The sequence below is a fragment of the Chanodichthys erythropterus genome, chromosome 10 (genome assembly GCF_024489055.1).
Source record: "Chanodichthys erythropterus isolate Z2021 chromosome 10, ASM2448905v1, whole genome shotgun sequence".
Classification (NCBI taxonomy): domain Eukaryota; kingdom Metazoa; phylum Chordata; class Actinopteri; order Cypriniformes; family Xenocyprididae; genus Chanodichthys; species Chanodichthys erythropterus.
Genome location: NC_090230.1, coordinates 36,726,485 through 36,792,014, shown reverse-complemented (window position 1 = coordinate 36,792,014; position 65,530 = coordinate 36,726,485). Strand labels below are relative to the sequence as shown.

At 41.7% G+C, this 65,530-nt stretch overlaps 2 protein-coding genes and 3 pseudogenes across 2 annotated transcripts; 3 read left to right on the top strand and 2 right to left on the bottom strand.

Moving 5' to 3' along the window:
• Nucleotides 1-7,094: 7,094 nt before the first annotated feature.
• On the bottom strand, nt 7,095-8,159 carry LOC137029491 (trace amine-associated receptor 13c-like). The gene has a single exon (XM_067399103.1). It carries the CDS (start codon nt 8,109-8,111, stop codon nt 7,095-7,097), a length of 1,017 nt encoding a protein of 338 aa, XP_067255204.1. The 5' UTR covers nt 8,112-8,159.
• Nucleotides 8,160-13,138: 4,979 nt separating this feature from the next.
• Nucleotides 13,139-14,148, top strand: LOC137028309 (trace amine-associated receptor 13c-like; annotated as a pseudogene).
• Nucleotides 14,149-15,764: 1,616 nt separating this feature from the next.
• Nucleotides 15,765-17,955, top strand: LOC137028307 (trace amine-associated receptor 13c-like; annotated as a pseudogene).
• A 14,901-nt stretch (nt 17,956-32,856) lies between these two features.
• On the bottom strand, nt 32,857-33,924 carry LOC137029490 (trace amine-associated receptor 13c-like). Its single transcript, XM_067399102.1, has one exon. It carries the CDS (start codon nt 33,922-33,924, stop codon nt 32,857-32,859), a length of 1,068 nt encoding a protein of 355 aa, XP_067255203.1.
• Nucleotides 33,925-40,286: 6,362 nt separating this feature from the next.
• On the top strand, nt 40,287-43,051 carry LOC137028306 (trace amine-associated receptor 13c-like; annotated as a pseudogene).
• The last annotated feature ends 22,479 nt before the right edge of the window (nt 43,052-65,530 follow it).

The window sequence follows — 65,530 nt, the reverse complement described above, 5'->3', positions numbered from 1 at the left end:
CGAATTTAAAAGTGACTCTTAACAGATTTGAAGCTGTAACTGTCATGCCATATGAAAATAAATTAGCATTTGGTTAACTGTAAATGTATTCTTAATCCATGGTCTGGGTCTCATCTCGTGCACTTTCTTTTCCACGCACAGCCGCATAGTAAACACTTCTGAGTTAAAAAAAAAATAAAATAAAAATGACAGAGCCTCAGATGCTTTTCAACACTTTTACTTTGTCATGCCTATACAATAAAATATGCAAATGTAACACTCATAGCTATAATCATTAATACTTTCGTATAAGAATAACAAAATGTATGAATACTCAAAATGTAAATTTCTCCATTGGAGAGCCGTTAAAAAAAACTCTTTCAACGGCTCTGCTCCATTGTAGTTCTGTCTGGTGACGCTGTGTGCAGCAATGACAGTTGAGTGATTTTACCTCTCTACTTCCTGTGAAGTGATGTATCGATGTTCCCTTATTCCCTATGCTGTCCGCAGTGCCCTTCAAACTGAACACGTTCACTCCCTTCAGAATGGAATCTCACTTAAGATGGCGAAATACCCTGTGAAGTCCACTTTGCAGTCCACTTACGGTCGAATGGAACGTGCCTAGAGACTAGTGACTAACAAGGAACACCTGTGCACAATCAAATTAACCAATGAGAACAAGACACATGAACAGGGGAGCACATGGTAGGATCACATGACTAGAACATGACAAACAAGGGAAGCACATGGCAAACAGGAACATGAAACATGACAGTGACTATATACAAGATAAGAGACATGAAACTATAAACATGAAACAAAACCAACACCATCCATGACATATTCCCCCATATGGCTCCAGATGCCCAAACAAAACAAAACCCAACACCCAAAATTCAGGAGGGTGGTGGAACAGAGGTGGTCTTGGGTGAGGGATGTAGGGCACGGCCCATGCAGGGGAACAGGACATGGACCATGGCATGGCAATAGTGGCCCTGGGTCATGGAGCATGGGCAGACCTAGCAAGCTAGGACGCAATGGAAGCCATGGCGGTGCTGGCTTCTCAGGAAGCCCTGGCGGTGCAGGAAGTTCAAGGGACGATGGAAATGCAGGCAGTTCAAGGGACCACGGTGGTGCAGGTAGTTCAGGGTGCCAGAGAGGCGCAGCCTCCATGGCCCTATTAGGATCGTGGCCTGGAGCAATCTTAAATCTGTCTCATGGGCTGAAGTCCCCTCTGGATGCTGGTCAGGGGCTGGAGTCCCTCTGGACACTGATCAGGGGCTGGAGGGGATGCATGCATGGCCCAAACACACATAATAGTAGTGGCCTTAATGGCCAGTGCTGCACACTCTGGAGACTCTGCCGTGATGACCATCTTGGCTGAGGGCTTAGGCATGGTAGACATCTTGGCTGAGAGCTCAGGCATGGCAGCCATCATAACTGAGGGCTCAGGCATGGCAGCCATTTTGACTGAGGGCTCAGACGTGGCAGCAATCTTGTGAAGAGACTCAGGCATGGCAGGCATGACATGAAGAGACTCAGACTTGCCAGGAATGACGTGAAGAGACTCAGACTTGGCAGGCATGATATGGACCGCCTGTGGCTGGGTAGGCATGACATGAACAGTCTATGACTGGGCAGGCATGATGTGAACAGTCTTTGGCTGGGCAGACATGATGTGAACAGTCTCTGGCTGGGTAGGCATGACGTGAATAGTCCCTGGCTTGGTGGATACTGTGGAATTGCAGGGCCCCTCATCCGCAAAACCCACAGTAAATAATGAGCCACACAACAACAAAGCATTGTCTATATACTCTGCTAAGGAAAAATAATTTTTTCCCCCCAGGTAGCTGTGAACGTATGGGTTCATTCAGACCCATATGAAAATTGTCCTTTAGGGCAATATCATTGAATTCTACCTGGCAGCACATTCAACAAAATTCCTCCACATAGTCCTTGATGGCGTAGCAGGGCTACTGCTTGGTTCATTGTACAAAGTTAAGTATTCTGTAAGAGATCCACTGGACGCGTCTAAGTTACTATTGTAACCCCCGTTCCCAGAAGGAGGGAACGGAGACGTTACGTCGATACTGACGTAATGGGGTCTCGCCAGGGAGCCCAATCACCTCCAAGGGTACAAAACAAGCCAATGGGAATTGGCCTGTGAGATTTACATGCCGGGCCCCTCCCCTGGCATCCGGGTATAAATAGGGCCGGCATACTCACCTTCATTCATATTTTTGCTGAGGAGCGGAGATGTGCTATGGCAGGGGAACGTAACGTCTCCGTTCCCTCCTTCTGAGAACGGGGGTTACAATAGTAACCTAGACGTTCCCATTCAGTCAGTCACGTTCAACGTTACGTCGATACTGACGTAATGGGGTCCCGTGGAAAGCGCGATAGCAACTGAACCACGTTACGAGTGTTAGGGAGGCAGATGCTGGCAGGCCGTAGTGTGCCAAATGCAAGTGCGGCCCATACTCGCAACCCTCCAGTGCCCAGAGTAAGCCCAGGAATGTCTTCCATACCAGTGGGATGGGGAGGATAGGGCGTTACACTGGAACGGTCGAAGCTGTTGTTCCTTACCCACGGGGAAGAGTGCTTCGGAACTCAATTCCCTCGTTTTTCAGCAATGACCAAAACGCCAGGAAAGCATTCCCTGAGGAGGGGAAAGCTACGGAGACCACACCCTGCCCGAAGGGAGGTAATGTGTGGAAGACACATATGGACTGGTCTGAGAACAGTAACGCATATGGAAGATCTCTGATGTAGGTCCTACCTTCCGGGAGGAACAACTAGCAATCAGAGACAGGGCAAAACAAAGCCGCCCAGGGAAAGACACGGGTTTACCATCAGGGAAACCGTACCGTGGACAAACACATATGGGATTACCCGCGGGGAATCACAGCATATGGGCATCTAGTCCAGTACAAGGGCAGACCAATCGGGCATACACACGAGTACTGGACCTAGCGCCGGACGCCTCCGCCGCGTCCGGCTGCTGCAGGACGCAGGAGAAACTCTACAGGGTTCACCGCTATGGGGAACTGAACTGAGGAGTGGGGAAAGTGCTCGCATTCCCTCTCCCGAGGGAAATGGCACAGCAAGCGAACACCCATGGCTATCTACGAGTAGACAGCACATGGGTGGACACCGGTTCCACTTGGAGATTATAATATCTTGCAAATGTATTCGGTGTCGCCCAGCCTGCAGCTCTGCAAATATCTGCAACAGAGGCACCGTGTGCCAACGCCCAGGGAGAAGCGACACCCCGAGTGGGACTGGTACGCCAAGGCGATGGCATCCACCAGAGCTCCAGTGGGCCAACCTCTGTTTGGATACAGCCTTTCCCTTCTGCTGACCTCCAAAATAGACAAAGAGCTGCTCAGCGCTTCTGAAGCTCTGCGTGCGGTCCACGTAAACGCACAGAGCACGAACGGGACACAGCAGCACAAGAGCTGGGTCTACCTCCTCCGGGGGCAGTGCTTGCAGGTTCACCACCTGGTCCCGGAAGGGAGTGGTGGCAACCTTGGGCACATATCTAGGCTGGGGTCTCAAGATAACGTGAGAGTAGTCCGGCCCGAATTCCAGGCATGAATCGCTGACCGAAAATGCTTGCAGGTCCCCAACCCTCTTGAAGGAAGCGAGCGCGGTCAGGAGCACTGTCTTGAGAGACAGATGTTTTAGCTCGGCTGACTCAAGGGGCTCGAAGGGAGCTCCCTGAAGGCCCAAGAGGGCAACGGAGAGATCCCAGGAGGGAATGAGGCGAGGCCTAGGGGGCATTTAACCTCCTGGCGCCTCTGAGGAACCTGATGACCAGGTCATGCTTTCCTAGTGACTTGCCATCGATAACATCGTGATGCGCTGCGATGGCAGCCACATAGACCTTCAGGGTGGAAGGGGACAGCCTCCGTTCCAAACCCTCTTGAAGGAAGGAAAGCACAACACCGACCGGGCATTTCCGGAAGTTACTCAATGAACAGACTCCACTTCATGGCATAAGCGCGCCTTGTACAGGGGGCTCTGGCCGAAGTGATGGTGTCGACTACTGCGGACGGTAGGCCACTCAAGTCTGCCGCGTCCCGTCCAGGAACCACACGTGGAGGTTCCACAGATCGGGACGCGGGTGCCATATGGTGCCCGGTTGGGCCAGTATGGCGCAACTAGCAAGACCTGCTCCTCGTCCTCCCTGACCTTGCACAGTGTCTGTGCAAAGAGGCTCACTGGGGGAAACGCATATTTGCGTAGGTATACATGCTTGCTCTGCAGCAGCGGTCGAAACCGGCGCAGCGCAAGGAGTACTGCCAGCAACTCAAGGCAGATGATATGCCAGTGGCGATGTGGTCCTGTCCAGGAGCCCGACGCCGACTGGCCACTGCATATGGCACCCCAGCCGGTGGTGGAGGCATCTGTTGTGACAACAACATGCCTGGACACTTGTACTAGGGGCACACTGGCCCTTAGAAAAGCAAGGTCCGACCACGGGCTGAATGTGCAGCGACAACTCGGTGTGATGACCACACGGAGTGAGCCACGGTGCCATGCCCACCTCGGGACTCGGTTGTGAAGCCAGTGCTGAAGCGGTCTCATATAAAGCAATCCGAGCGGCGTGACCGCGGCTGTGGATGCCATATGCCCCAGGAGCCTCTGAAATTGTTTCAGTGGGACCGCTGTTTTCCGCGAGAACAAGTTCAGGCAGTTCAGCTCCGACTGCATGCTCGTTGGTGAGACGTGCTGTCATGTTGACCGAGTCCAGCTCCACACCGAGAAAAGAGATGCTCTGCATGGGGCAAAGCTTGCTCTTTTCCCAGTTGACCCGAAACCCCAACTGGCTGAGCACCAGGTCCCTGTGTTTGCACAACTGCTATCGGGACTGGGCCAGAATGAGCCAGTCATCGAGGTAGTTGAGGATGCGAACGCCCACTTCCCTGAGTGGGGCAAGGAGGCAGCATGGAGCACTGAGGCCCAACTCGGGAGGCAGTGCGTTCCGAATTCGAGGACCACTCACATGGCTCCGAGTGGGCAATGTGCCGTGGGAAGGCGGTGCGTTCCCGGGGCGCCAAGACCCTGCTCGTGGCGAGAGAAGGAGTGGCTGAGGAGTGGCTGAGAGAACACACAGCCACAAAATGATCAACAGCAAATAAAATAAAGTAAAATAGAATTAATTAATTAAATTAAACTCCAAAGTACCAACACATTTCAATTATTCTACTGGCCTTTGTGAACAACACAAAAAGTCCAGTAAGGTATTGGCCACCGAGAGAGAGAATAATCAGGTTTGTTGGAGTGTGAAGCTTCTTGAAGTGAGAGATGGAGATGATTACCAGCAGGTTCAGAAACACAGTCTATGCTGACAGCATTGAAAAAACTCTGGCCTTCGATGTCCACTTTCCTGCAGAGTTTAGATCCAACCTTGATCAAACTCAACTGGCTATAACTTTCTATAAACCCTGAAGACAAAAACCCTGAAGGGTCATAGCTAGATTAAATCATATCTGAGATGCATTTACACCTAAATAATGTGATTTACAGATACTTTATGTATAACAACTTACATAGGATGGCCGAATGGAAGTGAATCCCTCAAAAAAAATGAAGGGGAGTGACTGGTAACTGTATAATGATTGAAATAGCAAAATTGCTTGAAACAATTACTAAATAACCTGCAAAATGTTACTTTTTATAATACATTTATTTCCTGGATGGATTGCTTCTGATAGTGCTGCATGAGCCAGCACCGCCGTTTGTGGGACACTGTTAACATGTTCGCCAGGATTCAAAGTACAAATGCTGCTGAAACAGTGTTATTCACCAGTTGCCCAGTAACTTTTTTATGAATTTTGACAATGCATGGATGTGAGAATGTGATGTGGCTTAGTGCGTTCGTCAAATTACAATGGTTGTGACGTAATTATAGAAATGTATGCATCTTGATGCACTGCATGAAGTAAAATGCAGCTTTTAGCTTTGATTCACAGAAACTGATGATCTGCAAGTACTGTGTGTTTGAGTCGTTTATAATTTGCATTTGAGAACACAATGTGCACCAACCATACGTAATGTGTGTCGTTTATATATTTGTTGTCAAACAGAAACATCTTCCTGGATCTCCCTTTGGTTTTCCGTCAAAATAAAAGTCCAATGATTTGACATTTGAAATCAAGAAATAAAGACATCCATAAATGTTAGTATTGTAATTTTACTGTTGTTCTGTAAAATAAAAAATGATAATGATTTATATCTTATACCATATAATATTATAATAACTCTATTATTAATTTATTATCAGTAACTCGATTTAAAAAATATATATATTTCAAATAATTTCATTACAACTCTAATAATACCTTCTTTTTTGTCTTTAACTTATCACATGCATGACTCACTTAAGTGAGTCAGATATTGGAGGGGACAATAATAATGCCTTGGTGTTGCACTGTTTAGATGCAAAAGGGAATTCAAAAACCAGGACACAAACATTTAAATTCCCTTTTGCATCTAAACAGTATGGTTTAACACTAAGCCTGTCTGTAGTCATACAGCCGATTACAAGAACAGAACATTCTACAATAACTGTAAATGCTCTGTCCACATTAGAAAAACGGTTGCTTCAGGGGAAAATGAGTCATCATCTATTCAATTTTACACAACTGAAGATTTTAGCAAAATGTATTTTTTATTGCTCAAATTATCCTGATAACATGAAGTGTTTAATGTCATGTCCAATTCAGATCTGTTTCAGAATTACTGCAATGAAAAGGCATCTTTTTTTATTTTATTTTGTTTTGTCCTTGACATGAATAAGAATGAAACAATTAAATCCCAAAACAAATAAACACTAATCATAGACTAAACATGTTGACTTACTCAATTATACCCACAATTAATGGGTTATACAAGTAACTAAAATTAAAATAATGGCCGGACTTGCCTCTATAACTAATTTAACATAAGCACATCAGATTATTGCATGTAATTATTGTAAAAATGTAATTATTTACCTTCATTTAAAATGTCTTTAAAATATCTTATAGTACATAAAGACATCTGGTATCCAGTATGTTCACCTTCAGTTTACAAACTAAGATAAAAAATAAAATAAAAATCTATAAAAATCATGAATAATCTGTAAATATGTCTAAAAGAGAGGATGATGGCTTCAGTATATTAAGAGTTAAGATGTATTTAACTGATATTTTAAACCAGCGGTAAAATAAAGCATAGACAACAGGATTCAGGCTTGAGTTAGCATATATAGTCCATAGTAAAAATGTCATTGTAGCAGAAGAGATTATTGTACTACTTGTTAAAGACAAGATATAGTATGGAATATAGCATGTCAGATAAGCTGTCACAATGATTCCTAATGTCAGAGCAGCTTTGCTCTCAGATTTCCTCCTCATTGAACCTTCCATTACACATTTACCACCCTTCATCAGAGAGTTTATAACTTTCACTTGCTGATGTGCAACATAAAATATCCTCAAATACAAAGTTATGATCACAGTCAAAGGAAACAAGAATGAAAAGAACAGGTCAACAACTATCCATGAAAAACTTATCATCAAATAGCACTTTCCATAGCATGTGTCTGTTCTTTGTGAACTTTCAAAATATCTGCCACCAATTAGATAGACAGTAGTATTGTAGGCAAAGGAGAAAAACCAGCAGAGACAGATGCTTATTAAGGTTCTAGTTGTGGTTATTTTCTGTGGGTACAGTAAAGGGGTACACACAGCCACATAACGATCAATAGCAATTAAAACTAAATTACAAATAGATGTTGAGAGGGCTAGACCCATGATTATCATAAACAGGTCACACAAAGTGTCTCCAAAGTACCAGCATGTCTCAATTAGCTTTATGGCATCCACAGGCATCACAATAAGTCCAACAAACAGGTCAGCCACAGCCAGAGAGAGAATGATCAGGTTTGTTGGAGTGTGAAGCTTCTTGAAGTGAGAGATGGAGATGATCACCAGCAGGTTCAGAAACACAGTCCATGCTGACAGCAATAAAAAAAATACATACATGATATTGTATTCATATATGGAGCGTTTTCCCTTGATACATGATGAGTTGATGGCAGGAAAGCAGTATAGATTCTCATGATCCTCTGTCTCATAGGCCATGAGTGAGTCTCCTCCTGTTAGGAGTTTGTTCTTCTCTCTTTCCTTTCCTTTTATTTATACAGTGTCTGGATCAAACAGACCAACCCATCTACCGCTCACTCTAATGGTGCCTAATAACAATTATTTTCTTCCAATAGTTTCAACACAGTAAAATGAGTTTACATACTGTACAAAATACAAAAATGAGTAATGAAAATTGTGATGCAGATTTTTACTGTGGGCCCCTATAGTGATGACCCTGTCCACACCAATATATGTCAGTACAAAAGTACAATATTGATGTTGTATAAGCCAGCACGAAGACAATAAAAGCATACTTAGCGTAACTTTTCTAATACTGACTTTCTGTATTCTAAACTGCAGCCACTAACCAGGGTGGTCTTCAGTGGTGTCAATTGAACATGGCCACACATACAGTACAAAGCACCCTACCACATGTCAATTTAAAAACGGAGTAATTATTCTGCGTGTACCACAGTTACTACACCTTTTAGAGATGTATTTCAAGATATTTATCAGTTTTTAATCCTTACTGTAACGCTATTGTGTGTGCGCACGTATGCGAGAGAAAAAAATATGTACCTTCACCCTAGGGGTCAAACAACTAAAAATCAAGTCAGGAATCTTGGTGTGATTTTGGAGTCAGACCTGAGTTTCAGTAGCCATGTAAAGACAATAACTAAATCAGCGTATTATCATCTCAAAAATATTGCAAGAATTAGATGCTTTGTCTCCAGTCAAGACTTAGAGAAACTTGTTCATGCTTTCATCACCAGCTGGGTGGATTATTGTAATGGGCTCCTCACTGGTCTTCCCAAAAAGACCATAAGACAGCTGCAGCTCGTACAGAACGCTGCTGCCAGGATTCTGAGCAGAACCCGAAAACATGAACACATCACACCATTCCTCAGGTCCTTGCACTGGCTTCCAGTTGCATTTAGAATTGATTTTAAAGTACTGTTACTTGTTTATAAACCACACAATGGCCTAGGACCTCAATACATTGCAGATATGCTCATAGAATATAAACCTAACAGATCACTCAGATCATCAGGATCAAGTCATTTAGAAATACCCAGGGTTCACTTAAAGCAAGGAGAGTCTGCTTTTAGCTGTTATGCCAGCCGCAGCTGGGACCAGCTTCCAGAAGAGATCAGGTGTGCTCCAACAGTAGCCACATTCAAATCCAAACTCAAAACACATCTTTTTATCTATGCATTTGCTGATTGAGCACTGTGCTATGTCCGAACTGTTTGCACTTTATTTTATACGTATTATCTTTTTATTCTTTTAATTCCTTTTCCTGTTTTTATTTCATTTTTAATGTATTTTATATCTTTTATGTATCATCTTGTTATTCTGACTTTTAATGCATTATTGCTGTCTGGTTGAAAGAGCTGGGAGAAAGAAATTGATTAGGTTAAAATTTGGTAAATTTGACAAACCATGGGGAAATTTAAGCTGTAGTGCATGGTTAAGATATCTCTGGATTACAGTCAGGACACTTTCCAAAGGGGGAAATTTCCAAAGGGGAAATTTGAACTGCGTTCCATAGGTAAGATATCTCCGGAAGGGGGATTAGGGCTGTGTGGTGCAGTTTGAGGTGTCTTGGCAAAAGGGGAGATTGAAACTATGTTTATCAGTTTGAAGTGCCTTAACAGGTAGCAGTCCTGTTGGATGAGGAAGATCCATTCTGATCTGCTCTGATGAATGGATCTGTTTAGATCCAACTCTGATGGACGACAACAACAACAACAACAACAACAACAAACTCCCTGAGACTTCCATCCAGATAGCAAAATTCTCTGTTTTTACTGTTATTTCTATTCCTTATGTTCTATTTTTATTATTCTTTTTATGTAAAGCACTTTGAATTACCATTGTGTATGAAATGTGCTATACAAATAAAATTGCAAAAAAAAAAAGAATGTGATTTTCATAGATAACAAAAGGTAATTTTGTTTAAAAATGAAAATAGTTCATATTTATTTATATTTTATTCCTATTTTATAACACATTGTTTTCTAAATTACAATATTTCTTTGCATATAGACTGAAGCAAGAATGTGCTCAGGGGTGATTCACTGGAAAATCCATGTGGCTGACTGGTTGATGGCAAACAGTTTCCAGGAGTTCATCCCTACATTTCATCTTACAAAAATGCCCACTCTCTTTAACTTCCCTTTTGTAGCAAACATCCATTTTCCCAATTAAGCAGATATGACGTGCACAGTTGAGCATGCAAGCCTTTCAAAGATACTCCTTTTCCCGTGAGCACAGAAAGACGCGTTCTGCACATGCGCACCGTCGTCCATGGCATATGGCGGACAGGCATGCAGGCCTATTAAATTATTCTTATTATTATTATGCTACGTTTATTATTAACTTAATATTGCAGTTCATTTGCCCCGCAATATCTTAGTGCATCACCGCATAACCGGCACGCTGCGAGGATGATAACAGATTAGTTAGATAGCTTATCATTTAAAACTTGTTTAACACAAAATACTTCTCAATTCAACAAAAATAAAATAAAAAATTCTCACTATGGGCCACAAGAAAATATTAAGAAAATAAATCAGATTTTTCTCTAAGAGAATATGCACTGTTAATGCAGCACCAGATGGCAGACCATAAACTGTGTGACCGATGCTCAGTCAGTTTTTAGTTTCTGTAGTGAATAACTGACTGGCTTAATGTAGCACCATCTTGTATATGTTACATATTACCACGCTTGTTTGTACAGCTTATTTTTAACCAATTCCCTTTTTTCTGTGCTTCTAATATGTAAAGCTGCTTTGAAACAATTAGCAATTGTAAAAAGCGCTATATAAATAAATTTGACTTGACTTGACTTGACTTGACTGGCGTGTGAGAATTCTTCACCCACATAACTCTAGACAAATCCCCCCCAGTAATTAGAAATGGCATCAAATTGAACAGTAGGCGGGGTTTACGTTCTCTTTTTGCTTGTGTGCACACTCTTCACAGCACAGACGAGTGCATCAAATGACTGCTTAACGCACAAAACAAATGCACACAAACGTGTCGCTGCTCTTGATATACAACCATTGATGGACATATTTGATTTTAATGAGGAAAATAAAAAAAAAACATGCGAGGGCAGATTAGAACATGCAACCTTTGATGCTGTTAACAAAAATTCTACCACTAGGGAATTCAAATGCTTATTGCGGATATATATATATATATATATATATATATATATATATATATATATATATATATATATCCGCAATAAGCATTTGTCCCTTATAATACCCAATGCATTGCTGTGTCCGTTATCACATAATTCCCACTTTTGCTTTAACGGAAATTAGACAACACTGCAAAATCAGGCTGTTATATTCATATATTTATTGTCCAACATTTCCAATTTTTCTGATGCATGTCCTCAATTTGATTTCATATGTTGGTTTCAATTCAGTGTTTATAAGCCTAATGCTTAAACTTGATCTTTTAAAGAATTTTAACCCAAACTGACTGGGTTTCTAGAGAGCAAAAAGGTTTTGTAAAAAAAAGTGGAAGACTTAAAACAGTCTGTAAAATAAACTATTAAAAGGATCTGATGATCACTATGGTAGTATTTTATTCTGTGTTGTCATTATTCAAGTTGGATTTCAGCTTTAATGTACTTTTCTTTTCTTTTTTTAAAGCAGCTGATATTGCCATAGAAACTAGTGGACTGCCTAGTCGCTTACACTCCAAAATGGTGGAAACGCAGGGCGGCTGCTGGGCACCAGTGTTGCAATGAAACGTTATATTGAGTTTCACTTCTTGTTAGTGTATATTCTTTGGTATAAATCAATATATTGTTATGATCAATTATTATGGATTATGAACACACCAAAAGAACATTAAACTTATAAACACTATCACTTATAAACTTAATATCAACATATCTGATTTAAAAAATAAAATAAATAATATAAAGTATAGTGACTAAACAGAGAACATCTAATCACATCTACACACACTTATAAAATATGTTCACCAAACAAATCAAGGTAAAATGTTTTACTGCTTTTTTGCCTTCAAATTGGTGTGACTCCATAATAACCTTATGGATTAAGAATGGAATGTCATAAAAGCACATAAAAGCAGACGTCCCAAAACGTTTGGCAATATAGTTTATTTTCAATATTTTTTTTATTACACTGCATGTTCTAAGAAAAAAATATTTCCAATTACAATATTTAAAATTCAACCTCATTTCAAACCTCGAAAACATAACTGTTAAAATCAAGCATTTTTTTTTCTAAATTTGAAAACTATGAACCCTTCATATCTGGGTCATCATGAGGTTGAGTGAAATAATGAAAGAAATTGTAATTTTTGGATGGAGTACATTTTTAATTCAAAAAACAAGTACAGTCTTGGGCACTGTTACATATGCCCTGGGTCAGTGCACTTCATTATATGGACTCCATTTCCCACAATTCCCCACCTAGGAACCAATCATGCACTCACACGTGTTTCCCATCAATGACCCTTTAAAAGCTGCATTGGTTTGTGTCCTGTTCTGTCCTGTCCTGTCCTGTCCTGTCCTGTCCTTGCCTTGCCTTGCCTTGCCTTGCCAGTGTTTTGACCATGGACTGTTTCCTTGTTTGTTGATCGTTTGCTGCCTGCCTTGACCATTGTCTATGTTTGGATTACTCTTTTGCCTTGCCTTCTTGTTACTGTTTGCTGGTGTTTGATCTACTGCCTGTACACTCTATTTACGTTCTTCTGTAAATAAAGCCTGCACATGGATCTCTAACTCTGTTGTCCTGCTCCCTACATTACAGGCACACACTTACTGTACCAGTGCACAAGGAAGGACTACAAACCCTTACACCTTAGTTTCAATCCACTGATATGTTTATGCATCAAGAAAATAATTATGCCATTATGCATCATCATCACAGTGGGAGGGAGATGGGTTTTTCAGTCTGATCCAGACACTGTATAAATGAAAGGACAGTAAGGAGAGCAGAACAAACTCCTAACAGGAGGAGATTCACTCATGGCCTATGAGACAGAGGATCATGAGACTCAATACTGCTTTCCTGCCATCAACTCATCATGTATCAAGGGAAAACGCTCCAGACATGAATACAATATCATTTACCTGTTCATATCATTGCTCTCAGCATGGACTGTGTTTCTGAACCTGCTGGTGATCATCTCCATCTCTCACTTCAAGAAGCTTCACACTCCAACCAACCTGATTATTCTCTCTCTGGCTGTGGCCGACATGCTTACTGGACTTATTGTGATACCAATAGAGGGCATCAAGCAAATTGAGATGTGTTGGTACTTTGGAGACACTTACTGTGGACTGTTTGTAATTATCGTTAGGTTGCTTCTTTCTACATCTCTCAGTAATTTAGTTTTAATTTCTGTTGATCGTTATGTGGCTGTGTGTCACCCTTTACTGTACCCACAGAAAATAACCATGACTAAAACTTCAATAAGCATCTGTCTCTGCTGGTTTTGCTGTTCAGGTTACAATATTGCGTATGTAATTAGTATCGGATATTTTAAAATCTCACACAAAACGTGTTATGGTCAGTGTATTGTCATGAATAGTCTTGCTTGGACATTCATTGATTTGACCATTTTCTTCCTATTTCCTTGTGTAGTGATCATCTCTGTATATTTGAGGATATTTTATGTTGTACAATGGCAAGTGAAAGCTATAAACTCTCTGATGAAGGGTGGTAAATGTGTAATTGATGGTTCAGTGAGGAGGAAATCTGAGAGTAAAGCTGCTCTGACATTAGGAATCATTGTAACAGTTTATCTGCTTTGCTGGATTCCATTTTATATCTGTTCTCTAACAGAAACCACTGCAGTCTCTTCCACTACAATGACATTTCTGATATGGACTTTGTATGTTAGCTGTGGTCTGAATCCTCTTATCTATGCTTTATTTTACCACTGGTTTAAAATATCAGTTAAACACATCCTAACTCTTAAAATATTTCAGCCAGCATCATCTCTGATAGAAATGTTTACAGATTGTCATTCATGATTGTGGTGGTGGGGGTTGATTTATTTCATTTTTTGCACTTAAAGCACAACATTTGTTTCCCATCCATGAAAATGCACAAATACCGCTATTGCTACACATGTGATATGTTTTCATGTGTTCAGGTTCAAGAATGAGACATAAATGGTGACTGAGGCTGCCAATATATCTTCTGTGTTCTAAGAAAATAGTTCAGTGTAGTAAAAATGGACTGCTTTAGTGTTTTATGTATTGTAATGCTGATTAACATATTTAACATCATTGCATTATCAACATGCTAGCATCAAACTCTTTAAAAAACAACTGTTTCGCATGCAGATCTGCTGCTTATGTAAGCTGGTATACATAAATTATCTGTAAATCACAATATTTATGTAAAAATGCATCACATATATGTTCATTTAAATAATTAGGAGAGGTTGTTGTCCTTGCACCAGACTCACCTTTAGCCATTTATCTCTGATATTACTGATAAGCATCACCGTATCTCTGTAAATGTGTAAAAGGTCCCACTGTACTCTTTGTATTGTGATCATGTCCACTGATGCACCTTCAAGTGGTTGTGACTTTATCTGAATGTATATTGAATGACTGTGGCACAAACTGGGCACTTTCAAACAGTACACAAGGAGTCAGTAGATACTAGCTGCAGTAATTCTGTAATAAAGAATCTCAATATTGCAGTGCAGGGCTTAAATGTGCACTAAGTAAACTTTCATGTTTCACTGGACATCAATGTTCTTGTACTTTATACTGACAGCTGTAATTGTTAATAATATGTAAAAGCTTCATTTTCTGATTTCATGTGTCTCAATTTTGTCTTATGCATAGCAATATAGTTTGGAAAAATTATGGACCAGTATGAGCACTACACTGCACTAATGTTCAGCTGTAAATAACCTGATTCAACTTGGAACTCATTTGACCCCTTTGAAATATCCCCAAATTATAAGGCCGTGACATACCAAGGTGACGGTCAGCTATTGTTGAGCATCTCTCAGCTCAGTTTTTGTGGTGCATTCTGCAACGTTGGCACTAGTCAGACCACCATCAGTGGCTTTTTGGTGTTGAATGAGCATTGGAGCAGAGATTCTAGTCAGCTGTTCAGTATAGGGATTCAGTGCACAAGATGAAAAATGAAAGTGACGAAAGCAAACAAATTACAAAGTCAAGAGGGCTAACACAGAAGACTCTTCAAATTTTACATCATCTTATTTGAGCATTTCAATACACAAATATTTAAAGTACACATGAAATCAAAATTTACCTTATTTACTTTGTTAGTGCATATTACTAGTCTTGTGGTAAACAATTAATCCGTGCAAGTTAAAAACAGAAAAAAATAGTTTGTCACGGTAATCTTTAATCAAAATCTGAAAAGTTACTTCCGGTCTGGAATGGCGTTCCTTCTATGATGACGTCAGTTTGATGGCTTGGGTTGAAAACACGTAAACCACTCCCCTCCAACCATTAGTCTGCTATGAGCAAGAGATGGAGAAGAGGAGTGGCTAAAGTAAAACTCTGCCCTCTATTCAATATTCTGTTTCACTTGGAAAAACGTCACAACACTGGAGAAAAGTCGTTTGCAACTTCCAGTTCACGCGGACATTAATAACAACATGGTCGTCTGGAAAAGAGCATGTGAGCGAAACCTCGGCTCTATGCCAGTGCGCTCTGCTCATTAGCTCATGGCCCAAGCGAATGCTCCACTCTTGCTCACCGGTAACAACGTTTGCTCAAATCCTACTCCGACATGAAATTTCTCTGTACTATACGTCTTTCTGATTGTAATGAATTTCCTGAATAAATGTCTTAATTACAGTAGGCCTATAGACTTCGATCAGTGAAGTCTAAAAATCTTTTTGTTGTTGTTGTTTAGGTGGAGGCTTTAAATAAGCCCTTTTGGGTTTTCTGCCTCTCCCTGCACAGTATATGGATTGTACTTTTTGTGCTTTATTGTATATATTTTATGTGTGTGCAAATAAATCTAAACCAAAACTAAACCAAGATAACAATATATTGCTATTTATATATTAAAGCAACATATTGTATGAAGTGGTAAAAAATAAACGTGACGTGACTTGACTGGAGTGTCGAATTGCAGAGCTCATGCAAACATAATTCACATCTACATCCACATGATCAGATGCTTTCTTTGCTGCTTTTTCTCACTGCTGTCATTTTTGTTGTGTGTCTATTTTGTTATTGAGAGGAAAGCATGCAGCACATATTTATATTCATCTAAATGTCACTCTCAAGAGCGTTAGCAATGTTTAGATGTTCACTGTAACGTTTGGTTTTGATTCACGTTTATGTTTTCTTCATCAAGGTTCCTGGTTTTGTCATGTGATCCCCTTTTCCTTATGTGATTATGTCATGTGCTTCCCTAGTCTCATGTTTAATGTTCTGATTTGTACCCTTGTTTCATGTGTCACATTCTCATTGGTTCATTGTGTAAATTGCTTTCAGGTGTGTCTTATGTCATTAGGCTTTCAATTGTTTTACTTCAATGAAAAAGGTTACATTTTGTGATATTCTTTTTAACTATAAGGTCAAAATGCTACATTAACAAAACAAGTAATTAGACACAATTAGAGGCGCACAAGGAAGGACTACAAACCCTCTTACATCTTAGCTTCAATCCACTGTTCTGTTCATGCATCATGAAAAAAAATAATTGTGCCATTATGCATCATCAGAGTGGGCGGTAGATGGGTTGGCCAGTCTAATCCAGATGCTGTATAAATGAAAGGACAGTAAGGAGGGCAGAACAAACTCCTAACAGGAGAAGACTCACTCATGGCCTACGAGACAGAGGATCATGAGACTCAATACTGCTTTCCTGCCATCAACTCATCATGTATCAAGGGAAAACGCTCCAGATATGAATATTACATAATTTACCTGTTCATCTCATTGCTCTCAGCATGGACTGTGTTTGTGAACCTGCTGGTGATCATCTCCATCTCTCACTTCAAGAAGCTTCACACTCCAACAAACCTGATTATTCTCTCTCTGGCTGTGGCAGATCTGTTTACTGGCCTTATTTTGATACCCATAGAGGGCATCAAACAAATTGAGATGTGTTGGTACTTTGGAGACACTTACTGTGGAATGTTTGCAATTACTGTTAGGTTGCTTCTTTCTACATCTCTTAGTAATTTAGTTTTAATTGCTGTTGATCGTTATGTGGCTGTGTGTCACCCTTTAATATACCCACGGAAAATAACAATGACTAAAACTTCAATAAGCATCTGTCTCTGCTGGTTTTGCTCTTCAGTTTACAATGTTGTGTATGTAATTAGTAATGGATATTTTAATATCTCACACAAAACGTGCTATGGTCAGTGTATTGTCATGAATAGTCTTGCTTGGATATTTACAGATTTATTCTTTTTATTCCTATTTCCTTGTGTAGTGATCATCTCTGTATATTTGAGGATATTTTATGTTGTACAATGGCAAGTGAAAGCCATAAACTCTCTGATGAAGGGTGGAAAATGTATAAAGGAAGGTTCAATGAGGAGGAAATCTGAGAGTAAAGCTGCTCTGACATTAGGAATCATTGTGACAGCTTATCTGCTATGCTATATTCCATTCTATATCTGTTCTCTAACAGAAACCACTGCAGTCTCTTCCACTACAATGACATTTCTAGCATGGACTTTGTATGTTAGCTGTGGTCTGAATCCTCTTGTCTATGCTTTATTTTACCGCTGGTTTAAAATATCAGTTAAACACATCCTAACTCTTAAAATATTTCAGCCAGCATCATCTCTGATGGAAATATTTACAGATTGCCATTCATGATTGTGGAGATGGGGGTTGATTTGTTTTCTTTTTTTTTTTTCTTCCATGCCTGAAAATGCACAAATACTGCTATTGCAATATATATGATATGTTTTCACGTGTTCAGGTACAACAATGAGACATACAATTCAACAAACAACATTAACTTGTTATTAAAGGCATCGTTCACTCAACGAAAAAAAAAAGGTCTGTCATCATTTAATCACCCTCATGTCTGATGTGAGGCAGAATGACCATTCACTTACACTGTCCAGAAAAAAAGATGCAATGAACATAAATGGCTGCCAATATCTCTTCTGTGCTCTAAGAAAGCATCACATGTATTCTTCATGGAGAAGCGATCCCAAAACCTACTGTTAGGATAAAGTAAATCCAACATGTATAATAAAAATGGACTGCTTTAACCCCTATGTGTGTTTAATGTATTTTAATACTTAAATACCTTTTTTCAAGTAACTAGTAAAGTAATGCATTATTTATACATTTACAACAAAATATACATGAGTAAGAAAGAGTTGCTTTCTCAATTAAGTTACAAAAGTATTTTTTTTTTCCTATTCATTGATTGATAATATGAGTGTTGAACTTTCTTCTCCTGCATCCTATTCCTATGAAATTTGGAATGGCATCACAGCTAAGGTTTGTTTGAACTGCACCCTCTACTGCACAGGCAAGAATTTGCATTTCTTTTCTTTGGCCAGAGGCATATTCATTTCACTTGTGTGGTGTGAAAGGGCCTTTACATTTGCCAAAAATTAAACATTTTGTTTGTTATTAAAAAGCAAAAAATAATACATAATTAAAGCTGCAGTCCGCAATTTTTTCTCTTTGTCGCCATCTCTTGTTTGAAACCTGTAATTGCAGTCATATGCGGAACAGTTATCTGTACGGGTGTTGTGCATCGGCACAGCTAGTCAGCGTGGATGAATCTAATGCTTGCTGTCAGTCACTGCACCGGTGTGGATACTGAACTTCAGAATCACAGATTCTGCGTCTTGAAAGTATGACCAATATAAGAATTTCCACTGGAAAATATCATCTGAACAAGTAACATGTCTGCCACTTTTGTTCTGACCAACTGAGGAAAAAAGCATTAGGCCTACAATAAATCGTGCTGCCAATGATTATTAAATCTAACGATCGCTTAGCTGGTATCATGCCAAACCATGCAAATTATTATTACTGTTATATTGTTCTCAAATTGTTAATGTTAACAACATCAGCATTGCTATGACTGTGCATATTAGCGTTACCTGTGGATTTCAATTTCTGTATCCACTCCACAGTTCAAAGTCTTTTGCTTTTGACTACGGGTGAATCTCTAGTTGATCACTGATGATTGTCATTTGGATCTTTCTGGATTACAATCCACCATCAAAATGATAAGTTTAATTATTTCAGCTGCTGTGAGAACAGGCTATAAATGTGCCGCTACAAGCAGCATCCTCCTGTGATAAAACCGACTTGCCTGGACTCCTTCCTTTCTGTTTATGGACGTGACGTAATGACGCACAGAGGAACTGCTGCATGCTCGAATTTCCCGTGGAAATCCACCATGTCGCTCTTATTATAAAACAGTATTACAAGCTTACCGTTGTGAATTGAGCTAAGATAATGACATAGTTTTGAACATTGGCTGGTTATGTACTTGCTCAAAAATTTATTTTGGATAATTTTTAAAAACAAAAACAAGTTCAAGTAATACAATATTGTAACATATTACTTTTAAAAGTAACTTTCCCCAATACTGAATAAAATATTACATTAGCTAGCATCAACTCTTTAAAAAAATGAATTGTGAGTTGAGTCTCTTGTGCTCTTCATATGCAGTGCTTACAGTGGGTACGGAAAGTATTCTGACCCCCTTAAATTTTTCACTCTTTGTTATATTGCAGCCATTTGCTAAAATCATTTAAATTCATTTTTTTCCTCATTATTGTACACACAGCACCCCATATTGACAGAAAAACACAGAATTGTTGACATTTTTGCAGATTTATTAAAAAAGAAAAACTGAAATATCACATGGTCCTAAGTATTCAGACCCTTTGCTCAGTATTTAGTGAAGCACCCTTTTGATCTAATACAGCCATGAGTCTTTTTGGGAACAAGTTTTTCACACCTGGATTTGGGGATCCTCTGCCATTCCTCCTTGCAGATCCTCTCCAGTTCTGTCAGGTTGGCTGGTAAACGTTGGTAGACAGCCATTTTAAGTCTCTCCAGAGATGTTCAATTGGGTTTAAGTCTGGGTTTAAGTCAGGGCTCTGGCTGGGCCATTCAAGAACAGTCAGAGTTGTTGTGAAGCCACTCCTTCGTTATTTTAGCTGTGTGCTTAGGGTCATTGTCTTGTTGGAAGGTAAACCTTCGGCCCAGTCTGAGGTCCTGAGCACTCTGGAGAAGGTTTTCGTCCAGGATATCCCTGTACTTGGCCGCATTCATCTTTCCCTCGATTGCAACCAGTCGTCCTGTCCCTGCATGATGCTGCCACCACCATGCTTCACTGTTGAGACTGTATTGGACAGGTGATGAGCAGTGCCTGGTTTTCTCCACACATACCGCTTAGAATTAAGGCCAAAATGTTCTATCTTGGTCTCATCAGACCAGAGAATCTTATTTCTCACCATCTTGGAGTCCTTCAGGTGTTTTTTAGCAAACTCCATGCAGGCTTTCATGTGTCTTGCTCTGAGGAGAGGCTTCCGTCGGGCCACTCTGCCATAAAGCCCCGACTGGTGGAGGGCTGCAGTGATGGTTGACTTTCTACAACTTTCTCCCATCTCCTGAATGCATCTCTGGAGCTCAGCCACAGTGATCTTTGGGTTCTTCTTTACCTCTCTCCCCCAATAGCTCAGTTTGGCTGGACGGCCAGCTCTAGGAAGGGTTCTGGTCATCCCAAACGTCTTCCATTTAAGGATTATGGAGGCCACTGTGCTCTTAGGAACCTTAAGTGCAGCAGAATTTTTTTTTTTGTAACCTTGGCCAGATCTGTGCCTTGCCACAATTCTGTCTCTGATCTCTTCAGGCAGTTCCTTTGACCTCATGATTCTCATTTGCTCTGACATGCACTGTGAGCTGTAAGGTCTTATATAGACAGGTGTGTAACTTTCCAAATCAAGTCCAAACAGTATAATCGAACACAGCTGGACTCAAATGAAGGTGTAGAAACAACTCAAGGATGAACAGAAGAAATGGACAGTACCTGAGTTAAACCTCTGGAGTCTGAGGCTGATTTGGGGCCTGGAGAAGTTTTGGCATGCCCTGACATTTGTGCTTTTTTCATTTATTCATAAACACAAGTGTCATTACACTGTATTCAACACAAACTAGGCTACCATAATGAATGATCATGAATAATGGGCCATTTAGACCTGAGAAGACAAAAGAATCAAATAGTAATGACCTGAAATGACTTGCATATTAATGAGGCCTTTCAGTCAGGTAGGGTGTGAAAAATCCTCTGTAATCATGTCTCAGCTGAATTTAAAATAATGGTATTCTATTATATTCTTTAAAATATAATGTATTTCTGTGATGCAAAGAGTCTGAACAATTATGTTACCTCTGTGGCATTTCATATAGGCTTTTAGCCACATTTGGAGAAATATTGATGGATTCTTATATGTTTATGTCAAATTTCTATACAGAGGAGTAATATTTATTCTATATTTATTCTATATATCATCACTATGAGTGCTGGATACAATTCATACTTGCAGCCGGAGGGCGCTCTGTACACCTTTAGGCCACAAATCCATATAAAGAAGAAGAAGAACCAGGAACTAACTGCATGTCTTTTAGAGTTTGCTTACCATGGCTTTACCATCCAAAAACACTTTTCAAGACAATAAATACACGACTGAGACGATGTATGCATGTATTGCCTCTGAATTTGCGTCTGAATAGTGCTGACTTCTTGGGCGTGGCCGCATTAGCAGATAATGAGCTGAGTCACGGGCTTCTGACATGGCTCTCTTTTCATACAGATTACATAAACACAAAATGTTTGTTTTCGATTTGACTTGCACAATTTAAAACCTGACATTTCAACGTTTCTTTAGACATAAGTTTAATTTTTTTTGTCATTCGTATTCACTAAGTTACAGTTAATTTTCTGAGAACTATCAGATTGGACTTTGTTCAGAGGGAGACGAGAGATCACGCATCATGTTAGTTTTCTTTATTTTACAAAAAGCACAGCATTTTGTTTTTACTCTGAGTGTACACAAATGAAAGAAGATATTCAACAGATTAAAATGGTGTATAACTCTTAATTGTATGTGCAACATTGACGGAGTATTTTGAGTCTCTTTCACACTGGTAAGTGTAAGATCAATAGATCCTCAGTTACTTTGATCTCCTGAGATATGGACAGCACAAACGCATACAGCCATTTGTCTCCACACCCCACAGCGTGAAGTTGCGGGAAGGCTTCTCTCCATCCTGTCCTTCCTTCGCATTTGCTCCTTCTCCCCCACTTCCTTCCCTTTACACCTTCTTCCCATCACTCAGTTCACTTAAAAATATTATATACAAATTATAATGTTCTGTCAATGCAAACGAATTAACAGTCATGTTTGGTATCATTTGAAATGTCTCAGTGCAACTGGTACAACGGTCTCATCTACATAAAGGTAAACCAAAGGTATTAAAGGTTTTAAGAGTTTTAGAGATACTTTGGTTGCAATCATGGGTGTGTCCCTTTCCCAAGGTTTTGATCTCCAAATTACCTCCTGTTCCACAGCAAGGTGCGAACCCCTGAGGTCTGTGACCCTAGTCAATGCAAATTCTGATTGTAAGTTCATGCCCCACATTGGGGGATGTTTTGTCTTGGTCTGAGTATTTAAAGAAATGTTGCAAAAGGCTCGGGGCGCGCTTCTGTATTCAGACGAGCCCTCATTGCTGGGTGTCCAGGACACCCAGCAGTGTGTATTTTCCTAATGTCAGGTATGCATCTTACTCTTTCTCTGAGCATTTAATGTTTGATATTGATCACCTTTGAAGTGATTATGTAATTGGCATGATACATTTACCTGACTAATAAATTGTCACATTTGATTTATTCTGACTTACTCTGAAATTATTGACTTCAGTAGATTACGATGTATCCATTGTTACCGCAAATCTGCGTCAGGTTAATAACGGACTAAAGCCCAGTTGAGTGGAGCATAGGGCACACTAACTGTGATTTTAGAGCTCCGACTAACGCTTGGCATTAGTTCAAGTGTACTTAAGACTGTAAAGGCTAAAAAGGGAATTTCCGTTTAGGCAACAAATGTTGATTGACCAACCTAAATAGGGTGAGCCTTACCTCTGTTTATTGTAACGTTACTCTAGCTAAGTGTACATGGGAAACCATGGCATAACCAAACCAAAGCTATTATAAGAGAAGTAATATTGGTCGACTTCCCTGTAAATAGTGGTTATGACCTCTGACTAGAGTTAGTGTTACTTTAATTCAAGTGTATACAGATCTAAGGGGACTACACAAATATTTTTAGACAGAGCAAGCATGAAAGCGGCCTTCTAAATAGTATAGTCAATTACCTCTGTCTAATGACCAAGACTGGCGAGTTTGTGATCGTGGGCCCGCATATTAATGAATGGCCAGTGCGAGGACCCTGTGCGACACTGAGAACCGAATGAACGAGAACAATAAGAGTAAAGAGTTAAATAGAGTATTCAAATGTAAAGCTAAATTATTATACAAATGACCAATAATCAATTGACATTCTAAACTAAATTCGAGGTCATAATAACATGGAGTCAGATAAGAGATTATTTGGAATTAAACTACTTTGCCACGCTGAAAAGACGGAACGCGTAAGAAACCTTCCCCGTCCTGTGGGAAACCGCCATTGGGCCGATTGGGCGGGCCTTACATAAGAAAAAAAGGAAAGTATTGCGGTGGTATTGCTGGCAATATCCTCAGACCTCAGAGTGTTAAATATATGAGTGTCACAGCAAAGGGTCTGAATACTCAGGACCATGTGATATTTCAGTTTTTCTTTTTTAATAAAAAATGTCAACAATTCTGTGTTTTTCTGTCAATATGGGGTGCTGTGTGTACATTAATGAGGAAAAAATGAACTGATTTTAGCAAATGGCTGCAATTTAACTGCCTATTTTGAGGCATAATTAATTAAATTACGTACTCTCCACCCCCTCCCGAGCTCTCGACTCTATCACTGCATAAACAAAGTTCACACAGCAAATATAACCCTCAAAATGGATCTTTACAAAGTGTTCGTCATGCAGCATGTCTAATCGCATAAGTACAGTGTTTATTTGGATGTTTACATTGATTCTGAATGAGTTTGAGGCTATGCTCCGTGGATAACAGCTAATGATACACTGTTGGAGAGATTTATAAAGAACGAAGTTGTGTTTATGCATCATACAGACTGCAAGTGTTTAAAAAATGAAAATAACGACAGTCTTGTCTCTGTGAATACAGTAAGAAACGATGACAACTTTAACCACATTTAACAGTACATTAGCAACATGCTAACGAAACATTTAGAAAGACAGTTTACAAATATCACTAAAAATATCATGTAATCATAGATCATGTCAGTTATTATTGCTCCATCTGCCATTTTTTGCTATTGTCCTTGCTTGCTTACCTAGTCTTATGATTCAGCTGTGCACATCCAGACGTTAATACTGGCTGCCCTCGTGTAATGCCTCGATCATGAGCTGGCATATGCAAATATTGGGGGTGTACACCCCGACTGTTACATAACAGTCGATGTTATGTTGAGATACGCCTGTTGTTTCGAAGTCTTTTAAACAAATGAGATTTATATAAGAAGGAGGAAACAATGGAGTTTGAGACTCACTGTATGTCATTTCCATGTACTCAACTCTTGTTATTCAACTATGCCGAGGTAAATTCAATTTTCAATTCAATGGCACCTTTAACTAACTCACAAAAACATAACTAAACTAACAAACACATAACATACAAGCAGGTCACACACATACGTAGGTAAGAATGAGCAATGATAGAGTTGAACCGGAAGTGGAACTGTTAATGAGCTTAAGGAAAAAGTCAAAGACAATCTGAAAAAGAATCATCAGTTTCCTCAGCAATAAAACACCTTTGCTGACAAAGGTAAGTTTTACAAATCAATACTAAATCGCTGTGAATCGCCTGAAGAGGCCTGCAGCAAGGAGGGGTCTGTTCAGTCGTCCAAGAAGCAAGGAAAGAGAGGGAGTGGCATTGTTCTCTAGCAAAGTCCAACTAAGATGTTGTATTTCCGGGCGACAACACACCCCGTCAGGGCTTTTACGACCGAGCAAGATTAACTGGCTGAGTTTTTGAAGAAGAACTATTAAAGATTCTTGTAATACTGATGTATTGCACAGGTATGGACATACCGCATACATAAGCATTTAAATCTTCTTGATATGAACCCACAAACACTAAACATGGCATAATTGAAGTTACCCTGAATGTATCATAAAACATGTGAATACACTGAGTGCAATACAACAACAGTAATAATGGATACAGTCTGTCTATAAATTAATGCAGGAACGTCTGTGTTCTTTCACTGTCACAGATCCCTTGTTTCCCTGGACTCCATATCCCATGATCCTCCTGTTTTCCACACCTGCACTCACTTCCCTCGTCATCTCCCCATCATCACTCATCACCTGCACCTGGACTTGATTATCCTCACTGCCTTTATATTGCATTCACTCCATTCACTCCTCGTCGGTTCTCTGTTGTGTTTTATTTTTTTTTATTTATATTATTTATTTTTAAAAGAGGACAATGCACATTAATTAACACAAGAAACAAGTCTCTTATGTAAATGTGCCAGATTTAGCCATTCTGGCTAATTTTCATCATTAATGTGTTAATGTGTATGTTGGTGTTCCATGCCTTTGTTCTTTAAATATATCTTGTATTATTGTGGAAATCCGTATCTGCCTCATCCTTCTACCAGCTACCATAACAGAAGAACCGACCGGATTTCCACAGAAAAAAAAAAGGAAGCTTCCTTCATCTCCCGGGCTCCAACTTCTCCCATGCCTCTCTCTTCTTGGACAGCTGGCGAGCGGCTCATTGGACTCCTACAGGTGGGTCGTTCGCTGGAGAGATATGTGGAGGAGTTCGTTGAGCATGCTTTTTTATCTGACTGGCCTGAAGCATGTTTGATCTCCCTGTTTCTGGATGGATTGGATGACGACACTATCCGTTTAGATGAACCAGATTAACGTTTGTCCTTAAGCGAAACTATCAATTTAATTTTGTGTTTAAATGGCTCCAAATTCTTCGTGGATAAGGTTCAGGATGAGTGTTTGTCTCCAGTCCATCCAGAAACACGGTTGGCCGGGCCAGTCAGCCAGCCACCGTCTTCCTCCGCATACCCCTCCAGCGAACTCCCTGCCTGCCCCATGCTGGACCCACACTGCTCTACTGGCTCCAGAAAGCGGAGGAGGCGGAAGCAAGCCGCTCCAGTCTCTCCAGAGCCCGCTCCAGTCTCTCCAGAGCCCGCTCCAGTCTCTCCAGAGCCCGCTCCAGTCTCTCCAGAGCCCGCTCCAGTCTCTCCAGAGCCCGCTCTAGCCCTCTCCGAGCCTGCCACTCCAACCCTGTGCGAGCCGCCAGATGCGGTCTGGCTTATAGACTTTTTCTCAGAGCTCTCCGCTCCAGTCTCAGCAGCCGAGCCCTCTACCCCAGTCTCAGCCGCCGAGCCCTCTTCTCCAGTCTCAGCCGCCGAGCCCTCTTCTCCAGTCTCAGCCGCCGAGCCCTCTTCTCCAGTCTCAGCCGCCGAGCCCTCTTCTCCAGTCTCAGCCGCCGAGCCCTCTTCTCCAGCCGCCGCAGCCGAGCCCGTTGTCCATCAGTCCACCAGTTTCACCAGTCCCCATCCTGCCTCCACTCACACCTTGGTCACTCGTCAGCCTGCCCTCCCCTCTGGACTGCACTCCTCCGTCTCCGCTCCGTCACTCCGTCCCTCGGTTTCAGTTGGCCTCCTCACTCCCCCCGGTGTTCGTTTTGTTGGCTGTCATCCTGCTTCAACTGCAGCCTTCTGGAGCCCCGGCTGTGCTTCGGTCAGCGGAGCCTATAGTTCCGCCATCACCCGCCAGTCCTTCAGCGCCGCCTGGGCTCAGCGGCAATTCGGCTACAGCCCCTGACCCGCCATGGCCGCCTTCGGCTCCTGACCCGCCATGGCTTTTGAGCCCGCCCTGGAGACCTCCACTCCAGTCTGCTCTTCCCCCTGCTCCGGCTTGAGGTCTCCAGGGCGCCCACCCCCGGGAGGGGGAGGTACTGTCACAGATCCCTTGTTTCCCTGGACTCCATATCCCATGATCCTCCTGTTCTCCACACCTGCACTCACTTCCCTCGTCATCTCCCCATCATCACTCATCACCTGCACCTGGACTTGATTATCCTCACTGCCTTTATATTGCACTCACTCCATTCACTCCTCGTCGGTTCTCTGTTGTGTTAATGTGTATGTTGGTGTTCCATGCCTTTGTTCTTTAAATATATCTTGTTTATAAGCCCCCCCCCGCTGGCAGAGGGGTTAATGTCTGGTAAGGGCAAACTGTCGAGGATCCTTGGGTGAGTTTGACTGTGATTATATACAGGCCTGAACTCATGCCGATTGGGTAGATACGTTGATTACAGATTGTTGACAGCTGGTTGAGATGATGTAATGATTAAGATGATGTAATGATTGGGTATCTTATTTGACTTGTTCCTCCTGAACTACGTTTATAAAACATCATGTGTGGAAAATGCAGGGAAGATGCAGGTTTCCTGTGTCTTTTTGTCTCTGTTTTTCCACGTGCAACACACACAGACACACACACACACACACACACACATACTTCAGGGCAATAAAACAAAGGCTGGTCTTCTCGGGGGATGGGGACAGACCCCAGAGTGAGCTTTAAACATTTATTGGTTAACTATAACAAGTAATTGTGTTTGACAATTACAAGAGACTAACTAAACCACAAGTTCATCCATCAAAACTTCATTAACCAACAGCAGCATGTAAACACGTGCTTGCCGGAGTCTTTAACCACTGTACACGCGTGTCACGTCCTTTGCGACATCTCGCACATACACGGCATTTGAAAAAAAAGACAAAACTGACATGAGCCGCTCCGATGGAGAACAATGACTGGATGATCTAACACCTTAAGATAACGTACAGCTCACATCTCTGTCCCTGTAAGTTACTGAAAGCGAAACCACACACAAAACACCTTAGAAGTGCGGCTCTCTCGCACCATATGATTTGACAGACAACTAGTTGTCCAATGCAGTTCTGTTCACACAGCGCGAATATTCCGAGAATGCGGTTGTGAGTCCTGAAAATTTACAGGGTTGAGTTCGGTTATAGAATGTGGTTGTCACTCCCAAAAAACCGTACTGTGTGTGAACGTAACCATATTAAGGACTCAAATACAGGACTGACAACCATATTCTGCTGCTGTGTGAATGTGGCCAAAAGATTTTGGGGTTCATCAATGGCAATGATAATGCAGTACACCCAAATATATTGTTACATGTGCACTCTGTTCTGGACTCATTGTTGGACTTGTTGTTGTTCCATTTCCCGCTACCAGTTAGTCACCATGGCAACTGATCACCACCATCATCACACCCAGCTGTTCCTAATCACCCTCCTTGTTATCCTGTGTATATAAACCCTGTGTTTCTAGTCTTGTGTTGTCCGGTATTGTTTATGCTACGTTTGGTGTATGTTCCTTTGGATTCCTGTTTCTCTACAAGTAAAGACTTATATTCACTCTATCTCCTCGTTGTGTGCTTTGTATACCAGCAACCGTAACATATATATTCGTGCACACTATCATGTGTTCCTATGCTCACGTGCAGGAATGACACAATTTATCTATCAACATTAACTAAATATTAATGATTTAGGCTCTTATATTAATGATTCAGAAAAAAGTCCAGTGATGTTTAGATCAGGTTAAGCTTTCTCACAAAGCTCAATACTATAAGCATTCTCTGTTAACTCCCTCGGGTCGGCGGTCACGCCGGTGTGATCACCGCGTTTTTTTTCTAACCAGTGTGAAAGAGACTCAAAATACTCTGTCAATGTTGCACATACAATTGAGAGCTATACACCATTTTAATCTGTGGAATATCTTCTTTTATTTGTGTACACTCAGCGTAAAAACAAAATGTTGTGCTTTTTGTAAAATAAAGAAAACTAATATGATGTGTGATCTCTCGTCTCCCTCTGAACGTCCAAGTCCAATCTGATAGTTCTCAGAAAATTAACTGTAACTTAGTGAATACTAATCACAAAAAAATTAGACTTGTGTCTAAAGAAATGTTGAAATGTCAGGTTTCAAATTGTGTAAGTCAAATTGAAAACAAACCTTCTATGTTTATGTAATCTGTATGAAAAGAGAGCCATGTCAGAAGTCCTTGATTCAGCTCATTATCCGCTAATGCAGCCACTCCCATGGAGCCAGAGCTATTCAGAGACAAATTCAGTCAATACATGCATTCATCGTCTCAATCGCGTATTTATTGTCTTGAAAAGTGTTTTGAATAGCCATAGTTAGCGATCTCTGGCCTCTGTTAGTTCAGTTATTTCCTGGATTGCCTATTCTTTAGCATTGGCATCTGTGGTTTAAAAGTGCACAGAGTGCCTTCCGGCTGCGAGTATGAATTGTAAACACAGTATCCAGCGTTCATAGTGACGACAATAAATAATGAATAAATACTCCTCTGTATAGAAAATTGACATAAACATGAGAATCCATGAATATTTCTCCAAATGTGCATGCTTTTAAGCTAAATGCCTATATGAAATGCCATAGAGGTAACATAACTGTTCAGACACTTTGTATCATAGAAATGCATTATATTTTAATAATAGAATACCATTATTTTAAATTGTAATAATATTGTAATATTTTTTTCTGTATGTTTGATTTATGTTATGATGAGCTTGAGTTATGATCAACAGAGGGTTTTTTCACAGCCTACCTGACTGAAAGGCCTCATTATTTATGCAGGTCATTAGAGCTCTTTTATTCAATTTTTTTGTCTTCTCAGGTGAGAATCACCCATTATTCATGATTATTCACGCCTCCACGCATACTGTGTTTCTTGACCAAAGATGTTTTAGAACATTTAAATCTCTGTATTGTTTTATATTAAGGAGTAGGAATGATAAATTTGACATAATTTTGAAGCAAAAACTCTAGTCTACAACCTCAAATAGCCAGAAGTCTTGTGAACAAAGATTTAATATATATATATTTTTGGCGTAAATTTATAAAAAGGAAGTCAAACTTGTAGAGAGGATGTGAAGTGTTCGAGAGAGGAAATAGAAAGGACTTACCTATTGAAGCAGCTCCAGCTCTTTGGTTTCTGTCTACTTTTTTGTTGACAAGAATTGCGTTTATTTAAACGCAGAACCATATCTTTAAGACCACAAAAAAACGGGAGACTTTTCAGACGTGCAAGTCAAACGCACAAGGAAATGATACATGTGCCGAACGAGCTTTAGCAGAACAACAGTGAACGGCGAACATTATACATAGCTTATGTTAATGTTTCTCAACTGGTGGGTTGCAAGGCCGCGCACTTTGAAATCACGCACAAATACGTGTATTTACAGTGTTTAACAATAAATAAACTGATTTGGAATAAACTGTCTCGTTTTTTAACTTTAACTGAATAGTTAGGCCTACTACGCTACTGTATTTAAATGTTAGTCATTATGGTGGTACTTGGAGAGAGAGATATTTTCTGAGGTGGTACTTGGTGTAAAAAGTTTGAGAACCACTGATCTAATGGCAAATTTGGTATTCAGACCAGACCACAGCTAAGTCCATGCTAGAAATGTCATTGTGGTAGAAGATATTTTTGAAATCCCTGTTAAAAACAATATATAGTATGAAATAAAGCAGAGCAGATAAACTGTCACAATGATTCCTAATGTCAGAGCAGCTTTGCTCTCAGATTTCCTCAGAAGAATGAGTGATTCTCCACATAAAACTCATTATAAAGAAGCGCTCTCCAAAACACACTATTCTGTCTGAAAATTGTATATAGCTGTTGCTAATTACAACACTAATTACAGTTAATTATTTAACTATTTTAAGCTAAAGAACAAAACCAACAGAGGCAGATGCTCATCAGAGTTTTAGTGGTGGTGATTTTCTGTGTGTACAGTAAAGAGTGACACACAACCACATAACGATCAACAGAAAATAAAACTAAATTACTAAGAGATGACGCACTAATCACTCTTTTCTCATGATTATCATAAACAGTCCACAGAAAGTGTCACCAAATTACCAACACATTTCAATCAGCCTAGTGGCCTTTATGGATATCACAATAAGTCATAAGCAGGTCAGCCACAGCCACAGAGAGAATGATCAGGTTGGTTGGAGTGTGTTTAGGTGTGTTTGTTTAGAGTTGGAGCAAAACTCTACAGGAAAGTGGACCTGGAGGGCCAGAGTTGAGAAGTCCTGGTTTAAATCATATCTGAGATGCATTTACACATAAATCTTGTGATTTACAGATACTTTATATATAACAACCTACATAGGCAATTGTCTTCCAACTGTCATGGAAAAGAAACTGATTTGGAACATTCTCTATAGGCTGCCACTCCACACAAACATACAAAGAGCAGAGAAAAGTGAATTCACAATTGATTTCAATAAATGGAGGCCTCCATTATAGGGAGCAATGACACTTCCTCTCTCAAGATCCATAAAGGTACTAAAAACATATTTAAATCGGTTCATGTGAGTACTGTGGTTCAATATTAATATTATAAAGCGACGAGAATATTTTTGGTGTGCCAAAAAAAACCAAAGCCGATTTCAAAACACTGCTTCATGAAGATTCAGAGCACAAATTAATAAGTGTATCGAATCATGATTCAGATCGCGTGTCAAACTGCCAACTGCTGAAATCACATGACTTTGGCACTCCGAACAGCTGATTTGATACACTGATTCATTTGTGCAGTGTTCTGAAATCGGCCATCACTAAATAAGTCATTATTTTGGGGTTTTTTGGTGCTCCAAAAATATTCTCGTCGCTTTATAATATTGAACCACTGTACTCACATGAACCGATTTAAATATGTTTTTAGTACCTTTATGGATCTTGATAGAGGAAGTGTCATCGCTCCCTATGAAGGCCTCACGGAGCCACCAGATTTCAACTAAAATATCTTAATTTGTGTTCTGAAGATTAACGAAGGTCTTACGGGTCTGGAACGGCATGAGGGTAAGTAATAAATGAATTTATTTTTTAAACTAATCCTTTAACACTAGGCCTGTCGATGGTCATTCAGGTGATTACAAGAACATAATAACTGATTTACAGTAACTGTAACTGTAAATGCACATTAGTAAAACTGTTGCTTCATGGGAAAATCTATTCAATTTTACACAACTGAAGATTTTAGCAAAATGTATTTTTATTGCTAACATTACTCTGACACCATGAAGTGTTTAATGTCATGTCCACTTCAAAGTATTTGTTTTATTCATTTGGAGAATTACTGCAATGAAAAGGCATTGTCTCTTGTTTTTTCCATCTATTTATGTTTTGAGGCCTAGGAAATAATGAATGAATTAATGAATAATAATGATTAATAATTTAAACAAATTAAATCTAAAATCAAATAAACACTAAAAATGTTGGCTTAAATGTTGTCTTTAACATATGCACATCAGATTCTAATTGCAAGGTAAATATAATTATTTACCTTCATTTAAAATATCTTTTAAATTAAATTTTTCCTGTTAATGAGCTTATGGCACATCTGGTATCCAGTACGTTCACATTCAGTTTATAAATGCATAAAAGTACTATACATTAGTCTATGATTTTTCAAATACACACACACACAAATTCCTCCTCTACAAAAATCATGAATAATATGTAAATATGTCTGAGAGAGAGGATGCTGGCTTCACTATTTTAAGAGTTAAGATGTGTTTAACTGATATTTTAAACCAAGGGTAAAATAAAGCATAGACAACAGGATTCAGGCTTGAGTTAACATATATAGTCCATAGTAGAAAGTTCATTGTAGCAGAAGAGATTATTGTACTACTTGTTAAAGACAAGATATAGTATGGAATATAGCATAGCAGATAAGCTGTCACAATGATTCCTAATGTCAGAGCAGCTTTACTCTCAGATTTCCTCCTCACTGAGCTCTCCATTACACATTTACCACCCTTCATCAGAGAGTTTATAACTTTCACTTGCTGATGTACAACAAAAAATATCCTTAAATATAAAGTTATGATCACAGTCAAAGGAAACAAGAAAGAAAAGAACAGGTCAACAACTATCCATGAAAAACCTGTTATTAAATAGCACTTTCCATAGCATGTGTCTGTTCTTTGTGAACTTTCAAAATTTCTGCCATTAATCAGATAGGCAGTATTGTAGGCAAAGGAGAAAAACCAGCAGAGACAGATGCTTATTAAGGTTCTAGTTGTGGTTATTTTCTGTGGGTACAGTAAAGGGTGACACACAGCCACATAACGATCAACAGCAATTAAAACTAAATTACAAATAGCTGTTGAGAGGAGCAGAGCCATGATAATCAAAAACAGGTCACACAAAGTGTCTCCAAAGAACCAACATGTGTCAATCAACTTAATGGCATCCGCAGGCATCACAATAAGTCCAACAAGCAGGTCAGCCACAGCCAGAGAGAGAATAATCAGGTTGGTTGGAGTGTGAAGCTTCTTGAAGTGAGAGATGGAGATGATCACCAGCAGGTTCACAAACACAGTCCATGCTGACAGCAATGAAAAGAACACATACATGATATTGTATTCATATCTGGAGCGTTTTCCCTTGATACATGATGAGTTGATGGCAGGAAAGCAGTATTGAGTCTCATGATCCTCTGTCTCATAGGCCATGAGTGAGTCTCCTCCTGTTAGGAGTTTGTTCTGCCTTCCTTTCTGTCCTTTCATTTATACAGTGTCTGGATCAGATTGAACAACCCAACTACCGCCCACTCTAATGCTGTCTAATAATTATTTTCTTCCAATAGTAAAATGACTTTGCATATGGTACAAAATAATAAAAAAAAAAGAATAACAAAAACTGTGATGCAGATTGTTAATGTGAGCCCCTATAGAGATGGTCCTGTCCACATCAATAGATATACCAATAGACTGCAGCTGATAGCCGCTGACTCTGTGCCCAGTTTGTGCCAGTCACTAACATACAGTACATTCATATGAAGTCACAGCTGCTGAAGGTGCATCAGTTGACATGATCACAAAACAAAGACTACAGTGGGGCTTTGTGATGCTTGTCACTAATATTAATGACATATGAAAACATAATAACCTCTCCCAATGGTTTAAATCATCTGTACATACTGTTTATATGTACAGTATATCTATACTGTTTATATGTACAGTATATCTTCCATTCATAGGCATAGATAAGAGAAATCAGAGCAGAGTTAACATATACATTCCATATTAGAAATGTTATTATGGCAGAAGTAATAACTGTTGTCCCTGTTACAGACAACATAGTGTGGAATAGAGCAAAACCTTCATCCTTCGCCAAACCGTTTTTAACTTTCACTTGCTGATGCGCAACATAAAATATCTTTGAATATATATTATGATCCAGGTATAAGGATTTTTAAATAGAGGACATTTTAAATGATTATCAGCTCATCGAATACATCTCTTCTAAAACAATGATGCTTCTAACATGGACTTTGTATGTTAACTTTGTTCTAACGTAACCACAAATGCCCATCTTGCACTAAAACTGCGATGCGCGTCCAGGAGTTCATGCATTACATAGTTACGTTGGAAAGATCACACGTGATGTAGGCAGAAGTACTTACCCAAAGCGAATGTGCAGACTAATGCAAGATGAACATTTGTGGTTAAAAAGTATATACATTTTCATTTTTTTTTTTTAGAAAATGACTGATGGTTTAGTTAGATAAGACCCTTATTCCTCAGCTGGGATCGTGTAGAGCCCTTTGAAGCTGCATTGAAACAATTTGGACCTTGAACCCATTGGTCCCTGTAGAAGTCCACTATAGGGTTTCTCCCTGCACTTAACCCTGGGTCGTTCTAAACACTGCTTTTAGCCCCGGGTAAAGGAGGGTATCACACTTGTAATTTAGATGCGGGGTTAGCACCGCTTTTTACCCAGGGTCATGAAACCCTGCTCTGGAGATAGGTTAGCACTGCTTTTGTGGTGTTAACTCCACATTGCGGTGCCAAACTTGTACAGTGTGAAATTATGCTGTGTTAAAATGTTACAGCTAGACGATTAGAAACCGACAACCAATCGCATGCATTTTATTTACGTGCTTGGGTAGTTACGGAAACACCGCATAATGTATAATACAAATGATAGACTGAGAGAGCGGGCATTCCATGCCGTGTTTAAAGCCATGTTCGAGACCAGACAGCAGATAATTAGTAAAGTCGGCATCCGGGTGGTGAGCTAATTCGATAGAAAGACAAGAAATGTTCATAGGAGTCGATAAATAATTTTTCTGTTTTTTATTGAGTGATTTAGACACTGGGTATATGTGACGGGCATGAGCGCCGCCGCAAAAGTTGCAGATGTGTAAGTATCTGCAGCGTTGTCTGAAGCAGCCCCCATTGTTGAAACTGTTACAGGGCTGCCTGCTGTCTGTGAGAGGTGGGGCTCTTCACACATCTTTGTTAGCGAAGGTTGCTGGTCTTGGCACATAGCTGGTGGATTTGACTTGGATTGTGTCCGGGCAGGGGGGAATGGAAGGGTTAATCTGTGGGCACGTCATAGTAGAATGGGCCACTGACCTGCATATGGCACACAAAATGTTTCTGCAACCTAAAAACACCCTGCTGTGGAGATCGGCATTGAGTGCACCCCAGTAAGGGCACTGGTTCCACTGGGCAACTCGCACAGCACATTTTTCAGAAAACAGTTTGGGGTAGGTGTAGAAGTGCCCACCCCCATAGGACAGCGCTAGATAATCATTCAGTTCATGCCACCTATGGGGGAAAGCTGAACAGATTATTTCGGTAAAAAGAGAAAAAGCAATAGAAAACTCAGAAAAAGAAAGCAGGTGAGATGAATGTGGGTTTGGGTTTTTTAGGGTGACTGTGAAATCACTGCTGCGGTGGGACGGGCATCGCTGCAGCTGTGAAGAGAGAGTATGGTGATTTGATTTGCAGGAGTGGATTGCAAGAAGCAGGGGCTGGGGCTGGGGCTGTGTTTGTCAGCAGCGGTGGCCTCATGCTAGAATCAGCCTCTGGGGCTTGAATAGGAAGATTTAATGGAGCATGAAGGTGAGGTGAAAAATCTTGAGCTGAAGTCATAGGTGTCCTCACGTTTACTTGCACTGCTTGCCACTGAGAAGGGGCGGGGTTAGAGACGTTCGGAGGGAACTGATGAAAGGTTTGAGTCTGTGTTGCCAGCATCCTCACGCTAGTGTCTGGGAAGGGAGCTGGAGGCCACTGAAAAGAGGGAGGGTTATGGACGGCGAGAAAAGGCTGAGAGGCTGAGGGGAGGCCTGTTGGCCCGGCCGCATACAGTGTTGCAGCGAGAGAAGCAGAGTAGAAATGCTGGGTTTCAGTGAGAGGTGGACTAGGTCTTACGGCGGAGGCATCTGGGGCACGGCCCAGGCTTGCCGAAGGCCTGTTGCTGCGGCTCAATGACTGAGTCAAGCCAGATCTTGCGCGGGAGGAAGGAGTTGAGCGAGGTGAACGTTGGGTTTTGCGGGCTTTGCTCTGCCTGTTGGCCATCTTGGGAGCTGGAGTGGACTTCGGAGAGAGGTAGGCTGACTGTAAATTGACGTATAGATCGTACAGTTCTGCTTTGTTCAGCTTCCGAGAACTGTACATGTGAATTTGCCAGCACGTGCCTCAATCCTACTACTGTACGCTTCCCAATAGGTGGAATCGTTTGGACGGCTGAACGATAGGAGGATGCCAGGGAGGTATAGTGAGGTCTCGCTAGGGGAAGGGAAGGGCTGAGCTTGGCGTCTAGGCGAGCATGTAGCTCCACGGGCAGGTGGTCGTTCAAGTATGCAAGCAAGTCGTCAACCCATTGTCCACTCTGGTACTCCCTAACACATCCAGCACCTCTGGGTCTGGATGCCATGGTGCAGACGTGGCTGAGGCTACGTCTGTACGCATTTCCCCCATTCGCTCTGCTCCCGGGAGTTCTGGAGAAAGTACGCCAGGAAGGGGCCAGCCTAATACTGGTAGCTCCATACTGGCCAACCAGGATATGGTTCTCGGACTTAGTGTGCCTCTTAGACGGCTCCCCAATGGAGCTTCCCCTCAGACAGTACCTCCTGTCACAAGCGGGCGGCACGATAATACATCCTCGCCTGGAACTGTGGAAGCTATGGGCCTGGCCTCTGAGGGGGCAAGGTTCATAGATGCTGGTCTCCCGACTGAGGTTGTGGAGACCATCCTTAACTCCAGAGCTCCCTCCACTAGGAAGCTGTATTCTTATAAATGGAATATATTTTCTACTTGGTGTTATAACCGTTACCTTGATCACACAAAAGTATTAATTATATATCTGTTGTAAAGGGAGGGAACTACCAACTAGACTTTGTTTAAGGCACAACAGAACATCAAGAACTTATGTTGTTAACTTGGCAAGCATTGACAAAACCCTGTGATCAGTAAACCCAAACAATAAATGTTTCTCATTCATTTACATTCTTTTATCTTTCAAACACGTTTATACCCAATACCCAAAACATACATTTTTCACCAATCAATAACCAGCAGCATAGAGATGAAAATCTTAATGAATGTTCCTTCACCACAGCTTATGAATCAATGTCCATGAAAAAACAATGTCCAAGAACGCCATCCAAAAATGCAACCTGTACTCCTTAGTGTCAATATCAGTCCACGCCGAATAAAAAGTCTCTCAATTGGCAGAATCCGGTTTAAGGATCCACTGTAGACGAATCAACTCCTTTAAGCCTCTGTAATCAATACACAATCTGAAACTTCCATCCTTCTTGGGTACAACAACAACAGGAGATGCCCATGGGGAAACAAATGGTTGTATGATTTTTTTTGTCCAACAGTTCCTGAATTTCATTGTCAACAACTTGTCAATGGAGAGTTTGTAGGCCCTTTTCCTGACAGGGAGTTCATCAGTGGTTATAATTCGATGTTTGACTATGTTAGAATGTCCAACCTCTTTAGAGCAGATGGTAGGCTAGTCAACAAACAGATTTTCCAATTTTTCTTTGAACAGTGGCGTGGTCTCTGCCTTATTTGTTAGCCTTTGTATGGATTCAAGCACAGTGTCATCAATATTAGGTGTGGGTATGGCCAAGTAGAAGTAGACTGAAGAAGCAGAATCTGACATCATAAATGGGAAAAACTGGTTAGTGTCCGGGCTATTTGCAGATGGCAATCCATATTGGGCTTTACTAAAATCCAGCACAATTCCAGAATGCAACAGGAAATCCATTCCTAAAATGACTGGAACCTTTAAATCTCTGTCTTTCAAGATGAACAGAGTCAAGGTAAATTGCTGCCCCTGTACTTTACAGTGCCATGTCACCTTTCCAGTAGCTGCTTGCTTTTGCCCATTGGCTAACATAAATGTTTGGCCCTTGCTTGGTTGACTTGGTTCTCCCTTGTTCAGTTGTTTCCAGACTGATTCTTGGATTAAAGACAAGGAACTACCAGTGTCCACCATGGCTGGAAAAAACCTATCACGTAAGATAATAGGTATATTCACTGTCTTGGTTACAGTTTGTTGCTGTATTTCTATGGACTGTACCACTCTAGTACTTGCTGGCATATGTTTTTTTTTTTTTGCTCTTCAGAATTGACCTGACTCCAATATTTTTTGGCCTCATCAAAATCACGTTCAATTTGTGTCCCAATTCTGACCAGCTCGCCAACATTTGTTATGGTACCTCTTAGCAAACTAGCCAGGCGGGGATTGCAGTTACGTAATATGGCCAGTACAATGTCTTTCTCCGACATGTTCTTTCTCCATCTTAAACATAGAGCCCGATAATGAACTGCAAAGTCTCTTATGCTCTCTTTGGCCCCTTGCTTTCTCTCCACCAAACGTCTTGATGCCACATCCTCATAATTTTCACTCAGAAACGATCGTAAAAAAACATCTTTAAACTGCCTCCAACTATGTACCTTCCTTCTCTCGGCTTGCCACCAGTCTTTAGCAGTTTCCTTAAGCACTGTGTTAAGAGATGCCAGAATTTCCTGATCACTCAATGGTCTAACAGCAAAGTACTCCTCACAACGTTCAATAAACAGAATAGGATCCTCATCTTGATTATTACTGAAACAAGGAAAGTCTAACTTGATCGGTGGGCTATAGGGCATTAACATAATTTTCTCTTGACTGTTAAAAGAGCTTTGCTGAACTTAAAAGGTATGATTTTGACCCTGTCCAGAATCATGAGCACCACAACAAATTTTGGAAGTGACAGGTGTGGATATTGGATTAAGTGATTTGAACTTGGCTTCAAGCTGCACATCCCTTCTTTTAAGGCAATCTACCATTGATAGGCCGAGTTCCTGTATAGACATTTCCACAGCTTTCTTGACTCTCTCACATTCACGTTCCATTCGATACACCAGACGATCTTCCATGCCTTTACATTTGTTCTGGAATTCCTCTTGGGAAACATAACCACTCATTGTCTTTACACATTCATCAACCCGACCTTCCAGTGCATTAATTCTATCAGTGAGTTGTTCTATGAGATTGATAATGGAGTCAGAATGAGTCTCTCTCTCTGCTGCAGGTGGTGGAGGTGGTGGAAAATTTAATTCAGAGTCATCATCTATGCTAGCTTCACTTTCAGAATCTATATATAGATCACTAAAGGTAGTGATTAAATCTTTGAGGGGTTCTCTAGGATTGGTGAATGAACCAGTTGAGAAATCCACCTCTGGTACACACTCATCCTTATCTAGAGCTGTATAACTTGCCATAGTAGCCTGTTTTGCTTTACAAACATAAAGTCAGTGTCCCTGTTCGGGCGCCATTATATAACCGTTACCTTGATCACACAAAAGTATTAATTATATATCTGTTGTAAAGGGAGGGAACTACCAACTAGACTTTGTTTAAGGCACAACAGAACATCAAGAACTTATGTTGTTAACTTGGCAAGCATTGACAAAACCCTGTGATCAGTAAACCCAAACAATAAATAAATGTTTCTCATTCGTTTACATTCTTATATCTTTCAAACACGTTTATACCCAATACCGAATCCGGTTTAAGGATCCACTGTAGACGAATCAACTCCTCGCCTCTAATCCCATTTTAGTGTCATCTTTCCGACATGGGTTAAAAACAACAGGCATACGAATAAAGAGATAAATCCCACAGAATGTGGAGTCCTTCTATAAATTAGATGAAATAAATCACATTAGGAAAATAACTACACATACATGAACCAGTAAACATTCAATAAATACAAGGAAAGAAACAATGCTTACTTCCGATTGAGCATAAAACTCACGGTTTCTCAATCAGGACCAATGATTGTTTGGAGCCATAAGCCATGCTTAGTCCCTCCATTACGAATCTGACTTCTCCTACTCTTTACCTCCATTTTATACCTGAGAGTATAGCTCACTGTTGCCCCCTCATGGAGAGTAGTACAATTACACACACAAAAAATCATGTTAACAGGTTTATAACTGTTACAGTGTAGACAACATAATACGGACCCTGTCCACTCTTCTATTGCTTCGTGCTACGATTCCTCCAAGAAAAATTCTCGGAAGGTTTATCTCCTTCAACCTTGAAGGTTTATGTTGCGGCTATCTCAGCCTATTATGCTCCTCTAGAGGAGTATTCCCTGGTGGGTCGAGACCCCCTTGTAACACGCTTCCTCCGTGGTACACTGAAGTTGAGGCCTCCAGTGTGTACAAGAACTCCGGCCTGGGCCTTGGCCGTGGTATTGCAAGGGTTAGCAGAGGCTCCCTTCGAACCACTAGAGGAGGTTCCAGAAAAGTTTCTCACTCTAAAGAATGTATTCATACTTGCTATCACTTCTCTGAAGAGGATAGGAGATCTACAAGCACTTTCAGTTGCTCCAACTTATCTCAAATTTGCTCCAGGAATGGTGAAAGCATTCCTTCATGCTAGACCTGGCTATGTGCCAAAGCTCCCCACAAATGTCCCAGCTCCGATTGTACTTCAGGCCTTTTATCCTCCTCCTTTTGAACCTTGATGTTGGCTCCACTCCGGGGTCGTATATCTTGTCAAGCTAACATTAGCAAGTACTTGAAGCTACAGCACAGTTGGAATTGCGTTCCCAATGCGTTATACGCAAAGTCGACAGCTCCCACAAAAGGGAACGTCTCAGGTTACAGATGTAACCCTGGTTCCCTGAGTAGGGAATGAGACACTGCGTCTCCTGCTGTACCCCCAGCATACTTGCGAGTGCTTGCTTCAGACTTATCCCAGAAGCTAGCGATCTCTGCATTTGGGTATGCTTTATAGTTCCTGGTCCATGACGTCACCCGCCTCTGATGTCTCGCTACATGATTGGTTAGATACATGAGTGCCTCAATGATGTTATCACGCAGAAGGTTCCCTATGCGTTATACGCAGCATCTCTTTCCCTACTCAGGGAACCAGGGTTACATCTGTAACCTGAGACGTTTTCTGCCTCTCCCTAGCCTCATGTGTTATGGTCTGATTGGTACCCTTGTGTCATGTGTCACATTCTCATTGGTTGATTTTGTAAATTGCTTTCAGGTGTGTCTTGTTGTCATTAGTGTCATTATTTTACTTCAGTGAAAAAGGTTACATTTTGTGATTTTTAAAAAAAAAAATAAAAGGTCAAAAAGCTACATTAACAAAACAAGGAATTGGACACAATTAGAGGCGCACAAGGAAGGACTACAAGCCCTCTTACATCTTCGCTTCAATCCACTGTTCTGTTCATGCATCATGAAAATAATTATGCCAATATGCATCATCAGAGTGGGTGGTAGATGGGTTGGTCAGTCTGATCCAGACACTGTATAAATGAAAGGACAGTAAATAGAGCAGAACAAACTCCTAACAGGAGGAGACTCACTCATGGCCTATGAGACAGAAGACCATGAGACTCAATACTGCTTTCCTGCCATCAACTCATCATGTTTCAAGGGAAAACGCTCCAGATATGAATATTATATAATTTACCTGTTCATATCATTGCTCTCAGCATGGACTGTGTTTGTGAACCTGCTGGTGATCATCTCCATCTCTCACTTCAAGAAGCTTCACACTCCAACAAACCTGCTCATTCTCTCTCTGGCTGTGGCAGATCTGTTTACTGGCCTTATTGTGATACCAGTAGAGGGCATCAAGCAAACTGAGACATGTTGGTATTTTGGAGACACTTACTGTGGAATGTTTGCAATTACCGTTAGGTTGCTTCTTTCTTCATCTCTTAGTAATTTAGTTTTAATAGCTGTTGATCGTTATGTGGCTGTGTGTCACCCTTTACTGTACCCACAGAAAATAACCACAACTAAAACTTCAGTGAGCCTCTGTCTCTGCTGGTTTTGCTCTTCAGTTTACAATGTTGGGTATGTAATTAGTAATGGATATTTTAATATCTCACACAAAACGTGTTATGGTCAGTGTATTGTCATGAATAGTCTTGCTTGGACATTCACTGATTTAATCTTTTTATTCCTATTTCCCTGTGTCGTGATCATCACTGTATATTTGAGGATATTTTATGTTGCACATCAGCAAGTGAAAGTTATTAACTCTCTGATGAAGGGTGGAAAATGTGTAATGGAAGTTTCAGTGAGGAGGAAATCTGAGAGTAAAGCTGCTCTGACATTAGGAATCATTGTAACAGTTTATATGCTTTGCTATATTCCATTCTGTATCTGTTCTCTAACAGAAACCACTGCAGTCTCTTCCACTACAATGACATTTTTAATATGGACTTTGTATGTTAGCTGTGGTCTGAATCCTCTTGTCTATGCTTTATTTTACAGCTGGTTTAAAATATCAGTTAAACACATCCTAACTCTTAAAATATTTCAGCCAGCATCATCTCTGATGGAAATGTTTACAGATTGTCATTCATGATCATGGAGATGGGGGGTTGATTTGTTTTGTTCTTTTTTTTTTTCAATTTTTTCTATCCCTGTAAATGCACAAATGCCACAATTGCAACACGTGATATGTTTTTACCTGTTCAGGTACAAGAATGAGCCATGCAATTCAACAAACAACATTAACTTGTTATTAAAGGCATCGTTCACTCAAAAAAAAAAAAAAGTCTGTCTGATGTGAGGCAGAATGATCATTCACTTACACTGTCCAGAAAAAAGATGCAATGAACATAAATGGTGATTGAGGCTGCCAATATCTCTTCTGTGCTCTAAGAAAGCATCACATGTATTTTTTATGGAGAAGCAATCCCAAAATCTATTTTTAAGATAAAGTAAATCCAACATGTCTAAAAATGCTTTAAACCCTATAATGTATTTTAATACCGAAATACCTTTTTTCAAGTAATTAGTAAAGTAATGTATTATTTATACATTTACAACAAAATATCCATGAGTAAGAAAGAGTTGCTTTCTCAAATAAGTTACAAAAGTTATTTTTGTCCTATTCATTGATTGACAATATGAGTGTTGAACTTTGTTCTCCTGCATCCTATTCCTATGAAATTTGGAATGGCATCACAGCTGAAGGTTTGTTTGAACTGCGCGTCTACTGCACAGGCAAGAATTTGCATTTCCTTTCTTTGGTCAGAGGCTTATTCATTTCACTTGTGTGGTGTGAAAGGGCCTTTACATTTGCCAAAAATAAAACATTTTGTTTGTTATTAAAAGGAAAAGAACCAAGCCCAGCCCAGGTGAGAAAAAATAATACATAATTAACGTAACGTCTCGGTTACAAAGGTAACCCTGTTTCCCTGAAGGAGGGAATGGAGACGTACGTCGGACAGACCGACGAATAGGAATCTCGCTAGAGAGGCCAATCTACTTTGAGTGTAACTACAACGAGCCAATGCACATTGGCATGCAATCATACGCATCAGCTGCTCGCCTCGCAGCACGGGTATATAATGAGCAGCAGGTGCGTTGCATCTTCAGGTTTTCACTGAGGAGCCGAACCAAGCAGGCGGCAGCATCAGCAGGACAACAAGGAGCGTGTGAGAGAGAGGGGAACTGTTGACTGAGTCGAGTCGAGGTTCGTGGAGTGAAGCCCTTGTGGATGGTGTAAACCAAACTTGGAGAGAAGCCCTTGTGGATAGCGTATGCCGAACCTGGAGTGAAGCCCTTTGTGGATTGTTTATTTTCGTTGTTGTGCGTTGCACAGTCCTTCTGTTGAACCGTTTTGATATTCAATAAAGACTCAGTCAGCAGTTGTTCGTCGTCCCTGACCTCTTCCTTCCCCCACTACGAACTTAAGTCTACTACAAGTACATATGGACTAACCGTGTAGGTTGTACAACATATGGAAGAACTGGGGTGACTCCAACTCGATGAGAGATGGGTTCTCCATGGAGTTGGGCTTGGTAAGCCAGGGTGATGGCATCCACTATCCAGTGGGCCATCCTCTGCTTGGAGACAGCCTTTCCCTTCTGCTGGCCTCCGTAACAGACAAAGAGCTGGTCTGAGGTCCTGAAGCTTTGAGTTCTGTCTATGTACAGTTACAAGGTGCGAACTGGAGAGAGCAAAGAACATCGGAGGGAGGTCAAGGAGGATTTAACCGTCTCACCCCCCTAAGGAAACTGGCGACCAGGTCGTGCTAACCAACAGTTTTGCCATCTATGTGGTCGTGGTAAGTAGAGATAGCAGCAGTGTGGACTTTGAGGGTGGAGGGGGACAGCCTACGCTCCAACCCTTGCTGCAAGAAGGACAGCACAACTCTGATCGAGCATCTTCGGGGGTCTTCTCGGCGAGAAGAACACCACTCGACGAACAGGTTCCACTTCGAGGCGTAAGCACGTCTTGTAGACGATGCATGTGCCGAAGTGATGGTGTTAAGTACCTCGGGGGGTAAGTCACCTAGAACCTCCGCGTCCCGCCCAGGGACCAGACATGGAGTTTCCAGAGGTCTGGACGCAGGTGCCAAAGAGTGCCCCGTCTCTGAGAAAGAAGGTCCTTCCTCAGAGGAATGGGCCAGGGAGGGGCTGTCACAAGGAGTGAGAGTTCTGGGAACCAGGTCCGGTTGGGCCAATAGGGCGCAACTAACAGGACCCGCTCCTCATCCTCCCTGACTTTGCACAGTGTCTGTGCAAGTAGGCTCACTGGGGGAAACGCATATTTGCGCAGGCCCCGGGGCCAGCTGTGTGCCAGTGCATCTGTCCCGAGTGTTCCCCTGGTCAGAGAGTAAAACAACTGCCAGTGAGAGGATTCTGGTGAGGCAAACAGGTCTACCTGAGCCTCTCCGAACTCTCTCCAGATCATCTGGACCACCTGGGGGTGGAGTCGCCACTCTCATGGCAGCACAGTTTGTGAGAGCTCGTCGGCTGCACGGTTGAGCACACCGGGGACATGAGAGGCACGAAGCGACCTCAGATGCTTCCGACTCCACAGGAGGAGATGGCAGGCGAGTTTCGACATGCGACAGGAGCGTAGACCACCTTGACGGTTGATGTACGCAACGGTCGCAGTGTTGTCCATACGGACCAGTACATGCTTGCCTCGTAGCGGCCCTTTGAGGCGGCTGAGAGCAAGGCGTACTGCAAGCAACTTGAGGCAGTTGATGTGCCATTGCAGATGGGGTCCCGTCCAAATCCCTGAAACTGCTAGCCCGTTGTACGTGGCACCCCAGCCGGTGGTCGAGGCATCCGTGAAAACCACAGCATGCCGGGACACCTGTTCTAGGGGCACTCCTGCCCGAAGAAACAAGGGGTCCGACCACGGGCTGAAGGCTTGGCGACACTCCTGAGTAATTGCTACCCGGAACGTGCCGCGTTGCCATGCCCATCTTGGGACTCGGCCGTGAAGCCAGTTTTGAAGCTGTCTCATATGAAGCAGACCAAGCGGTGTTGCAGCCGCTGCGGCCACCATATACCCCAGGACCCTCTGAAAGTATTTCAGTGGGACCGCTGTTCTGCCGTTGAACGTATTCAGGCAGTTCAACACCGACTGAGCACGTTCCTCTGTGAGGCGTGCTATCTATTAGACCGAATCCAACTCCATACCAAGAAAAGAGACAGGGGCATCGACATCTTTCACTGTAGTGAAGAGGACGCTCCTGAACTTGGGGGGGACTCCGGGCGAACTGAATCACATAGCCGAGCCTGATGGTCCAAATGAGCCAGCGAGACGGACTGGGGAGCACTAACCAGGCTCACAGAGACCGTAAAAGCGGAACCAAAGGGACCACCGGCATACCCACAGTGGGGCAGCGAGGTGGAACACAAGGACATGGCTCGGGGGGCTCTCTTTGCAAAGCGGCCCAAAGTGGCATCACAGTGTGCTGGGCAACACTTACCTGGTTCCACGGTTGGACAGAGGGAGCAGTCAAGGTGTGGTGAGGTTTTTCTCCTCCCACTGCTCTCAAAAGCCCTCTTCAGACCTGGAGATGGAGGAACTACTTTTTTTTTTTTTTTTTGAAATTTGGGTGGAACAGTGGTGGAACAGAAACAAACCCAATAAAAGGATTTACCACCCGGCCCTCCTCCGGGGGGGTGGAAAGAGCCCCACCCATCTTTGGGTCGCCCGTCTCAGGGGTGATTTTCTCACCAACCGCTTAAACAGCAGCAGAGACGGGAGGTGTCATCTCCCTGCAACAGACACAGTAGAGCAGGCTGGGCCGGAGTTTTTTGCAGGGGATGACACCCTTGGCGACAAGCAGACTGAGGGGCGGCCCAAGAGGAACTCAATGGTTTGTCATGGGAAGCTCCCTGGTCATCTACTAATGGAGGAGAATCGTTGGGCTCAGTCCTCGACAGTGTCACTGAAAAGACTACCTCGTGAGATGGGAGCGTTGAGAAAGCATTAGCTTGACAACCTCTCGCACCTCACAAGGTAAGCCAGGGGGCGCTTCTGGACCACTGAGGTGGACGTTGTCTGGCTGAGGGCCTGCGTGACTTTGATCACGGTTAGTCAACAAGCGCAGCTCAACCCCAGCTCAGAACCACCCTCATGCATAAAGAGTGCCTTGGCCTCACATGCAGAGTGGGAGTGGTCTGTGTACAGCCACCCCATCCAAGAGGGCAGTGAGAGAGGAAAAACCTGTGCAGATTTTGGCACTTTTGGCATTCCATATTTATGGCACCAAAATACCTCCATACTGCCAAGTTTTCCATGCACATCTGGGACACCCGGGAAAGCATGGCTGTAAACTCTGAATCTGAGTCAGCATAAGCACACACCATCACAGTGGGCAGCGTCACCCTCATTTCCAGAGCAAAACAGCACTCTCTCCGATGCTATAATCAACGTCTGACCCTCAGCTGGAGCTCTGAATGAAATGCTAGGTTCCCCTATGAGAAGGACCAGCAATCCAATCCAGAAACTGCACAGCTTGCAATGCGCTAGAGAGGGAGGGGCCCTAGGGGGTTGGTTCCCCGAAGGAACCCCTCAACCTCATGTCACCCAAGCCATATCAGCAAAGTAGACCTCTTCTGGTGCACCAGAGAGGGCGCTACAATGGAGATTAGGCAAGGGAACCACGCATCCAGAGTGCCGAGCGAGCACTGGGTTGCCGTGACAACCCGCGCTGCAGCCCGACAGCTCGACGGCACACGACACGCAGAGGAGCGAGAGTTTTGCTCTCGCTGATCTCCACGGTCTCCCAAAGTGTCGGGCAGACCCGCGGCTGTGCTTTTATACACAAGCGGCAGCTGGCCAACAACAGAGGGGACTCAAGCCTCTCAGAGAAAGAAGAGTCACGACTGGCGTGTCGACATGATCATGTTCTCATATGAAAACATGAATCACCCACGAGCATCGCTTCAGCACGCGCCCAGACATGTAAAACAATGATCATGGCCGTCAGTGAGGACAGGAAACGACCGCATCCAGAAGCACACAGGTAGTCATCTGTCATCTTTAAAAAGACGAAAATCTACTTGTATAAGCTCTTTTAGGGATTTCTCTTTTAGGTGCCGAAGCACGCAGGGGAATGACCGCTGCAGCACAGACAGGGGATAGTGCAGCCTGTCGTGTGCACTCTCTCCTTGTAGCCGCCCTCGTACCAGCTGTGAGAACAGCTCTTACATGCTCAAAAGTGCACCGTTCACCAGCCGTGAGAACGACTTTTTACAACTGAGGCTTTGCTCTCTCAGAAAGGCAAAACAAAAGAAATGAGAAAATAAAGAAGAGAGATCGGTCCTGCTGCAGTGCTGTCCGCCTGCACCAACACAAAGAGCAGATTTTCCAAAAAAGCTGACTAGTTGAAGACAAACACTCATTCATAGACACCACTGTTTGTTACAGACGGTTCGGCTCCGAAGCAAAAAGCTGAAGATGCAACGCACCTGCTGCTCATTATATACCCACGCTGCGAGGCGAGCAGCTGATGCACATGATTAGATTCCTATTCATCAGTCTGTCCGACATACTTCGAACGTGACTGACTGAATGGGAACTAAGTAGTGAAATGAATTAGTTATTAGTGTTTTAAGGAGTAATGCAATATTGTAACATATTACTTTTAAAAGTAACTTTCCCCAATACTGATTAAAACATTACATTAGCTAGCATCAACTCTTTAAAAAAATCAATTGTGAGTTGAGTCTCTTGTGCTCTTCGTGTGCAGTGCTTATGTAGGTTGGTTTACATCAAGTGTCTATAAATCACTATAAAAGTGTCTATAAAATGTATGTATAAATGGATCACATCTATATTCATTTTAAATAATTAGGAGAGGTTGTTGTCCTTGCACCAGATTCACCTTTACCCATTTATCACTGGGCCGGTTTACACCTGGTCATGCATTCTGCTATCTGATTAATCAAAATGATTCCATTTACACTTGGCCACATAAATGCGTTTCAGCAAGATGGATATAAATCCGATCTTCAAGTTCCATGCTATATGCAGATTTAATGGAGTTGACGTCACCGAAAGTAAGAAATATGAGCTGCAAGTACAAGTATTTTGGGGCAGACCTGATCTGTTGAAAAGAGATGGTATTCATCCCTCCTGGGATGGTGCTGCTCTTCTCTCTAGAAATTTGGCAAATAGTCTTAGAGCTGAAACATGACAAACCAGGGCCCAGATCAGGACGCAGACAAACTGGCTAAACCGACCGTCTGCTAGCCGCCTCACGTCACAGAAATCAGATAATTCACAGCACATAGAAACACTTTCACCTAGATATTATCACATAGAGACTGTGTCTGTACCTCGAACTAGTAAATACAAAAAAACTTCCGAAACCTTTTAAGGGTAAAAATTTAATTGATGTTCAAAAAATGAAAATCACAGATAAATCAGATAAACAAATGATAAAGCTTGGGTTACTGAATATTAGATCTATTTCTTCAAAAGCACTTATTGTAAATGAAATTATCACAGACAATAAACTAGACTTGCTGTGTTTGACAGAAACCTGGCTAAAACCAGACGATTACATTACTTTAAATGAATCTAGTCCGCAAGGTTATGATTATCGACACAATCCTCGACAGAAAGGCAAAGGGGGAGGTGTTGCTGTAATTTATAGTAATATATTCAGAATCATTCAAAAGAATTTCAAATATAATTCCTTTGAATTGATGGTGCTTTATGTAACATTATGTAAGTTGACATTTGTGCTGGCTACTGTATACAGGCCACCAGGGCACAATACTGACTTTATCAAAGAATTTGCTGAGTTTCTATCAGAGTTAGTACTGGCTGCGGATAAAGTCCTTGTTGTTGGTGATTTTAATATCCATGTAGATAATAATAAAGACGCATTTGGATTGGCATTTGCAGATATTTTAAACTCTATTGGAGTTAGACAACACGTGTCAGGACCCACTCATTGTCGCAATCATACCCTAGATCTAATACTGTCGCATGGAATAGATATTGATGCTGTTGAAATTCTACAGCAGAGCGATGATATATCAGATCATTATTTAGTCTCGTGTATAATACAGTTAGCCAAGGCTACAAAACCACCACCCAGCCATAAATATTGTAGAACAATCACGTCTACCACTAAAGATTGCTTTATAAATAATCTCCCCGAGCAGTTTCATCGCCTTAGTATACCTGACAACTTAGAAGAACTCGATGCTGCAACAGAAACTATTGGCTCTCTCTTTTCCAGCACATTAGATGCAGTCGCTCCTTTACGTCTAAAGAAGATTAAGGAAACTAATCCAACGCCGTGGTATGATGAGCACACTCGGGCTCTAAAACGAGCTGTTAGAAAAGCTGAACGTAGTTGGAAGAAAACAAAACTAGAAGTTTTTCGCCTTTCGTGGAAAGAAAAAATGATTGAGTACAGAACAGCTATAAGAAATGCTAGATCTACTTATTTTTCAAATCTCTTAATAGAAAACAAACATAATCCTAGGTATTTATTTGACACAGTGGCTAAATTAACTAGAAACAGAGATTCAACTGCTGACGTTTCCATAGAGCACAGCAGTAATGACTTTATGAACTTCTTTACTTGCAAGATTGATATTAGAGAGAAAATTATAAACATGCAACCGTCTACAGTTTCGCTTCAGACAGTGCACTGTAGTGTCCCTGAGGTAAAACTAGAATCATTCGCCGCTATAGGAGAGGAAGAACTATCTAAACTTATCAAATCATCAAAATCAACGACATGTATGTTAGACCCAATGCCGACTAAACTACTGAAAGAAATGCTTCCAGAGGTCGTAGGTCCACTTCTTGATACAATTAATTCATCTTTAACACTAGGACACGTGCCAAAAACCTTTAAGCAGGCTATTATCAAACCTCTTATTAAAAAACCTCAACTAGATCCGAGAGATTTAGTAAATTACAGGCCAATCTCGAATCTACCTTTTCTGTCAAAGATACTAGAAAAGGCAGTTTCAACACAACTGTGCTCCTTTTTAGAAAGAAATGGAATCTGTGAGGATTTCCAGTCAGGATTTAGACCATACCATAGTACTGAAACTGCTCTCGTTAGAGTTACAAACGATCTACTCCTATCATCCGATCGTGGCTGTATTTCTCTATTAGTGTTATTAGATCTCAGTGCTGCTTTTGACACTATCGATCATAACATTCTTTTAAAAAGACTTGAAAACTATATTGGCATTGGTGGAATTGCTTTGGCATGGTTCAAATCATACTTATCTGACCGTTATCAGTCTGTGGTAGTTAATGAAGAGATGTCGTATCGATCACAGGTTAAATATGGGGTACCACAAGGCTCAGTATTAGGACCGTTGCTTTTCACTCTGTACATGCTGCCCTTAGGAGAGATAATTAGGAAGCATGGTGTTAGTTTTCACTGCTACGCTGACAATACTCAGTTCTATATTTCCTCGCGCCCTGACGAAACCTACAAATTCACAAAACTAACAGAATGCATAGCTGACATTAAAAACTGGATGACAAGAAATTTCTTATTATTAAATTCAGAAAAAAATGATATCCTAATCTTTGGACCAAAAACTTCCTCACGAAAAAACCTTGAATACTCTCTAACACTTGACGGGTGCTCCATTAAACCTTCGTCCTCAGTTAGGAACCTGGGTGTGCTCTTTGATACCAATCTTTCATTTGAAAGTCATGTTTCTAGTATCTGTAAAACCGCCTTCTTCCATCTAAAAAATATATCTAAATTACAACATATGCTCTCAATGACAAATGCGGAACAGTTGGTTCATGCATTCATGACCTCAAGACTAGATTATTGTAACGCTCTACTGGGTGGTTGTTCTGCTCGGCTTTTAAACAAACTACAGTTGGTCCAAAATGCGGCAGCTAGAGTTCTTACTAGAACCAGAAAGTATGACCATATTAGCCCAGTTCTGTCAACATTACATTGGCTCCCTATTAAACATTGTATAGATTTTAAAATCTTGCTACTTACTTATAAAGCTCTAAATGGTTTAGCTCCCCAGTACCTAAGTGAGCTCTTAATGCATTATAGTCCTTCACGTTTATTGCGATCTCAGAATTTAGGCCAGTTGATAATACCCAGAATATCAAAATCAACTGAAGGCGGCAGATCCTTTTCCTATTTAGCACCTAAACTCTGGAACAATCTTCCTAGCATTGTTCGGGAAGAAGACACACTCTGTCAGTTTAAATCTAGACTAAAAACACATCTCTTTGCTCTTGCATACACATAACACATTATCAATACATTAACATTTTTCAAATCCGTTAAAGGATTGTTACGCTGCAATAATTAGGTCGGCCGGAACCGAGAACATTTCCTATAACACTAGATATACCTGTACATCAGAATAAGAATGGCATCTACGCTAATATCTGTCTCTCTGCTTATCCTGAGGTTTGCCGGGTGCTGGATCCAGGCCGTATCCAGATCAGATGGAGAACCTGCGTCTGGACCTGACTACAACGTAGCCCAGGAGACAATGGGCCTAAAGATCCAATTCTGGCTGCATCTATAATTCAGATTTTTACATATATTCAGATTCCGCTTACATATATTTATATATAATCTATTTTTAATCTCTATAATAAAAATGTATAATTCAGATTTTGATCTCCATATCCATTTACATATATTATATATATATCTTCCAAGGGGTTTTTTCCCTCCTAGGACTTTTTTCCCAGTGCTAGCACGCTGGGTTTTTCTCCTAGGGGGTTTTTTCCACCCCTGGAAGTCAGCCGACATTGGCTTAATGTAGCACCATCTTGTATATGTTACATATTACCACGCTTATTTGTACAGTTTATTTTTAACCACTTCCCTTTTTTCTGTGCTTCTAATATGTAAAGCTGCTTTGAAACAATTACCAATTGTAAAAGCGCTATATAAATAAATTTGACTTGACTTGACTATTTTATTGATGACAATTTGTTTTGCCACAAACTCAGCTGACTGGCTTCTCTCTTGTATGATTTCATATGAATCTCTTCAGACCTTACTGTACATGATTTGAGTTTCTACAACTTTTGACCTCATCACTGAACTCTTTTCCAAAAATCGATCATAGAAATAAAAATATAGAATTGGTAAAAAAAAAAAATGGTAACACTTTACAATAAGGTCCATTTATAAACATGAATGTATTAACTAACATGAACTAACAATGAGCAATACATTTGTTTATTAATCTTTGTTAATGATAGTTAATAAAAAGTTATTTATTGTTAGTTCATGTTAGTTCAGTTAAATACAACTGTTGATTTTAATGTATTACTAAATGTTGAAATTAACATTAAGATTAATAAAAGCTGTATTGTTCTTTCTTAGTTTATAACTAAAGCAGTTGACTAATGTTAACTAATGAAACCTTATGTTGAAGTGTTACCATAAAAATGAATAACCGTTTTTTCTCTTAGTCTTATTAAGTGCAAACAGCAACCATAATCAAAGTCCTCTCACAATATTCAAAGGGCAAATAGAGACCAAAATTTTTCTTCAAGCATGATACAGAGCTAAGAGATGGTTACAACTACACAGACCAGCCTAAGATAACTTTCATATTAGGATATGCATGCATCAGGGAGCCGCTTTCAAAATGTGGGGTATTGAAATCGCGCTTCAATGCGCGCTTGTTTACTTTTGATTTTTGTGAACGCATGTACTCATAGGGATTGGCGGCGACCGTTATCCTGCTGAATTAAATGGTTTTTATTTCTATAAAAAACAAAACGACAGTAGAGGCCTTATGTAAATGTAGCGGTGGCTTATTCTATCCTAATTTAACCCTTACACTCTGCAATGGCAATATCACTCAGTAGACAGCTTTTCACCTCAACAAGTCATTTTCGTCACACCCCTATATTTAGCCTATAACATGCTCTCACACATTTATTTATTTATTTATTTTTAGCATTTTTGTGAGGAGTTGTTTTCATCAACCAGATGCATTTAGACCTGTTCAGTTTTGACTAGAATGCATCCCAGACCACCTCCTGAAGTGGTCTGAGCGATCGGATTTAAATCCGTCTCGAATGCATTTCGGAGGGCATTTACACATGGTCTTTTCATGATCAGATAGCTATCTGATCACAGAAAATGCATGAAGTGACCAGGTGTAAACACGCCTACTGATATTACTGATAAGCATCACAGTTTCTCTGTAAATGTGTACAAGGTCCCACTGTAGTCTTTGTATTGTGTTATCATGTCCACTGATGCACCTACAGCAGGCATGAATTTATATGAATGTATGTGACTGTGGCACAAACTGGGCACTTTCAAACAGTACACAGAGACTCAGTCGATACTGGCTGCAGTAATTTTGTAATACAGAAACATAATGCAGTACATGGCTTAGAGGTGCACTATGTAAACTTTTATGTTTCACTGAATATCAACGTTCTTGTACTTTATACTGACAGCTGTAAAGGCCCGTTCACACAAAGAATGATAACTATAAAGATATAGTTATAAAAATCATTCTAAATATAAAAGATTAGCAATGTCCACACCACAGATATAACGATACAGAGAAACAATATGGTTGGGATCACTTTCAGAATTATTTTTTTTTCCAGCAGATGAATTATAAAACACTGACAACCAATCAGCCTCTATTCTAATTTAAGGGCTCACGCATTTAAAATGGCAGATGACTTTGCGGAGAATTTAATCACAGAGGTCCAGAAAAAGCCACCACTTTTTGACAAGTCAACCCCTTTTTTCAAGGATACTTTAAAGTAAATGGATATATGGAAAACAATCGGTCATACCCTCTTAATAAATGGTGAGAAGTATTAACGATGTGATCATTATGCCAGACTAGCAACCAGTGTAACATAAAATTAGCTCAGGTAAGTTATCCAGCACTAGTTTTGACAACATTGTCTTGCTTCCTTTGAAGTTGCAGTGAAAAAGAATAGCCGTTGATTTATGCCATTATATTGACTTCTGCTAAATTCACTGTTAGATTAGATCAATTACACTAGCTATTCACTTCAAAAACAGAGCATGCTGAGGACATCTGCTGGTTAAACCCATGTCAATGCAACATGAACAGCAAAAACATGCTGTACACACATTGAAACTGCAGCTCGTGAGCTTAGAATAAACAGACTATTATCGTTCGTTGGTGTGTACGCAAATATAGTTATCGTTCTTAGTGTAAACAGGCCTTAACTGTTGATATCATTTAATATCTAATTTTTGGCTTATGCATAGCAATGTAGTTTGAAGCGGGAGAAATAAAACATTTCACTGCCAAGGTTAGTGCTGTTGACAAAAAGTAATTTTTGCATTACGAAGCATCAGGGATGGTAGAAAATGATGGTTGGGCCAGTTTGAGCACTTTACTGCACCAATGTTCTTCTGTAAAATGTCTTGAAACTCACTGGACCCCTTTGATTTGAAATAGCCCTAGATTATAAGGACATGACACACAAAGCCAACAGTCAGCCGTCACTTGAGCATCTCAGTTTTTGCATACTGTTCTACAGTGTTGGTATAGTTGGACCACCATCAGTGGCTTTTTGGAGTTGAATCAGCATTGTAGCAGTCAGTGAGATAGATCTATCTAGTTGGCTTTTCAGTATAGGGATTCAGTGCACAAGAAGAAAAATGAAAGTGACGAAAGCAAACAAATGACAACGTCAAGAAGGCACACACAGAAGACTCTTTAAATTTCTTATCTGAGCATCCAAATACACAAATATTTTCATATGAATTGAAATATCAATATTTTCAATGAAGAAAGTGAAGACCAAGGGATCAACATGACTCATATTCAAAATGTTATGCAGACGCTGCTTTGTTTACAATTTGTATATCCCCTGTATTTGCTCCTGCTGCCCTTATTGAATGCTGAATACAGACTACTGCCACTTGCTGATATAGAAAATAATTTCCTCTCACACAGACACAGAGCATACATGCTAGCTGGCCACTGGCTGTGCTCTGTGCAGTGTGCTGAAGTGCAGCTTTTTGGCCAAGATGCAGAAGACGCAAGGCAAAACAGCAGTTGGATTTGTGGCGACTAGTTCTTTAATGTCAGCTTGGTGTGTCAAAGCCTATATTCCTTACACAGGATATCAACAGGCTGTATATAAACATGCACACACATAAACACAGAGCTAAAACAGGCAGTTAGGCAGGCTTAACGCACCTTTCTTGTTGCTGCAGTAAATAATTCATCATTAAATAATGCTTCAGCATATAACCAGAGATTTTCTGAACTTTGTGTGGTACTAATTAAGAATAATTATCTTATTGGTGATTTATATTCATGCTTATTCTGATTGCAAAGTTTAAAAAGTTTCGCAACTTTTAATCTCATTAAAACAATCTCACTGCCCTCTGAGCACAAGGCAACATCAGTGTATTGCGTGTGTTTGTTTACCAATGTTTGCTTCGCACCCTTAATGGACAGATCAGTGGAGAATTGTCACTGCAGCAGAACTCTGAATACAGAACAGGTGTTAACAGGACCCTCAGGATTACTTCTGAAATACATAATAAACACAAGTGGATGTCCCTAGATGATTAGTTTCTGTCTGAAGTTAGTAATTGAATTGCTCAAATGAACAAAGATGCAAAGTCACTTTCTGAATAACAGGTCAGCGGTTCATCAACACACAAGAGACACTAATAAAATGTGGCATTTATTTTAAAGAAAGATAGCAGAAACAGTTTTCCAGCAAAATATTTTGCAAACTGACATTCACTAAAAACCACTACCACACAATCTGATTAAAATTAATTTAAAAAATAAGTTGAATAAAGTTTGTTTTGAGATAAGCTCTCATTGTCAGGGTATGTATTTCTCTTATTAAGTTGGCTTGAAAAAGCCAACTTACTGATCTGCTATATAAACTTATTATTATTCCGTCTTCTTCTGAGCCAAATTTTAGACTGCATCTCCTCCTAGAGCTTTAAAGCTACAACCACCAAAAGGCCCAGACCTTCAGACTGTTCTGACTCGAGTTGCTATATCTTTTCAGACTGATCCGACTCACGGTTTTCCTAAAAATGCTGATTAAAACTGGAAAAAAACTCCCATTGACACATTGAAAATCTGAACATTCCATCATACTCCAACTGTCAAGATTAAAAAAAAAACAAACTGAAGCCCATTAAGCTCAATGAAGCTTCCATTCTATGTACTATTACTGAGCCATTCAAACTCATTCAAACTCATAAACTAACAAACTAACTTTCTAACTAACTATATAACTATCTATCTAACTCAAATTCAAATCAAAACAAACTGAAGCCCATTAAACTCAATGAAGTGTACTATTACTGAGCCATTCAAACTCACTCAAACTCATAAACTAACTAACTTTCTAACTATCTAACTAACTTACTAACCATCTAACTATCTATCTAACTATCTAACTAACTATATCTATCTACACACACTCACTCACACTTACTTACTCATACATTATCTGGCTTTTAAACTACTAAACTAAAACTTCAACTATTTCAAACTAAAAAGCTTCAAACTAATCCAAACCTTCTGGCTAGGCTTTTTCAAGCCAACTTAAAGTTTGTCTACGAACTTTACTCATCTAGTTCTATATAGTCTTTTAGCTTGTAGTTTTCCCCTTGTTAGTCTGTTTCTAGCTGTGTCTAGTCTCGTCAGCCCTTGTGTATATAACAGCAAACCGTGACTCTTGAACCTTGGCCCTCTCACCCCCTTCCCTCGTCAAGAAAAAAGTAAACTTAGCCTAAAATCAGCCTAGCTCACTGTGTCCTCTTCTGTAGTTCTGCATACGTTAACTTTGACAAGAAAAGAAACAAGCAAACACCACAGTGAGTATGAGAGTTATCTCCAAAATATAATAAGATGCAAATTCTCCTTACAAATAATTGCATAAGCACACAATCATTGTGTTCACTTCTGTGGAAGATGGTGGAAACTGGGTGGGTTGTTCGACACACAAAACCAACAAAAATGTTATGTAAGCTGACGCATCATGACAGTGCTCAGACCAAAGCAAATTGGCATCAGTTGCTTCCGCATCACAGACAGTGAACAGCGATTATGGCATTCTGGAACCCACCACCACAAACAAGCAATGTTAATGAATAATAGCAATGATAATAAATAATATTATTAGATTGGCACAGCAGCCTTTGTATGTATGTAACAGACTGTAATAAACTTTTGGTTTATTTCGGAAAAATGCAACCATTATTCAGAAATACAACAAATGTGAATAATGGTCACTGAGTTGATAAATTAACAGATTGATCAGAAATTCTGTAAAATGACTGTTTTCTCGAATAAATAGCTTAACATATAAAACACTGGCAGTGGCGGCCAGAATACGTACTGGTACTTTTGGCAACCCTAGTCTGGAGTTCTAAATAATGTTTGAAATTTGGATTTTGTTAGACAAATAGACTTTTTAATCAAGCCAAGCCACAGTGTTATATTTTATACGCTTTAAACTGTCAGAGAAACTCTGTAATGGGAACAATGCTATGTTGGATACAGACGCGTTATGGAAGAGTCAAGTTATTTAAGATAGAACAGAAAGCTTAAAGCTTCTACAAGACCCGCCTTGGCCTTTAGAATAAAAGTATACAGTTGTAATTGCTGTGCAACAACAAACACTCTGTGTAAAAACACCCAAATGATGCATCTGATGCGCTTCTGTGCAACCTTTGCAGTGTACATTTGGCATAACATAATCAATCAGATGTAATCAAAACCACATGTCCTGTAATGTGTATTTATGCATGAACCATAATGACCCTTTTGGTCGTGACTCTTATGGTCCAGACTCATATATGATACAAATTACTGACACTCCATACACACTGTAAAAACAAGAATATCAACATGTTTGAAAGTGAAAAAATCATCTCAGCCAAATAAACAATAAGGCCTTCAAAAAGAACTAAGTCACATTTGTACTGGTTAGGGATGGGACGATTACCAGTTTCACAATAAAATAAAATACAATAAAATGTACTGGCGGTTAGTATTATCATTTAAAATGTAATTACCATTAAATCCATGTCTGATTATTGCGATTTTGAAAACTTGTGGTAAATCCTGTGCAGGCAGCATCAGTCTGATGCAGCCACAGCACACAACATTGTTTTTTTTTGTGTGAGAAGATAAGCACTTGGGAGATTCATCCCCCAAAAGTCCTTCCCACAATGGCTGCAGCTTCTCGGTGACATCCGATATTGTACGTACTATTCTGTGTTATTGTTAAGCCCCACTAAAGGCATAAAAAACATTGTTAAGCACCATAAAGTTTTTGTGCACTATATTCCAAGATTTCTAAAGTCATTCAATAACTTAATGTGAGGTACAAATTAATATTTAAGTCATTAAGGTTAATGGAAACTCATCTCTCCGCAGTCATTCTCCATTCAGCATTTAAACAGCACGTAGCGTTTGGTTACGACAGTAACACGATGAAACTCATTCCAAGATCAATGTTCCCATTATTATACTTTATTTGTAAATAAAGGTATACGGTTTTGCATAAAAACCATTTCACCATGTAATTTTTCTACCAGGTGTCTGTTATTTTTTTAGGCCATAGATAATGAAGATAGCCTTTTTCTACTCATGGATGTGTGCTGTGTTATAATGCGTTGCCTTTTGACAACGATCATATAATTTAATATTTATGCTTAAAAAAAGTGCATAGAGCTAATTTTATTTGCTGTTTGTTGATTTTCAAATATAAAACTTGTTGAAATGTTTTCAGTGTGTGTATCAGTTAATATTGATAATCGTGATAATTTTGGTCACTATAATCACAATATGAAATTTTCATACAGTCCCATCTTGTCACAGACACGTCAGGTTCCAACGTCACCCAATCACAGCGCGCACCATCTCCAGAATACTAATCACCGCCACCTGCACCTAATCACTCCCCTCATCAGCAGCTCCATAAAACACTCACACTCACAGCACTCCACGTCCGGTCTCGTTTGCATATCCTACCAGTTTATGCTTACCTTGAGGACTCCCCTTTGCATACCTACCTGTCTCCATCGTGTCAATTCCCATTGTGTTCTTCGTCTGCCTCGTGAGTGTGTTCCCATCAGCTTCCAAGTGCTCCAACGATCTCCAGTCTCCAGCGTCTAACTCCCTGCAAAGAAAAGGACAGTAACTATTCCAAGTATTCCCAGTTCAAGCCTTTCTATTACCAGTTCACTCACCTGTTTCATTCTCCTTGCTCTCCTGTGGTCAAAATAAAGACTGTGTTAAGTGATACCTGTGTCTGTCCTCCGTCTACTGTAACAGAAGACCGGACCAGCACCGCTGACCCAGGATAAGCCAACCCGATCCCTTTCAGGATTTGGTGGATGCGCTTCGGTGCACGTTAATAACTCAACCATCGCCACCATCTCCAGTTCCTCCATCTTCACCAGCACCAGCACCAGCTAGCCCCACAGAGAACGTCAACACTCCTCCTTCACTGCCGCCATACGCCAGTCCCATGGCCAAACCGGCGCCCTACTCAGGATCGGCGGAGGATTGCAGCGGATTCCTGCTGCAATGCACACTGTTCCTGGAGATGCAGCCGCACCTGTACCCGAGTGATACTGCCAAAATAGCGTTCATTATCTCTCAGCTCAGCGGCAAAGCATTAAAATGGGCCGATTCCATCTGGTCCCAGCAGGGCGCTGTAACCCAATCCTACTCGTCGTTTATTTCCCACTTCCGGGAGGTATTTGGGAAACCCATCACAGACTCTTCAGCTGGTGAGAAACTCTATAATTTGAGACAAGGCTCTATGTCTGTTTATGATTATGCTTTGCAGTTCAGAACGCTTGCAGCCCTCAGCGGATGGAACGAACAAGCCCTGATAATGAACTACCGGCAAGGATTGGAACCTCGGGTGCGGCTGCAACTCGCTGCATGCGAGGACAACATCGGCCCAGTAAAGTTCATCCAGCTCTCCATCCGTTGCGCCACTCGCATGCAGGCGTGCCTCCAAGAGCACCAGGACCAGTTCTTCTCCACCGTGCCACTCTGCCGATCCGAACCCGTCAGCACTCCAGAACCAGCTCTAGAGCCCATGGAAGTGGAAAACTCTCATCTATACTATGAAGAACGTCACCGCCGCCTCACCCTTCGTCTCTGTCTCTACTGTGGTGAACCGGGGCATGTGATTGCTGCATGCCCCACACGACCGCCGCGACCCCTGGTGAGTGCCATTATTCCTGCCACTCAAAAGATGAAACCACTCACTACTGCCGTCAATCTTACTGCCGCTAATGTTTCACTTACAGTGGTCGCGCTCATCGACTCGGGGTCCGCCGGCAACTTTATCTCTGGTGCCCTCTGCCGTCAACTCCACATCAAGACCTCTCCGACAACGACCATCTACAAGATCCGCTCCATAACCGGCCAACCCCTGAGCCGTAAGTGCGTCCGCTTTGTGGCAGGACACGTTAACATTCAAGTTGGACTTCTACATCAAGAAGAGGCACATCTGCTGGTTCTGGAGGATTCAACCGCTGACGTGGTTCTGGGGCGCCCCTGGTTGGAGCAGCACAATCCGACCATCTCCTGGAAAACGGGCAAAGTCCTGAAGTGGGGCGACACTTGCTTCAAGCACTGTTTGACGGATCTGCCAGTTCCACCAAACTCCTCACCTGATCTCTCTCTCTGCGCCACGTCCATCGAAAGTCCTGTTGAACAACGTTCTGTGGATATCCCCGAGTGTTACGCCCCCCTCAGCGACGTATTTTGCCCTCAGCGGGCTTCCAAGCTGCCTCCACACCGGCCATGGGACTGTGCCATCGACCTGCTTCCGGGTGAACCAGTGCCCAAAGGAAAAATCTACCCGCTTTCCATCCCGGAGGAGAAGGCCATGGAGGATTACATCAAGGAAGTCCTCGCCCAAGGTTACATCAGGCCGTCTACTTCCCCTGCTGCTTCCAGTTTCTTCTTTGTGGCTAAAAAGGACGGAGGCTTGCGGCCCTGTATTGACTACCGTGCACTCAACAAGATTACAGTTAAGTTCCGTTACCCCCTTCCTCTCGTCCCGGCTGCTCTAGAACATCTCCGTGGTGCCACTGTGTTCACGAAGCTGGACCTCCACAGCGCGTATAACCTCATCCGGATACGTGAGGGGGACGAGTGGAAGACTGCCTTCATCACCCCTACTGGCCACTACGAGTACTTGGTCATGCCGTATGGACTAGTCAACGCCCCCTCCGTATTCCAGGATTTCATTCATGAGGTGCTCCGGGAGTTTCTCCATCGGTTTGTCCTGGTCTACATAGACGACATTCTCATCTACTCCCGGAGCCAGGCCGAACATCGCCAACACGTTGCGGAGGTCCTCACCAGCCTTCGCCAATACCGTCTGTTCCTCAAGGCCGAAAAATGCACTTTCCATAAACCCTCCGTTTCGTTCCTGGGATATAACATCGACCACAGTGGCATCCGGATGGACGAGAGGAAGGTGGAATCCATCACCAACTGGCCAGAACCCACCACCATTAAAGAACTCCAACGCTTCCTCGGTTTCTCAAATTTCTACAGAAGATTCATCAAAGGTTACAGCTCTATCGCCCATCCACTTACCAGTTTACTCCGCAACCAGCCCAAGTCTCTGTCCTGGACCCCGGCAGCCACCAACGCCTTCAACCAGCTCAAAGAAGCCTTTACCACCGCTCCCTTACTCGTACAACCTGACCCAGAGAAACAATTCATTGTTGAAGTGGACGCATCGACCACCGGAGTGGGAGCGGTGTTATCGCAGCAGCAGGGGACCCCAAGTAGACTCCATCCATGCGCCTTCTTCTCCCGCAAGCTCAGCCCGGCGGAAGTCAACTATTCCATCGGGGACAGGGAACTTCTAGCGATCAAGCTTGCTTTGGAAGAGTGGAGGCATTGGCTGGAGGGAGCCAAGCATGCGTTCTTGGTACTAACAGATCACAAAAACTTGGAGTACCTTCGCTCTGCGAAAAGATTGAACCCTAGACAAGCTCGCTGGGCCATGTTTTTCCCCCGCTTTAACTACACCATCTCCTTCCGACCTGGTACGAAAAATGTGAAAGCGGATGCTCTCTCATGTCTGCATGCCCCAGAAGAAAAGACTGAGGAACCTGAACCCATTATTCCTAGCTCCCTCATTGTGAGTCCCATTACGTGGTCAGAGGAGACCATTCCCTCCTCCAATGCCTCCACTAACCCTCCGCCGGGCTGTCCACCAGGCTTGCTCTATCTTCCACGGACACGACGCACTCCCACCATTCACTCAGCCCACACGTCACTTGGCACTGGTCACCCGGGGGCCAATGAGACCCTCTCGTTGCTGAAAGAATGCTTCTGGTGGCCAGGGATGGCTGCCGAAGTCAGAAGGTACGTGCAGGGCTGTAGGGAGTGTGCCATCTCCAAGTGTCCTCGTTATTTGCCAGCTGGGAAACTCCTTCCGCTGCCCGTTCCAGATCGCCCCTGGTCACACCTGGGAGTGGACTTCATAACTGATCTCCCTGTCTCAGACGGATACACCACCATCCTAGTTGTCGTGGACCGGTTCTCAAAGTCATGTCGTTTAATTCCACTTCCTGGATTACCTACTGCAAACTGAAATACTCTTCAACCAAGTCTTCAGATACTTTGGAATTCCAGAAGATATCGTCTCCGACCGTGGGCCTCAATTCATATCCCGTGTATGGAAGTCCTTCTACTCACTCCTAGGTGTGGCCGTCAGCCTCACATCTGGATATCACCCCCAGTCGAACGGGCAGACGGAAAGGAAGGTTCAGGAGATTGGCTGCTTCCTCCGTACCTTCTGTCATGACCACCAGGACTCTTGGAACCAGTTCCTGGGTTGGGCCGAGTACGCCCAAAACTCTCTCCGACAGTCAACTACTGGGCTTACACCGTTTCAATGCGTACTCTGTTACCAACCCCCACTGTTCCCCTGGGATGGGGAACCCTCCAACGTTCCTGCAGTGGATTACTGGTTCCGAGAGAGCGAGAGGGTCTGGGACTCAGCTCACCACCAGTTGCAACGAGCCCTGCGCAGACGCAGAATGGTAGCCGACCTCCGACGCTATAACACCCCAGTATTCCAGCCTGGTCAGATGGTCTGGCTATCCACCCGTGACATCAGATTGCGTCTGCCCTGCAGAAAGCTGAGTCCCAGGTTCATTGGCCCATTCCCCATCGTCAAGCAGGTCAACCCGGTCACTTATCAACTCCGACTGCCACAAGGGTACCGTATACATCCCACTTTCCATGTGTCACTCCTCAAAGCTCACCATCCCTCTGTTCTTCCCACAGGACCTGACGTGGCTCCCGCCGAACCCCCCCTTCCACTCATCGTGGAAGATGGAGCTGCGTACGAGGTGCGAGAGATCTTGAACTCCCAGCGTCGTGGTGGTCAGCTTGAATACCTGGTGGATTGGGAAGGATATGGTCCCGAAGAACGCTCCTGGGTCCCAAGGGACGACATCTTAGACCCCAGTTTACTCCAAACCTTCCATGACAGTCACCCTGAGAAACCGGCACCGCGGGGAAGAGGACGACCACCACGGCGTCGGGGTTCTCGGCCCTCTGGAGCGGGCCGTGGAGGGGGGGGTACTGTCACAGACACGTCAGGTTCCAACGTCACCCAATCACAGCGCGCACCATCTCCAGAATACTAATCACCGCCACCTGCACCTCATCACTCCCCTCATCAGCAGCTCCATAAAACACTCACACTCACAGCACTCCACGTCCGGTCTCGTTTGCATATCCTACCAGTTTATGCTTACCTTAAGGACTCACCTTCGCATACCTACCTGTCTCCATCGTGTCAATTCCCATTGTGTTCTTGTCTGCCTCGTGAGTGTGTTCCCATCAGCTTCCAAGTGCTCCAACGATCTCCAGTCTCCAGCGTCTAACTCCCTGCAAAGACAAGGACAGTAACTATTCCAAGTATTCCCAGTTCAAGCCTTTCTACTACCAGTTCACTCACCTGTTTCATTCTCCTTGCTCTCCTGTGGTCAAAATAAAGACTGTGTTAAGTGATACCTGTGTCTGTCCTCCGTCTACTGTAACACATCTCTAGTACTAGTTTATTTATATCATAAAGTAATGTAATTATTTCTACTCACATTCTTTTTCTTTTTTCTGTTTTTCTTATTAATGATCTAATGGCAGATTTGGTATTCAGACCAGACCACAGCTAAGTCCATGTTAGAAATGTCATTGTGGTCGAAGATTGTAATCCCTGTTAAAGACAATATATAGTATGGAATAAAGAAGAGCAGATAAACTGTCACAATGATTCCTAATGTCAGAGAAGTTTTGCTCTTAGATTTCCTCAGAAGAATAAGTGATTCTCCACATAAAACTCATTATAAAGAAGCACTCTCTAAAACACACTATTCTGTCTGAAAAGTCTAAATAGCTGCTGCTGCTAATTACAACACTAATTACAGCTAATTACTTCACTACTATAAGCTAAAGAACAAAACCAACAGAGACAGATGCCCATCAGAGTTTTAGTGGTGGTGATTTTCTGTGGGTACAGTAAAGAGTGACACACAGCCACATAACGATCA

What these genes read in the sequence shown, in the direction of transcription:
- LOC137029491 (XM_067399103.1), bottom strand. Translation starts at nt 8,111, where the DNA reads ATGGCCTATGAGACAGAGGATCATGAGAATCTATACTGCTTTCCTGCC.
- LOC137029490 (XM_067399102.1), bottom strand. Translation starts at nt 33,924, where the DNA reads ATGAAAGGACAGAAAGGAAGGCAGAACAAACTCCTAACAGGAGGAGAC.